The sequence below is a fragment of the Lactuca sativa genome, chromosome 3 (assembly GCF_002870075.4).
Source record: "Lactuca sativa cultivar Salinas chromosome 3, Lsat_Salinas_v11, whole genome shotgun sequence".
Lineage (NCBI taxonomy): Eukaryota > Viridiplantae > Streptophyta > Magnoliopsida > Asterales > Asteraceae > Lactuca > Lactuca sativa.
The window spans coordinates 240198835-240270923 of record NC_056625.2 but is presented as its reverse complement, the minus strand read 5'-3'; the positions used below and the strand labels follow the sequence as shown (position 1 = coordinate 240270923).

The following is a 72089-nucleotide window of genomic DNA, read 5'->3' as shown; positions in this document are numbered from 1 at the left end:
CGCACCGGGCATCGGGCTCACCCCGACATCAGGCTTACCTCGGCACATACATAACATAATCACATAATCTGCATCGGGCTTGCCCCGACATCGAATCGAATCCCAGAACAAATAACATATAACACATAAACTATCATACATCGAGCATACCCCGAAATACATAATACACAACAATATGACCTACATACATCAGGCTTACCCCGAAACACATAACATATAACATAATCACATATACTGTCACACCCCCAAACCAAGGATGGCAGAAACATCCCCGGGTGGAGGACTTCATGTGTAGTATCATAACAAGTATAATAGTGCTCAAAGTACAAACAACCAAAATAAATATAATTGAAAAAGTTACATCATAGTATAGGTTTACATGTTTCTAAATCAATTACATTATGTTGACAAAGTACAATGTTTGACGCCTTAGCTTTCCATCCTCAAAAGCCGTTGTTACCTGTTTTACGGATTCACTGAGAATACAAGTAGTTTTAAAAAAATGTCAACAATTAAGTTGGAGAGTTCATAAGATTTTAGAATGAACGTTGAAATCCTTTCTTGTATAAGTAGTGTTTGTTCCAGAAAATCCCATATTTTCTCTCAAAAATGTATTTTAGTCTAAAATGTCGAGACTAATAGTATGTTAATATTTTTCCATTTATAATATGAATCATGCAAATTTAAATAGGCATAAACTTGTTAGTTTAAATGGAAATCCCATAAATCTTATGTTTGTTAATACCCCATGTGAGTTATTGTCACACCCCAAAACCAAGAAACGGCAGAAACGTTCAAGGGTAGAGGACGTCATGTGAAGTATCATAACAGTGTAAAGTAGTAAACAAGCAACAACATCATCCATTGCATTAAAAGTAAAGTTTTAATACATGTGTGTTCTTTCATTGTAATAAGACACCAAAATATGTAATCAAAATAAAAGACGAGTCTTGTTTGTGCTCTGTCTTCTCAAAACCTGGTCATCGTACCTGTCTACTGGTGACCAGAGAATACAAGTTATTTTGAAAGAGTAGATCAGCATAAAGTTGGTGAATTCATAAGTATTTAAGTGTCATTACTCTGTTTTGGAAAGTAGTCTTCTACCAAGACCCGAATGTTTTGAAAGTAACAAAGATGGGTTTTCCCTTTTATGACTACTATTAACAATATATAGTCTACCTCATCGTTTATGTGAATGTATTACAAAATAAAGGTAACAGGGAAAATATAGCCATATAAGTATTATCCTTTTGTATTAGGATAAACACGACATCGCGACCGCCAAAAAGTATTAACCTTGAACGTCCGTAGATGTTCATTATCATATGTAGCTAACAACAGGGTGTAGGAATGGTTAGTCCCATAAAGGTACCCCTAATATAAGTATTAACCGTAGGCATCCGTAGATGTTCATTACCTCTGTTGCTAACAGGTGGGTGCCGGAATGGTTAGTCCCGTATGATATCCTTTTGTACTAGGATAGACAGAACTAAACTACACGTATGATATGTAATAGTATCTAATCATATAGTATCTAGGTACAAGTATCCATGTAAGTGTATCTCTTCATATAGCATTTAGTATAAACTCATGAATGAACTGACTGTGGTGTAATTCCTTGTAATAGGAATACTATTTTGTATCCCCTAACTATCCCTATAATAGTTTACTGGAAGGTAAATGATGTCCAAGAAGGTTTATACACCCTTGCTACACAAGAGTGTGGGAACTGAATGAAGGATGAAAGCTATCATATCAATACATATATATAAGAACATAAGTGTATAGATATAGTTTTGATCAAGAAGACGAAAATGGTTTTGTAAGACATTTAAGAGTTTTGAACAATAAATAACAATGACTTGATGTAATTTTAATAAACATTTCAAAAGTAATACATTTGATAACAAAGTATTTTTAAGATAGAAACCATTTCATGCATCACATTTTGAAGCATGTGAAATCAGTTGGATGAAAACACAGTTATGAATCACATATGATTGATTCTATAGCATGTTGTTTTCTACTTGTATCCCCCCCCCCATTAAAGCATTTAAAATCATTTAAAACATTGATTAAGGGGTGTGAACTCACCTGTAGATGGTGGTTTGGATGAACTGAACGGTGTAGGATTGCTAAGTGTCAAGTGAAGACTTGTACACACTCAAAGATCCTAGTTAACATATAATCACACATATATGTATCCAATTAGTCTTTAAACAACTAATTGACAATGTTAAGACATCCTAGAACATGCTAAACACCTTATATAAGTGTTATAAGTCTTAAGGATTGCATCTAAGTTGTTGTAGGACATAGATATTGGGTTTAGGGTTCCAAAGAACCCCGTTCTTGAGTTTACTCCCCAAGGACCATAACACAATGAGTTTATGGTCGTAAGACCTTGAGTTTACGGTCGTAATCTCCTAAGCTTTTGATCATTTGATGTTTTGAAGCCTTACATGTCCCTTAGAAGTATTTCTACTTGATGGTTTAGTCCTTGGAAGAGATTAGGGCACCCTTTACCTCCTTTGAGAAGTTCACGGCCCTAAGACCAATTCCCTTAGGGTTTGCGGCCGTAATCTCTCATGGACATGGTATTTTTGTGCTTTCAAGTCCTACACACATTAAGGTACGATTCTAGGCTAGTTTCACAAGGAAAGGAAGGGACTAGGGCACACTTTTGGCCCTTAAAGAAGGGTTTACGGTCCAAGGTGTTCTTGGGCCGTAAACTCTTTGATATTGTTGTTTTCTTGTGATTTCTTGGTGTTTAGACATATAACAAGCCCTATTATACTCTTAGATAGAAGCACTCACAATTCGGGACGAAAGGCCGAAGATCCTTGAGAGAGAATCGGGTTTTTCTCTAGTTGGAAATAGAACAAATGAATAAATATGGCTAAGGACCATATAGATACCCCTTGGGGTTTAGGACCGCAAACTCCATGTTTGGGTCGTAAATTTCCAATTTCTTGTAGTATGAAATGTTATTGTTGCACAATAAACCCTAGAGCATCCCCTCTCTTAGCATCTCCTAAAGTGTTAATCATAAAATACTCAAACCTATCCCAAATAGTCTGAAAATTAACAGTAACTGTTCTGACTTCTATTGACTTGATATGTTGTACAGAATGGAAATTTCAGGTTGTCACATCATCCCCCCGTTAGAAGGAATTTCATCCCGAAATTAGAATTTAAGCAAATAAGTAGTTACAAATAACTAAGCAAAAAGATGAGGATATTTCAGTTTCATCTGATCCTCTCGTTCCCAAGTGTATTCAGGTCCTCGCTTGGCGTTCCAGCGAACCTTCACTATCGGGATACGGCTCTGCTTTGTTTGCTTGACCTCTCGGTCCATGATCTCTACTGGTTCTTCCATAAAGTTGAGACTCTCGTTGATCTCGATCTCGTCAAGTGGGATAACAAGAGTCTCGTCGGATAGACACTTTTTCAAGTTTGAGACATGGAAGGTAGAATGTACGTTACTAAGTTCGCGCGGTAGATTGAGTTTGTAAGCTACGGGGCCGATTCGGGAAAGAATCTCGAAAGGCCCTATGTATCTTGGATTGAGCTTCCCACGCTTTCCGAAGCATATCAAGCCCTTCCAGGGTGAGACCTTCAGTAGAACTCGATCGCCCACCTGGAATTCTAATGGTTTCCTACGCTTGTCAGCGTAGCTTTTCTGTCGGTCTCTAGAGGCTTTAAATCGTTCACGAATTTGAACGATTTTCTCTGTCGTTTCCCGAATGATCTCCGGACCCATGAGAGTGCTTTCGGGAACTCGTCCCTTAGCTAACTGGGTATCACCCACCTCAGCCCAGCACAGAGGGGATCTGCACTTTCGGCCATAAAGGGCTTCGAAAGGAGCTGCCTTTATGCTCGTGTGATAACTGTTGTTGTAGGAAAATTCGACAAGGGGTAAATGAGTATCCCAAACTTTCCCAAAGTCAATCACACAGGCTCGCAACATATCTTCTAAGGTTTGGATTGTTCTCTCACTTTGTCTGTCGGTCTGTGGATGGTAGGCTGTACTCATGTCCAGCCTAGTTCCTAGGGAACTTTGTAGCGAGTGCGAGAACCTTGAAGTGAATCTACTATCTCTATTTGAGATAATGGATATGGGAACACCGTGCAGCCGTACAATCTCCTTTATGTAGGTTCGCGTAAGTTTCTCCATTTTGTCAGTTTCTTTGATGGGTAGGAAATGTGCAGACTTTGTCAATTTGTCGACGATGACCCATATGGTATCAAGTCCACCCGTTGTCTTGGGCAACTTGGTTATGAAGTCCATAGTGATCCGCTCCCACTTCCATTCTGGTGGTTGCTGTAGAAGACCGGAGGGTTTCTGGTATTCGACCTTTACCTTCGCGCAAGTAAGGCATTTACTTACGAAGGTAGCAATATTTGCTTTCATGTTAGGCCACCAGTATAACTTTTTAAGATCCAGATACATCTTATCTGAACCTGGGTGGACAGAATAACGAGTGTTGTGTGCCTCGGTCATGACCAGGTCTCTGATGCCACCGTGTTTTGGTGTCCAGATCCGATCCATGAGGTATAAGGCTCCGCCACCCTTGACTTCCAAGTTCTTATCCATCCCTCTCAGGGATTCACCTGCCACATTTTCAGGTTTCAAAGCGTCGAGCTGAGCCTCCTTAATTTGCGTGGACAAGTGTGAATGGATAGTTAGAGTCAAAGATTTGACTCTACGACCAGAGTGTTCCTTCCGACTTAGGGTGTCAGCTACTACGTTGGCTTTACCCTGATGATAACGAATTTCGCATCACTGAGTAGCTCGACCCACCGTCGTTGTCTCATGTTGAGCTCCTTCTGGTCGAAAATGTGTTGTAGACTTTTGTGGTCTGTAAAGATCGTTCTTTTTGTACCATACATGTAGTGTCTCCAGATCTTCAGAGCAAACACAACTGCTCCTAGTTCAAGATCGTGGGTGGTGTAGTTAACCTCATGTATCTTCAGCTGTCTCGAGGCATAGGCGATGACTTTACCTCGCTGCATCAGAACACATCCGAGTCCTTGATTTGATGCATCACAATAGACAATGAAGTCTTCTATCCCTTCAGGGAGGGATAGTATTGGTGCGGTGCACAAGTCTCGCTTGAGCATTTGGAATGCTCTCTCCTGTCTCTCTTCCCAGTCAAAGGCCACGCCTTTCTGGGTCAGTGTTGTAAGAGGTTTCGCTATGAGGGAGAAGTTCTGAATGAACCTGCGATAGTAGCCAGCGAGACCTAGAAATTGAAGAATTTATGTAGGTGTCTTTGGTGCTGACCAGTTCTCAATGGCCTTGATTTTGGAAGGGTCCACGTGTATTCCCTCTTTGCTAACAACGTGGCCCAAGAATTCGACTCGTCGGATCCAAAATTCGCACTTAGAGAACTTCGCATAGAGCTTCTCCGATCGTAATGTTTCCAATACTCTGCGGAGATGTTGACTATGTTCCTCCTTACTTCGAGAGTAAATGAGTATGTCATCAATGAAGACGATGACGAACTGATCCAAGTAAGGACGACACACCCTATTCATCAGATCCATGAATACTGCGGGCACGTTAGTTAATCCGAATGGCATTACTACAAACTTGTAGTATCCATAACGAGTTCGGAAGGTTGTCTTGGGAACATCCTCCTCTAACACTCGTAGTTGGTGATATCCAGATCGTAGATTTGTCTTCGAGAAGTAGTTGGCTCCTTGAAGTTGATCAAATAAATCGTCAATGCGGGGCAAGGGATAACGATTTTTAATGGTAAGCTTGTTGATTTCCCTGTAGTCGATGCACATGCGAAACGATCCATCTTTCTTCTTGACGAACAAGACCGGTGCTCCCCATGGTGAGAAGCTTGGCCTAATGAATCCCTTCTTGAGAAGTTTGTTAAGTTGACTGGAAAGTTCCTACATCTCTGCCGATGCCAGACGATAAGGAGACCTTGCTACGGAAGTAGCCCCTAACACTAAGTCGATTCTGAACTCGACTTGGCGTTGTGGTGGTAATCGTGGGAGTTCCTCTGGAAAGATGTCAGGAAATTCGCGCACCTCTGGGATGTTCTGAATGTCCTTTACTTCTTGACTCGTATCGATGACGTGTGCGAGGAATGCATGATATTCCTTTCGTAAGCATTTATGAGCTTGGATGCTCGAGATGATGCGATGGCTCGTACTCGCTTTGTCACCGTAGATAATTAAGGTTTCGTTGTTAGGAAGGTTAAGACGAACTGCTTTCTCAAAGCACATGATGTCGGCGTGAAGAAGACTCAACCAATCCATGCCGATGATAACGTTGAAACATTTAATTGGGACCGGCATGAGGTCTATCTTGAAAGTATGGCCATCTAAAGTTAGAGTACAACCTACGTATATGCAGTTAGTACTTTCCATTTTCCCGTTTGCCATCTCTACAATGAATGATTTATCTAAGGCACGAGGTTTTTGTTTAAGTAGGTGTGCAAATTTATGGTTTACAAAACTCTTCTCCACTCCACTGTCGAAAAGTATGCAAGCATATGAGTTATCGAGGAGAAACGTACCAGTAACTATCGTAGGATCAGCTACTGCTTCCTCGTGTCCCATGGCCATAACTCTTCCTACTCCGCCAGCCATCCCCGCCTTAGGGCAGTTCCTCTTGTAGTGGCCTACCTCGCCACAACCGTAGCAAGCTTGGCCCACACCGGCGTTAGGAACTTGGGTGGTCGGCGCTGCTGGAGTCTTGCAGAAACGGGCAGTATGCCCCTTCCTGTCGCAGTTAGAGCACTACATTTCTTTGCAAGGTCCATGGTGATGGAAGTTGCATTTGTTGCACCTAGGAAGATTACCGACATATGCTTTTGTTGGTAATAGGTTTGCAGGGACAACAGGGGTTACCGTGGCAGCATTGATCGCCACAAGTTGTTGTCTATTTGAGGATTCTTGCGAAGCTCCTCTTTTTCTCTTGTTCCACCCCTTCTTCTTGTTGTCGACGTTGTTTCCCTTTTGTGGCTGGGGTGTAGGGATTTTTGGGTTCTGGTGTTTCACGTGATCTATGAGAGATTGTGCCAGCTCCTTGGCACTATCAAAAGTAATAGGCTTGGATGCTAACACACTTGACTGGATCTGGGGCGACAGTCCCTAGATATATCTCTCTATTTTCTTGCTCTCGAGAGCAACCATATCAGGGCATAAGATTGCCAGATCATAGAACCTATTCGTATAGGTTGATATGTCGGAACCAACCATTTCCAGACCCTAGAGTTCATGTTCGAGTTTTTGTATTTCCCCTCGAGGACAGTACTCTCTCATCAGCATGGCTTTCAAGTTTTCCCAGCTGATAGAATTTGCCACCACTATAGTCAGAGACTTAACATGGCCATTCCACCAAGTTAGTGCTCTGTCAGAAAAGGTACAAGTAGCGGGTAGGCGCAGATTTCAATCCATTGCCTTAAAACCATAACCCCACCAGTTCCATTGAAGTTCCGGGGTTTAGCATTCGTAAAATCCTTGTAGGTGCATTCTCGGGGATGCCCATGGCTCTCGCCATGGTTGGAAGGATGTGCACCTGTTCCCTATCCACTAGGGGCAGGAGTATTGACAGCGGATACAACAGCTGCTACGGCTGCTGTGAAAGCTGCCTGGAACATAGTGGCGTCGAAAGGAGGAGGTGGTTGAGGAGGTTGAGGTGGTGGAGGAGGTGGTGGTATCGGTGTTTCGTTACTAGGGTTACGCCTTGGATTTCTGCATGGCAGTATCTTTTAACTATACGATTAAAAGATGAAAACATGGATAAGAATAAATGAATAATGAGAGTGACTCATGGACTAACTCTCCATAGTCCAACAACACAATGAATAGTATGATTGAATGAAGATGATAACATTTGGATAATAACTTCCATATGATTAGATATCTGTCAATAATACTGGAATTACAGATGTAATAAGTTTGGGAAAAATGGCCTAGAAGTAGGCCTTACATCAACCAAGATGAGAAAATTTTGACAGAACTATGACTAGATCAAGACCTAACGGGTCTAAGATTTACAAGGATAGGAAATTAAACCAAAGTTTTTACATAAACTAGGTTATATCCAAAAGAGAAGTCGATGAGATTCTATCGGCGATGAGAACTACTAGCATGAGTTCTTGATCCCGACAGTAGGCGTTCTACGTCCCTTATACGCCTGTCAGCTCTCACTTGTTGAGCTCGAAGTTCCCTAACTTTAGCTTGGGTTTCATCAAGTTCTCTCTGTAGAGCTGCATTGTGGACCAGAGTCCTTTCCTGAACAGACTCTAGTTGGCCAATGCGGACAATGTTAACGCAAGAGTTGGCGTCAATCTCCAAGACTCGATTGATAGTTGATTGACCCAATATCGTGTTCCGAGAAATCCTACGAACCATGATGGGTAGGACCCTGTTAGCAGAACCTCCCTCAGTGAGGTTGTAGAAGCTTCTGTCTCCGTTGTAGGGGATAGGTTGACCCTGTTCCTGGCTCCATGTATTCAAGTTTGTGGCCCACAGGGGTGTGGGTCCTTGAAATGCGGGACGGGGGTTCAGGATTGGGTTTTGAGCAGCTGGAGGTAGGTTGTTGACTTCAGGATCCGAGTCAGAACTATCAAAGAAGCCTTCGGCATGGTGATCATCCAAAGGGATTTGGTGATCATCTTCCAGTTCTTCCTCTAGCCATCCAACATTTCCTTAGTTTGGGAAGTGCGGGTCGCCGTGGTGAAATCCAGCCATGATATCTACGTGAGAAGATGGATATAAGAAATAACTAAATAGACGAACTAACTAAGATAATTATAAGATGATCTTTATCAGTTGCTTCAATACTTATTTAGTGCATACCAGTTATATGTAGTTAGGATAGGATAGACCTTCGAATAAGTGACCCTAATCTTAACCCCCAACCCAACGAGGACAGCACATAAGGCAAAGATTTCACAGATTCTAAGTCTATGACATCCTAGTACATATAACTTTAGTGTATCCACTAAACAACTATTGGCATATTAATAAAAATCTATTTAGTTCTCAAATAAGTAATTACAGTAAGACCAAATACCCCTATGGTATTTCTTTGTAGTTGTGTTGGTAAGTTTTTAGACTTGTTGCCACATCACAACCATTCTTGGGCATATGCTAATCACTCCTTGGACCAGAATAGTTGATCAGGCTATGCCACTCCCAAGACTGACCATATATCCCAAGGCTCACTTGTGCTATTCAACAATCGTAATACTTTTCTTCTTGTCGTTGTGACACCGATTTTAGTATGAATGCAGGCACGTATACTTACTTAAATATTTTATTATTTAAAAGTATAAACTCTTAGTCAGAGTGTTTTAATCCCAATGTATTTATAGTTAGTATATCTTTTATGGGTTGATATACTATATTCACTATAAACAATGCTCTGATACCAATTTGTCACACCCCAAAACCAAGAAACGGCGGAAACGTTCACGGGTGGAGGACGTCATGTGAAGTATCATAACAGTGTAAAGTAGTAAACAAGAAACAACATCATCCATTGCATTAAAAGTAAAGTTTTAATACATGTGTGTTCTTTCATTTTAATAAGACACCAAAATATGTAATCAAAATAAAAGATGAGTCTTGTCTGTGCTCCGTCTTCTCAAAACCTGGTCATCGTACCTGTCTACTGGTGACCTGAGAATACAAGTTATTTTGAAAGAGTAGATCAGCATAAAGCTAGTGAATTCATAAGTATTTAAGTGTCATTACTCTGTTTTGGAAAGCTGTTATGAATGCCATGTAAATCTTTGAATGAACATCTGATATAAGTATGGAAACCCTAAAAAATCCCATATTTCCTACTAGTATAAAAGTAGTCTTCTACCAAGACCCGAATGTTTTGAAAGTAACAAAGATGGGTTTTCCCTTTTATGACTACTATTAACAATATATAGTCTACCTCATCGTTTATGTGAATGTATTACAAAATAAAGGTAACAGGGAAAATATAGCCATATAAGTATTATCCTTTTGTATTAGGATAAACACGACATCGCGACCGCCAAAAAGTATTAACCTTGAACGTCCGTAGATGTTCATTATCATATGTAGCTAACAACAGGGTGTAGGAATGGTTAGTCCCGTAAAGGTACCCCTAATATAAGTATTAACCGTAGGCATCCGTAGATGTTCATTACCTCTGTTGCTAACAGGTGGGTGCCGGAATGGTTAGTCCCGTATGATATCCTTTTGTACTAGGATAGACAGAACTAAACTACACGTATGATATGTAATAGTATCTAATCATATAGTATCTAGGTACAAGTATCCATGTAAGTGTATCTCTTCATATAGCATTTAGTATAAACTCATGAATGAACTGACTTTGGTGTAATTCCTTGTAATAGGAATACTATTTTGTATCCCCTAACTATCCCTATAATAGTTTACTGGAAGGTAAATGATGTCCAAGAAGGTTTATACACCCTTGCTACACAAGAGTGTGGGAACTGAATGAAGGATGAAAGCTATCATATCAATACATATATATAAGAACATAAGTGTATAGATATAGTTTTGATCAAGAAGACGAAAATGGTTTTGTAAGACATTTAAGAGTTTTGAACAATAAATAACAATGACTTGATGTAATTTTAATAAACATTTCAAAAGTAATACATTTGATAACAAAGTATTTTTAAGATAGAAACCATTTCATGCATCACATTTGAAGCATGTGAAATCAGTTGGATGAAAACACAGTTATGAATCACATATGATTGATTCTATAGCATGTTGTTTTCTACTTGTATTCCCCCCCCCCCCCCCATTAAAGCATTTAAAATCATTTAAAACATTGATTAAGGGGTATGAACTCACCTGTAGGTGGTGGTTTGGATGAACTGAATGATGTAGGATTTCTAAGTGTCAAGTGAAGACTTGTACACACTCAAAGATCCTAGTTAACATATAATCACACATATATGTATCCAATTAGTCTTTAAACAACTAATTGACAATGTTAAGACATCCTAGAACATGCTAAACACCTTATATAAGTGTTATAAGTCTTAAGGATTGCATCTAAGTTGTTGTAGGATATAGATATTGGGTTTAGGGTTCCAAAGAACCCCTTTCTTGAGTTTACTCCCCAAGGACCATAACACAATGAGTTTATGGTCGTAAAACCTTGAGTTTACGGCCGTAATCTCCTAAGATTTTGATCATTTGATGTTTTGAAGCCTTACATGTCCCTTAGAAGTATTTCTACTTGATGGTTTAGTCCTTGGAAGAGATTAGGGCACCCTTTACCTCCTTTGAGGAGTTCACGGCCCTAAGACCAATTCCCTTAGGGTTTGCGGCCGTAATCTCTCATGGACATGGTATTTTTGTGCTTTCAAGTCCTACACACATTAAGGTACGATTCTAGGCTAGTTTCACAAGGAAAGGAAGGGACTAGGGCACACTTTTGGCCCTTAAAGAAGGGTTTACGGTCCAAGGTGTTCTTGGGCCGTAAACTCTTTGATATTGTTGTTTTCTTGTGATTTCTTGGTGTTTAGACATATAACAAGCCCTATTATACTCTTAGATAGAAGCACTCACTATTTGGGATGAAAGGCCGAAGATCCTTGAGAGAGAATCAGGTTTTTCTCTAGTTGGAAATGGAACAAATGAATAAATATGGCTAAGGACCATATGTATATACCCCTTGGGGTTTAGGACCGCAAACTCCATGTTTGGGTCGTAAATTTCCAATTTCTTGTAGTATGAAATGTTATTGTTGCACAATAAACCCTAGAGCATCCCCTCTCCTGGCATCTCCTAAAGTGTTAATCATAAAATACTCAAACTTATCCCAAATAGTCTGAAAATTAACAGTAACTGTTCTGACTTCATTGATATGTTGTACAGAATGGAAATTTCAGGTTTTCGCAGTTATTATAACCATGCTATGACTTAGTTGGCCTTATATACGACGTTCTTTAGTCGTCGGAATGTCAATGACATTTGTCACGCCAGTCCTTCCGGTCTAGCTGTTGCATGCAGCTAAGGTGTGGGTTTGTCAAACCCAATATAGTTCGATACACAACTATCACGTTCTCCCTACGAGGGATTCTGGTTATAATTAAAGGACATTTGTTGCGCTACTTGGAAGTAGCGTGAAGTGAATGTCTCACAAATTTATTCATTAACAGATTTACGTAATGTGATAGTGAAAACCCCTTTTGTAGAAATGTATTCTTTTGTATTGTATACGTAACATAAACTATACCTATTATAGTTTATCCAAACGTTGGTAGTGTGTAGTATTCACTTTCTATGTTTTCCATGCTTAAAAATGCATTGATTGTAATGATAAAGAATTCTTACAATTTAGTGAGCATTTTTCTGTAACCCAAATGTATCCAAACAGAAAACTCATGCAAAATATGAAGGCATCAAGGTTTTACACTTTGCTCAACAAGTTACAAAGTGTTAATGAAGTTGTAATATGTGAACTTGTTTTTACCATTTCTGCATTGATTTAGGAAAATCATAGAAAATTCATAGGAAATCGAAAACTAGATCCGTAAACTCAAAGAATTTAGAAAATGTGTCTAGTTTGCTCACTAATTTTATTATGATTTTTAGAAGTCCTTAACTGGTGTGAAAATGTTCATATTCACATACTAGTCCAAATTCGTAGCTACAGTGATATGCAGTTTTGTAAAAATCACCATAAATTGTAGAAAAATTGTATGGACATGTGCAAGTAGTCATTTTAAATTTATAAACCTGAATTACTTTCACCTAATACAGTTTTGAAAACTAAAATGTTTAAGATGTTCAAAACAGATCGTGAATGAACATTAAGTTTTCTGTTGAAAGCTGTTGTTTGAGTTTAGTTATGTCGTTGGTGATTTAACTTGTATTCTCCCCCTAAAACTTGAAGAAAACAGGAAAATGTGGGGGTATGAACTCACCTTGAGTGATTTCAGTGGATGGATGTTGAAGAACGGAAGTGTTCAACTCAAGAACACTTAGAAGTTTGCTTGAAGATTCGAAGTTCTAACACAAATATGATGAAGTTTGTGTAAGAAATTTATGAATGGAGTAGAGAGAGGTGGAATAATCATATGAAGAATGATTTTACTTACCAAAAGTAGATGAAGAACTTGAAAATCAGCCTTGGAATCTCGAAATTTAGATCTTTAGTGGAGAATGAATGAAGTGGGAAGAGAGATGAGGATTTCCAGCTTTTGTTCAAGAGTATGACTGGAATAATGGTGGAAAAAAGGACAATGATTGAGCAGGTATGGGGGAATAGTTGTTGGGTATGGCCTTGGAGTAAGTGTGGGAGGTTGCTTGTGTTCTTGTACAAAGGATAAGTCAACACTCCACCCACATAACTTATCCAATATATTTTATTCATAAGAAAAGATTCCCATAAAAATGTGTTTTAATTATGGAAATATGGGGTCTTATGTGTTAAAATATAAGTTTGGGTGAAAATCCCGTGTTAAAATCACGAAAAACGGGCTTAAAATGCGAAAATGGTCAAAAACCAGGAAAAACAGGCGAAAATCCAAAGTCTGGGCCGGAGGTTCAGTCCCTGGGCTTAGAACCGAAAGAAGGTGGGAGCCAAGAGGACGGTTCGGTCGTTGGAGAGGAACCGAGAGAGAGGTTCGGTTGGTGTATTGGAACTGAGAGGAGAGCTCGGTCTGAGCAGTCTCGCAGCGGCTTGAGAAGGAGCGAAGGGGAAGGTGGGTGGGGGGGTGGGGGGGGGGAAGGCGGAGGTGAGGCTCGGTTCTGGCTTATGCGAGTTTCGGCTCTAGCAAGGCTCGGTTCTTGACAGGCTCGGTTCCAAGGGTGTTTGGCTCCTCAGGGGGTTTCGGCTCCTTAGGGGGCTTCGGCTCCTTAGGGGGTTTCGGCTCCTTTGGGGGCTTTGACTCCTTAGGGTCTCTCCTCTTAGGGAGGTTCGGTCCTAAGAGGGTTTGGCTCTAAGAGGTTGTGTTTCGCGTTAACTCTCCGTTTTGCTTAGTTTTTGGCTAAGATAAAGGTCGAGATGACTCAGATGACTATAAAAAGTTGAGAGAGATTTTGAGAGAGATATGGGAGAGATTTCACATACATGGAGAGATTTGGGAGAGATTTCACATACATGGAGAGATTTGGGAGAGATTTCACATACATAGAGATATTTAGGAGAGATTTCACATACATGGAGAGATTTGGGAGAGATTTCACATACATGGAGAGATTTGGGAGAGATTTCACATACATAGAGAGATTTGGGAGAGATTTCACACACTTAGAGAGATTTAGGAGAGGTTGAGAGAGACTTTGTTTGTGACCTTTTTGGGTGTTTAGCTTTGCAATGCAAGGTTCGTACACCCCGTTAAGCTTCGTTATGATAGATGCCCCCGAATGGTATAGAATAATGTTTTATCGAGTAGTTTCATCACTTACCCCTATTAGGGTTTAGAATTTCTAAACGAATAAACTTTCCAAGTGATGACTTCTTATCTAAATAGTGATTTATACAATAGTAACATAGTGTAAGCCCTAATATACAAGGGTTAGATGAGTTGACCGGTTGACTTTGGCTGGCTTTGACTTGATCGGGAATCGACGATTGTCACATATACTGTATCAGGCTTGCCCGACATCGGACCGGAGTCCGAAACATATAACACATAAACATGCATGAATCACAAAGACATCAAGCATACATAACTACTTCTCAGGACCGTCACGGCATTGGACCGAAGTCCGAAAACATATAAACTACATCGGGCCAGCCCCGGTATCGGGCTTACCCTGGCATACTCTACTATTTAAATGGGTTGGTCTTGGTGCCTTAGACTCGTTCCTGCTGGAGGAAACTCACCTCGTGTGACTTACTGCTGCAACTTTCGGTAAGAAATCTCTGTCTGCTGCTCCGGCGACTCTCCGACTATAATTTCCATAAAGACACTTAGTCACAAACTGGTAACTGGTCTTAGGGTAAAATGACTATTTTACCCCTGGACAAAGTCAATATCCTGGTAAAGTTAACTTCTAGTTGACTCGACTCGCCGAGTTGGCCCGCTAACTCGCCGACTCCCTATTCCTTCATATGTCCCCCAACCTGAATCAACCCATCGAGTTTAGCAAGAACTCGACAAGTTCTCCTTTAATCATATCATCGGGATAATCTTCAACTCACTTGTCAAGTTCCTCCTTGAAGTCGTCGAGTTTATCTTCGCCATATGAACGTGTCTAGTCCGTGACTTGCCGAGTTGTATGAACAACTCGTCGAGTCCATCTTCATTGGTTGGGATATGGCCTTGGACTCATCGAGTCCCAAGAACGATTCGTCGAGTCGACTATTGTATAAGTCCATAACTCAATTTCTGATGTACAAATCTTATCCAAAAGATAGGATCTGGGCTCCTTAGGTCGATATAAAACGTAAAGTCATGAACTTTACGTACATGTAGGGGAATTTTATGCTCAAAGGACCAAAAATGGGGTTTATTTCATACATGGGGTTCTCATGGCCATAAAGATGACACCTTTATGCCATGAGGACCCTCCAAGGTTCCAGATCTAAAGATATATTAACTTGGGACGTCCTAGTCCCAAGGATAAAGCTTCTTGGATCAAAATGATGAATTTCACGAAATTAATGATAATCTTTCTGTTGCACGTTCAGAAAATGAAGATTTATACGAAGATGCACATTTGGATTTTGATCCAGCATATCCGCCACTCGAAAAATGGACAAAGGATCATCCGAAAGAACAAGTTATTAGGAATCCACAAGATGGAGTTTTAACAGGAGCTCAGCTTCGTGCAAAGAATGAGGTACTGAATAATCATCAAGAATATTGTATGTTCAATGTTTCATTTCGAAAATCGAACCAAAGACAGTTAAGGATGCAATGGAACACTCTGATTGGGTTGTTGCAATGCAATCTGAATTGGCTGAGTTTGAACTAAACAAGGTTTGGAGATTAATTCCTAAACTTGAAAATATTTCGATTGTCGGGTTAAAATGGATTTTCAAAAATAAAACCAATAAAGATGGAAACATTATTCGAAACAAAGCTAGGTTTGTTGTAAAAGGTTACTCACAAGAAGAAGAAATAGACTATGAAGAAACTTTCACCCCTGTCGCAAGACTCGAGGCTGTTCGTATATTTATGGCTTATGCAACTCACAAAGATTTAGATGTCTATCAAATGGATGTGAAGTGTGCATTTTTGAATGGAGAACTCGAAGAAACTGTGTATGTGGAACAACCCCCAGGTTTTATTAACAAAGATCATCCTGATTATTGTTATATATTAGATAAGGCAGTATATGGGCTAAAACAAGCACCAAGAGCCGGGTATGCAACTCTTACCTCTTTCTTAAAACAATCGAAATTTAAACAAGGATCAGTTGACCCCACATTATTTCGAAAGAAAGTTGGGAATCATCTTATGCTTGTTCAATTTATGTCGATGATATTAGTTTTGGCTCTACTAACCCTGCTTTGTCTAATGAATTCGAAAATCCGATGAAAAGCAAATTGATGAGTATGATGTGAAAAATTAATAATTTTCTTGGTCTAAATATTCATCAAAGTAGAGAAGGAATTTTTATCAATCAAGAAAAATATACGGAGAATCTGCTTGAAAAGTTTGGATTGACAAATAGCACAAAATTACGAGTACCAATGGCAACTGGAATAAGGCTTACACCTTCGTTAGATAAACCTGTTGTTGACTTAACTCTTTACAGAAGCATGATAGGTTCATTACTTTATCTCACAGCAAGTAGACTTGATATCATGTTTTCAGTTTGTAATTGTGCTAGGTACTAATCAAATCAATGAGAACCACATCTCACTGTAGTCAAGAATATTTTTCGTTATCTCAAAGGCTCGATTTCGTTAGGATTGTGGTATCCTTCGAAAACAGGTTTCTTTATTCAAGCTTTCTCAGATGCTGATTTGAGAGGTTGCAATCTTGATCGAAAAAGTACAAGTGGAGGATGTCAATTACTTGACGGGAAAGCTGACAATCGAAGAAGCAAACATGTGTTTCAATTTTGATTGGTGAAGCAGAACATGTTGCTGTTGCAGCTTGCACATCACAAATAATTTGGATTCAAAGTCAATTGCGTGATTATGCAATAAATATGAAGAAAATTTCGTTATATTGTGATTCTCAAAGTGCAATTCGTATTTGTCATAATCCTATGCAACATTCGAAGACCAAGCATATTGCTCTTCGTTACCATTTCATAAAATATCATGTAGAGAATGGTAATATTGAAGTGCATTTTGTGAAAACTAGTGATCAATTGGCTAATATTTTCACAAAACCATTAGATGAAAAATCATTTGTGAGAATTTTAGAAGGACTTGGAATGGTTGAAAGGGAGCTTGTTTCGAAAGAATAGCAAAAATTGAACAGTTGTCAAAGTCAAAGGTTACTGTTCATCGTCAACGCTTCGACATGCTTCGTTTTCGTAAATAGGAAATGAAAATTTTGTATGTCTGGTATCTTCTAAAAGTTTTCGTTAATTTGTCTTTCTTTTCGAAAAACACAAAAACAACAAATAGATTTTCATTTGTTTTGTCATTTCTTTTCGAAAAACACAAAAACAACAAAAAGATTTTTCATTTGTTTTGTCATTTCTTTTCAAAAAACACAAAAACAACAAAAAGATTTTTCATTTGTTTTGTCATTTCTTTTCGAAAAATACAAATACAACAAAAAGATTTTTATTTGTTTTATCTTTTATTTTCGAAAAATCAAATATCACAAAAATATTTTGTTTGGTTTTGTTCTGTTTTAGTGTTTCATTTCAGATATCAAAGATGAATCTTACTGGTCAATGCTTGCAGTTCTAGGGTCATGTAAATATTTTGAAACCTATGTACTAGTTAAGGTGTCCCTAGAAGCATGCTGTTGCATGTCGACCAAAGCCTTTATTCACTCTATGTGTGTTTAACGAAAGCCTTAATGAAATATTTCATATGAAAATTTCTTCCCAAGTCAGAGCTACTTGACTCTTCTCACATGAGTTAAGAGTTTACTGTTTTGTCCGAAATAACAGAGGTACAAGTTGTTTCTTAAACCAATCTTTTTCATCCAAAAGTTCTTACATGATCACACACGAAGACATATGTCCAAGAGGTCTTTGATTAAACCAGCTGAAGACTTAGACATATCAAACCTCTGTGTTTATGATCTGACATCATGAGGCCGTGACAAAAGTGAAACCCGAAATCTTAACTTTGTAAGGAATTGACAGGGAACTTTGTTCCAGAATTTAACAAAACATTTGTTTCGATACCTACATTCAAAACTCCAAATGATATTTATTTCTTATGAGTGGTCTTTATCAAACTATCGAAATCCACGATGTTTGTTACCCAACAAGATCCATCCCAACTTCTTTTCATGAATATGATTTCCGTGTGAGTTTCATTTGATTTCTATGTCACTTTCAAATCAATTGACAACATATTTGTCACTGATTACACTGATCAAACAAGTGATTTCTGGTACAATTACCCACCTTATGTTTTGGATGATATGTAACGAAATCGTGTACATCACCCACAAAGCCTTGGAAAAGAAGCCCTTCGAAATTTTCCGTTAAGTTTTCGATTGTAATTCACGGGAAAACACACAAGCAGTTGATTATCTCTCTTGATAATTAACAAAGTAACATTTGCCTGGGGTTTAACTGCTTTCGTGTCAAAATGTTTTTGACATCACAAATCCAAAAAAATTATTTGATTCTTATCTTTTTCTTTGGCACACTGTACTCACGAAATCCTTGAGGTTCTGAGTAATACCAACTCAGGCTTATGATTTCGAAAGTCTGGCACATGACTTCGCTTTAAATCTGAAAAGTGAAAGAGCCTTACCTCCATCCGAAGGTTGGTGATGATTAAAATTCTATTGGGAGAAATAAACAGGCTATTTGATGTGACATCTTGCATTCTGTGACAACCCAAAATTCCTATCATGTACAACCATTCAATTTAGTCAAAGTCAGACTTGTTTCTGCTAACTTTAGCATTGTTTAGAGTCTGTTTGAGCATTCTAAGCCTAGTACCCACCATAAGGAATGATAAGAAGTATATTCTAGAGTTCAATACACTGCATAAAGCCAGAAAACTCCAAGGATTGGAGTTTACGGCCGTAAACTAGCGCTGTTTAGAGTATGTTTGAGCATTCTAAGCCTACTACCCACCATAAGGAATGATAAGAAGTATATTCTAGAGTTCAGTACACTGCATAAAGCCGGAAAACTCCAAGGATTGGAGTTTACGGTCATAAACTAGAGTTTACGGCCGTAAACTCAAGGCTGGCCATAAACTCTTGGTTGGCCGAGAACTCCCCCTATATATATGATACTTAGCCATTTTTTCAACACTTTTACCATTTCCAAGCCTAGAAAATCGGGTTTTACTCTCAACTATCATCAAGAATCTTCACTTTTCTTCCAAAAATGTAAGTGTTTTACCCCCTTGTCTAGTTGATACATCTCTTATCTAGCATTACCCTTGGATTCAATCCACTAACTTCATCTTTTGGGGTTAGATCTTCAAGAACACATTTGTGTTTTGGTCCAAAAATCACCCTTTTAAGCTCCTATATTGTAAGTATTACTTCCCCATACTCAATACCTAGTTGAATCACATGCTAAACACTTTGAAATCGTCCATTCCCAAGAACAAGAGGTGTTTACAGCCAAGAGCATCTCCCTTGGCCGTAAACCCTAGTTTGAGGTGCATATGTGCCTTAAACTATTCCTAAGGCTTGGACTTGAGGCTAGAACCCTTCCTTGTTGTTTGTCAGACCTTAAAACACCCCTATTGACACTTTTCACCATGATTTTATGGCCGAAAACACCTTTGGACGTGAACTCCAAGTGTGGCCGTAAACTCACCTTATACACAATCCTTTATGATTTTTACCTTTCCATTCAAGTGTACCCTAGTCCCTAAGGTGTTTCCCTTATCTGATTAGTTGTATAAACACTAATTTTATTCATATATGTGTCATTATATGCTGAATAGGATCCGTGTGTGCTCAAGTCTTCACCTTACACTTAGCATCCTGTACCACTCTTTCATCCGAACCACTCACTACAGGTGAGTTCATACCCCTTAATCTACCTTTTAAATGATTTTGAATGCTTTTATGGGGGGGGGGGTGGGGGGAATACAGGTTGAAACATTGTAGTTATTACATCAATCACATGTGATTAATAACTAGAACGAACAGATATATATCTTATATTTTCAAACTGTGTTATCAAACGTCTATTTCAAAACATCTTTATCAAATTCTTTTCATGCTAAAACTATTTATTCAAACTCCTTTTAAACTTATAAATATTGTCAAAATCATATCTATATAGGTATAGTTATATAAGTAAGGTTGAAAGGACTTAGGACTGATAACTCGCTTCATTTCTTGTTCCTTGTTTGGTTGTGGACATAGAGTATTCAGTTGTTTGTCTGAGTGTCGTTTGAACATTTGTTATATATTACGTGTATGTATATGGATATAAAAACTTTTATTTCAATTCAATACACACCTAGCCATTCAAACAACATTACTAGTAAACTATAATAGGTATAGTTTAAGAGATTACTACTCACTATTTCTAGTACAATGAAACATACAAGAGTCAGTCAATTTATGAGTCAATACAAACTTACTATTATGAGAAATAGAAAGAACATACTGTGATGAGAAACTAAGAGAACATACACTATACTATACAAGACAACATACTATACACTAGTACAGAGAGAACATTCAATACATTATAACATACTATACAAACACTAGAAAATGATAACAAAGATGTGAAATACTACTTCATGATACAAGAATACATGGTTGTATCACATTGTAACCAGAGTCTCCTGGAGGGAGAGCGAACATCATGTGTATAGATCTATACGGGACAGACACTTCCACGCCCCGACTGCTAGCTACAGTCCAAATCGGTAAGACCAAGGGGTGACAAAATGTCATCTCACTATTTTATGACGTCAGAAGGTCGTCAGGTATTCAGTCGTCAATCAGCATGGTTACAAACTAATTCACATCTAAACTTTAATTAACCAAATAGAAATTAAAGGCAATAAGACTCACCAAGGAGTATGGTACATTTATTACGACCTGGAGTCTTCATTTTTATCATTCCATAGTCAGTAGTGTCACCGCTGAGATAGAACATTCTATTTTCCTAATAGACGATAGCAATAAATGGGAGAAAACATACTTTTACACAGTAACGAAGTACTACCCTATTTTCCCTACTATTACAAGTACATATGCAAACATCACTGATAGAACAAAGTTCTTTTAGGATCGTATGATTCTAAGCAGGATATTACATAAGAACGTAATAAAGAACACAAGAATAGCATTGAATATGTCGTATGATTAAAGTGACAACACCTCAGAAGAGCTCGATAAAGAACTTCAATCTGTAGAGGTGTTTTAGGGTTACAAGAATCTACGTAATTAATCACCTTTGTTAATATACGCATACATGCATGCATATATATACTATAACCCTAATAGCTAATCTAGATAACAACGAAACTAATCTAGATAGACACGGATGGACAGGCCCAATCCGGATACAAAAATATAGAAGGCCTAAGACGCAACACAACTGGACTCAACAATGTCCCCCTTTGCGTCTTTGGAGCCAAAAACTCATTCCTTTTTAACAGCAGAAGGCTTCTTCACAGTCTTGAACACCTTCAGTATAACTGCTATCATATGATGACGAAAAGTAATATACCAACGAAGCATGTCAGTAAAGTTCTTCTTATCAGCCGCTGAGTTCTGCTTGCATCGGTGTATGATATTGATGATGTGCTCCAAACAGTCCATTGAAAACAGATGCTTATCAGCCAGAGCAAACAGAAACCTGAGTCCTTCTCCTTTCGTGAACATAACAGTTAGATTTGCTGAATCTATCTGTCCCAACTTCATCATGTTTACATCACCCTGTTTAGGCGTCGGCTTCACAGTCGACTTCTTATTCATCACCTTTGCTATTTCCTGGTCCATAGTTGCTAACTCATGGATATAGGAAGCCAACATTCTCTTAAGATGATCTAAAATCGGCTCATACTCCCTAGGATCAGAGAGCAGAATGTTGTATAGGAGAATCCAGTCATGAAGATTGAGATTAGGAAGATCTGCTAGAGAGATTACAGACACCGTGTTTGCTGAACCACGAGTGATTTTGAAATTGACATTTATGAATCTCCCAGCAGGTGAAGGTTTCAGTACCTTAACTTTTACAATCTTCTGAGCACTCCAAGTTAAGTACTGCGGTTGACCATACTTCAAGTAAAAATCAATCAATTCTCTGTCAACCTTTGGATGTGGATGTGGAAACTCGACAGTCGGCTCAAAGCAGTGAAACATAAACGCTTTTCTGGTAATAGGCATATCGAACTGCGAGTCTTTAGAGTTATCACAATCAAACGAAGCAACTGGTTCCAACCAATAAACAGAAGGAAATTCAATAGCTTGATTGATAAGTGTGTCTCTTTTCCACTCAGGAAACAAAGCCTTCTTGCATTGCAAGACATCCTCTTCTTCCTTGGTTTTCTTTTCCTGTTCCTCTGCTTCATTAACCACTTTCATTGTTTCATCAAGCTCTCTGTTTCTTTTCTTTCGTACAAGAGCATCGGCTATAGTTTCTTCAACATCACTCTCACTTTCATCATTGATACCTTTCTGCTTTGATTGAGAACCAGAACCCGAAGCTAAATTAACCTTCGGTTCTGTTATGGCTTTCGGTTCTTCATCTTCTGTCTTCACAACAGGTTTTCGTCAAGCACTACTCTCTCCCCCTTGTTTTGGAGGTACAACCCCCTCCGAAACACCTTTCATTAAATTAAAATTGCAATGGCAGGAAGGAGTTTGGATTGAAGATGATTCCGAATAGTCAGAGTTAAGATTGGATCATGCGCTTCAAGCAGAGTAGTCAGCATGTCCTTCACATCTCTTGCACAACTTTTATAAACAGCCCTTTGAACTTTCAACAAAGAAATTTCTCTCTCTACCTGGGCCAGCTGCACCTGCTGAACATCAATGGTGGCTTGCTTTTTAGCCAAATCCTCCTTCAAGGCACCCTCTGTTGCCAGATTAGCACCCAGAGCATTAAAACGAGAATCCACTGAGTGTAAGAAAGAAGTGGTTTCTGTTTTAAGGTCAGATCAGACAACCTCATACTTAGTAGTTTCATTGTGAAGAGAGTTAGAAAAGGAGTCCACGGAGGATTGATAGTGAGCTGCATGAGTGTCAGCATGAGACTTTAATGACTCAAGAAAAATCTGAGTTGTATGAACAATCTCAGAAACTTCTTTGGTGGCCTGCTTACAGGTGGAAGTAGACTCATTAACTACCTTCGTAGAATTGTCAATTGCTTGAGTATACTGCTCAATGGCTGTCTCCAAAAATGCTTTAAGAACAACACCACCATAGGCTTTGCTTTCGGCAAGCAAACGATCCAACTTCTCATGAATGCCTTGTATTTGTTTACTTGAAACAGGAGCATCATTCTCATCATTGGATTGAAGTCGATAAGGACTATAGTAGATTGAGTCAAATTCCTCGTCGTCTCCCCCAAGAGTAGCACCAGAATCAGTGGATTGGTTTGGTGAAGGAAGTTTGGTGTTATTGGAGTTGTGGTCGCAGTAGTAGCCCCTGTATCAGATACATTGACTTCTACGGTTGATTTGGGAACGGTAGTGGTTGTGGATTCGGTTATAAGAGGAGAGGATAGGGATACAGTAGAAATAGGAACAGAAGTAATTGGTGGTGAGGTTGGCAAAGTTGTTGCTGGAGTGGTAAGAGGTGTAGTAACAATGGGAACAGAAAGTGGAACAATCTTTTTCGGTGATTGGGTTGGAGTTGGAACTCTATTGTGTTTTGGAGATTCTGGTGGAGCAGGAGATCGTGGAGGAGTAGGCTCTCGGGGTGAGACATGACGAACCTCTTCTTCCTCACTTTGCTCATCTGCATTATTTGTGCTCGGAGGAGTGTTCCCTTTAGTTCTGCGAGCCATCTTCTTTATCTTCTTCGGTTTTGGTTGAGAAGTATCTTCTTCACCTGACTTGCGTTTAGAGGACTTGGACTTACATTCCTCAGGATCCTCTTTCTTTGAAACCCTCTTTCCTCTGTTGGTAGGTTTTTCTAGTGCATCCAAAGTTGCTTGCTGCTCTGGAGACAGAACTCTCAGTCCGATAGGAGGAAGTTTCTTATAGTCAGCCAAGACATTGTTCTGTTCTGCAACACCACGATACATGGTTTCAGGAATCATTCCATAATGAGAAAACTTGAGCGGATCAGAAAGAATAATCTTCTTCGTATGGAATGTGGCAATAGAAGCGAGTAGAGCATCCTGCATGATCGGAATCTCCAAAGAGTTAATAGCCTTTCTTGTAATTAGGGTCCAAAATCGCCCACACGAAACTTCAGAGTGCCTTGTCGAAGTATTGAGACTTTGCACCACCTGAGACTAGATTATCGAGCCATAATCAAGATTGATCCCATTGTAAAGGCCGTAAAGAATGGCGAGAAAACCCTTGCTTGTAGTATCGGAACCACCACATCGTTCAGCCAAACCCTTAATCAGTAGAGTGAGCAAGCCATTCCACTAAAATGGTAAACATGATTTCTTCACTTTGGTGATGGTAGTCAGCACATCAGTATACCCCATTTCATACATCATCGAAAATAGCTGAGATGTAGTAATGAAGTCTGGCGAGATAACAGAGGAATCGACTGCAAGATTTAAAATCGAACAAAACTTCAACTTTGAAACGAAGGCCTTCTTGTCATGAATGGTGAAGTAGATACGATCTTTGTTTTTGTTATAAGTCGCCATGGAATAAACCTGTGATAATATCGACATTGGGACTGCTTCAACCTGGGTTAGGGCTAAAACCAAGGGGGAATATTTTAAACATTCCACAACCTGCAACATATATGAATCATATAAGAACGGATTAAGTTCAATGATCATATTTTGGTTGGGTCTTATGGTAAGCAAGGATGATGATGTTGTGTGTTCATGTACTGAAGAGGAAGTCGCCATTGATGAATGAAGAAGATGATGAACACTGTTTACTCGTCGTTTGAGAGACTTGAATGTTGGTAAGTTTGAGAGAATTGAATGCTGGTAAAAGACAAATAAGATGTTCAACCCTTTATATACCATTGCCTGGAGAGAGAAAATCGTGATGATTATGATGAGATCACTAAACGTCGCCTGAAAAATCGCGATGTGACAGGGTGGTTATTCCCAAATATGTGTCAACACGCATGGCTTTAGAAACCGTTCAAATTCACGCGCCTTAATCTTATCTTCAATCGGCATTTAAACTTCCACAGTAGCCCCTCGTTTGGTTACAATTAATAACCCAAAACTCAAACCAAACAGTAACTAGAATGTTGGAAAATTAAAATTTTCGTGCATAAGAGTGACAATGATAAAGAAATAAATCAAATGTGTATGGGATGTGAGTGATGTCTTATAGTTAGACATAAAGCAGAGGATTCCGGGCAATAATCACTTCCTTCAAAGTCAAGAGAGACTTGAAGTGTTTGTGTGGTTTCCCGAAAAATATGATCAACTGTTTGTAAATAAACATTGAAAGGCTTCTTTTTGATCATAGTTTTACGGTAGCTTATCTTCAACCGAACTTCGAGTTTCAACATAAAACCGAACGTTGGAAGAAGTACCTGTGAGACCGATGTGGTCTGTAGAACAGGTAGGTGGGTTGTATTATTTTAGTGACTATAGTGAAATCAGAAATCTCAAAACAATTAAACTGGATCTCTTTGGGAAGAAATGCCTTGGTTGTAGACAATTTCATAAAAGATCACACAGAAATAAAAAGAGAGATTTCTTCAGGTAACCAGTAAGTTCTTGAATTTATAATTCACCGTCAATTCATTTTTGGTGTTGGATATTGGGTTTCACTCAGCACGTGGTAAACGTATCTAAGATCACAAACACAGATGTTGTGTAACCATAAACATCAGTGGTAAAGACCGAGAGTCTCAAGGGTTACGTTGGTGAACCGAAAGTAGATGGAGAATATAAGGAGGTGGCTAAAGAACCGAATGTACCTTCTGCTAGATAATCATGACATAGCAGAAAAACTCTTTACTCATATGAGAAGAGTAAGGTAGCTCTAGACCGAGAATATAAATTAGCCTGTTTTGGAAGAAACGATTGGTGTTTATCGAATCATTAAGGCTCGCTCAAGATCGTAAAGGCTTAAGACAACATGCAGCAGCATGCTTCTAGGGACCCTTAACTAGTTCGTTGTGAAATTGAATCTTACCTCCTTTAGATCCACAGTCGATCATATGGGTATTTATGTCACCTATGAGAAGTAAAGAGACTCACCAAACAAACCAAACAGACAATCATACTAGTCAAAAAAAAAAAAATAAGAAAAATAAAATATTTTTGGAATTTTTGATATTTTCTGAAAAAGAATAAAAACAGAAGGATAAAATATTTTTGGAACTTTTGATATTTTCTGAAAAAGAATAAAAACAGAAAGATAAATTATTTAAGTTCAAATCAAAAGAGAGATATGTACAGAATATACAACCGAAACCTTATTTTAAATAAGTGAAGCGAAATGGACCGAGAGTTTGGTACATTTCAGTTCCAGAAAATTACGGAGCCAAGATAGACCGAGCGATCTGTCCATTTCGGTTCCCTAAAAGTCTAGAGCCGACATAGACCGAGCGGTCTGTCCATTTCAGTTGTCTTATTTTAATGAGAATTTTAAGGATTCGGTACCGACTCTCCTTCCATCATGCCTAAGCCATGTAAGATTTTGTTAAAGGTTGCTTCTGGTAAGGCTTTAGTGAAGATGTCAGCCAATTGATCAGCAGATCGTACAAAGTGTACTTCCACATTCCCGTCTTCTACATGATCCTTAATGAAATCATACCGAAGTGCAATACGCTTGGTTTTTGAGTGTTGCACTGGATTATGACAAATCCTAATTGCACTTTCAGAATCGCAGTAGAGAGGAGTTTTCTTCATACTTAGCCCATAATCTTTTAGTTGACTTTGAATCCACACCACTTGGGACGTGCACGATGCTGCAGTAATATATTCAGCTTCAGCTGTTGATAACGAAACACAGGTCTGTTTCTTGGACTGCCAACTAACAAGTTTCCCATCAAGAAATTGGCATCCACCTATAGTACTTTTTCTGTCCAGTCCACATCCTCCTAGATCAACATCAGAGAAGGCTTGAATGAAGAATCCAGATCTTGAAGGATACCAGAGACCGAGAGATGAAGTTTTCTTCAGATATCGAAAAATTTTCTTCACGGCAAGCATGTGAGGTTCTCTTGGATTGGCTTGAAACCTGGCACAGTAACAAACAACAAACATAATATCTGGTATACTAGCTGTTAGATACATAAGTGACCCGATCATTTGACGATAAAGTGTTATATCTACAACAGATTTCTCCAAAGATGGGGTTAGCTTAGTGCCAAATGCCATAGGAACCTTCACTTTTGACTCACCCTTCATTCCAAATTTTGTCAATAAGTTCTTGGTGTATGCTTCCTGGTTTATAAAGATACCTTCTGGTCCCTGTCTTATATTCAAACCAAGGAAAAATTTAATTGGACCCATTGTGCTCATTTCAAATTTAGTCTCCATCAACTTCCTGAATTCAGTTGTTAAGCTAGGATTCGTGGAGCCGAAGATGATATCATCAACATAAATCTGAACAATCATTAAATGTTCGCCTTCCTTCTTACGAAAGAAGGTTGGGTCAACCGAACCTTGTTTAAATTTTGACAGTTTCAAGAAGCGAGTTAGCGTTTCATACCAGGCTCTCGGTGCTTGTTTTAGCCCATAGACAGCTTTATCTAGCACATAGCAGTGATCTGGGTATTTTTCATTCACAAAACCAGGCGGTTGCTCAACATAAACGGTTTCTTCTAATTCTCCATTTAAGAAAGCACATTTGACATCCATTTGGAAAACTTCGAAGTTCTTGTGAGTAGCATATGCAAGAAAGATTCTGACAGATTCTAACCTTGCCATTGGAGCAAAGGTTTCTTCATAATCTATCCCTTCTTCTTGACAATATCCTTTGACAACCAACCGAGCCTTGATACAAATGACATTTCCTTCGTTGTCCAGCTTATTTCTAAACACCCATTTCAGCCCGACAACAGAAGCATCTTTCGGTGTAGGAATCAACCTCCAAAATCTGTTGCGTTCAAACTCATGGAGCTCATCCTGCATTGCTTGAACCCATTCTGAATGATCAAGTGCAACATTTACAATTTTCAGCTCAATTTTGGAAATAAACGAATTGAACATACAAAATTCCACTTTAGAGAATACTGCATTTTGTTTCGCCTTCAGTTGAGATCGAGTAAGAACACTTTCTGAGGTTTCACCAATAATCTGCTCTTTGGGATGGTCTTTTGTCCATTTTACTAATGGAGGATAGCTTGGATCATATTCTGGATTCAATTCAGCTTTTACTTCCATGTCAACATTTGACATATCAACCTCACCTTCGTCAGTAGAACTATCAATTTCTTTCTCCTTCTCCCCCTCGACTGGCGAAGTGAAATCTCTGTTGGTAACAGAGTCTGCATTTCTGGTGGAAGTAGGTTTCTCCCCCTCGAGTTGACTGTCACTTTGCTGTTTTGGATCAGTGTTTGCCCTTTCAGTCGAACCTGTAGAGGTAGTATTTGAAATTAGATTCTCCCCCTCACCAGAAGCTCCACTTGTCTGTGAGGTTGTAGAGCTCTCCCCATGGAACGTTGAATCGTTGTCTGGAGAGTCTGTTGATGTGTCAGAACTCGGTGGTTCGCTTTCTATCTCTTTAGTAGCGTCGTCTATGATCTTCTGGAGATTATCGAGTTTGTTATCTGATGTCGTTGCTTCTGAGTGAATTGCTTTTTCAGGTTCATCGAATAGCCGAATGTATTCCTCAAACAAGTTGGATATAGGAACTGAGACCTGTCCAGATTCTGGGAATATGTCTCCTAAGTCACTTTCGGTCCTTTGAACCTTCTGCATATAATTGTCATCGAAGGTGACATAATAAGTCTCTTCAATCGTTTTGGAACGTGTATTCAACACCCTGTATGCTTTTGATGACAGAGAGTAACCCAGAAATATGCCCTCATCGGCTTTAACATCGAACTTATTTCGGTTCTCTTTAGAATTAAAAATAAAGCACCTTGAACCGAAGATATGGAAAAATTTGACATTCGGCTTCCCATTGTTGATGATCTCATTAGGAGTTATTGAGAATCTCTTGTTGAGCAAGGACCGATTCTGAGTATAGCACGCAGCGGCAATTGCATCAGCCCAGAAGTATAAAGGAAGGGAGGCGAAACTTAACATGGTTCTGGCTACTTCACATAACGAGCGGTTTCGTCTTTCAACAATCCCATTCTGCTGTGGTGTGTAAGGGGATGATAAATTATGAGTTATCCCCTTGTCAGCCAAAAAGTCCTCAAAATCCTTGTTCTTGAATTCCAGACCATTGTCACTTCTGATGTTTCTGACTGTTTTCTTTAGTTGTACTTCTATTTGCTTGATGAAAGCCTTCAGCTTTGGAGTAGCATGTGATTTATGCTTAAGAAAGAAAACCCAAGTGAAGCGAGAAAAATCATCTACAATAACAAGAATGTACTTACTTCTATCGATACTCTCTATAGCAGAAGGTCCACATAAATCAATGTGCAACAGTTCAAGCGCTTCCACTATCTTAGTATTGATGCGTGTAGGGTGGCTTTTTCTGCTCTGTTTACCCATCTCACATGCTGCACATAAATGCTCCTTTTCGAATTTGAGAAGTGGAAGGCCTCGAACGTGATCACCAATTACTAATTTGTTAATGTCTTTGAAATTTAGGTGTGATAGACGTCAATGCCATAACCAGCTTTCATCGGTGTTTGCCTTTGACAGCAGAAAGATAGCTGGCGTCCCTCGAATTGGGTTAAGATTCAGAGGGTACATCTCTCCCTTTCGTGTAGATTTCAGCAGTACCTTCTTGGATTGTTTTTCCACTATCTCAGACCATTCATCATCGAATGATACCTTCAAACCAGTACCTACAACTAATTGTTACACGCTGATGAGATTGTGTTGCAATCCTTCTACATAAGCCACCTTTCTGATCAAGAAGTCTCCATTAGTTATCATGCCATATCCTTTAATTGTTCTATAGGAATTGTTTCCAAACTTCACAGACCCACCATCTTTCAGGGACCGAAACTCTCTTAGCTCCTCCTTTCTTCCTGTCATGTGACACGAGCAGCCACTGTCTATATACCATTCATCGTCAAACTGCTCGTCACTGATCACCTGCAAATTCAAGCAGATTTAGGAACCCAAAGTTTCTTGGGTCCTGGTGAGCTTTTCACAGAGAAAGGAATAACTGCTGAAACATTAACCAAAAAGGTTCGTTTAATGAGAGTGGTTTGATCTTTTCTTTTAATGGTATACACCTTGATTTTTGTTTTATCTTCTTTAAAATTTAGTGTATCAATTGGGGTTGTTTTTGATAGTTTAGGATTTTTCATTTGATTCCTAGGTTTAGTAGAGGATTTCTTATTTTCCTTCTTAGAATCTGAAACCAGCTTTCCATTCCCTTTGATGTTCTTTAAAGAATTTGTTTCAGATTGGGATTTAGGGGATCCATTACTAGGATTGGGACCGAATCTGGATTGTGAGCCGAATCTAGATTGAGGACCGAATCTAGGTTGTGAGCTGAATCTAGGTTGAGGACCGAGACATAACTTTCGGTTCTAGGATTTGGAATAGCAGGAATTTGGACTTAAATTTTCCTTCAACTTTTCCTTTCCCTTGTCCATGGATCCTTTCCTGAAAGGCTCATAGTTGTGATTTTGAGAATTCCAATGCTTTTTCCTTTCATTCAGATTCGAGGCATATCTTTGACTTCTCAAGCGTTTCTGTTCAGCTAGTTCCTTCTGAGATTTGTGAATGTTGAAGCTGGACTTTGGTTTCTCCTTCTGAGTTGCAGTTGTGTTTCCTTTCTTTTTAGATTCTGTACTCTTCTTAGTTTGAGCTTTCGGTTCTTCCGTTTTGATTGGAACATCAGGTTCAACTACTGGTTCCTCAGGAACATCTTTGGTTCCACTTGTGCTTGGAATATCGAAACTGGAGGGTTTATTGATGGGCTCTGGTATGTATCTACCTTTGACTCTCCATGTGGTTTTATCAGATAGTCCCTCAGTTTCATCTGCATTGTCAATAGGAGCAGACCAGAAATAGTCTTCACATCCATCAGCGTATCTTCGTCAACTAAGATTCTTAATTCTGCCGTTTGCCTTTGTGTGACCCCTATCACAGCATAAACCTAATTTGGCACAGTCTGACGGCCTTTTCCTTGAGTTTTGGTTTCTGTTCTTTTGACAGTCGGGCAAACTCAACAGAGTTTTCTGATATAAGGGGTTTTTCATTCTCGGTTTCATGGTTCATAAACTTCGAGCAATCAACTTCATCTTCTACGAAGATTTCACTCATCTCGCTTTCCGCATCAAATTCAGACGAATTATCTAAGTTTATTTTATTATCTTGAACAATTTTGGCATTTTATAGATCAAATGTTTGTATAGTTTCAGTTTTAATCTTTTGCCTATCATTTTCATCTAAGATCTTTTTCAACATACTCTTATGTTCTTTAGAATCAATGAAGGTTTCTATCTTATCCAAACCTAGCCTATACGAACTTGATGTCTCTTCAGAGGACACCTCTGATTCACATTCTGCTATAACTTCATCTTCCTTAAATTCGAGAAAGGGCAAAATCATTTTATGAATTTTCTTGCCAATTTCACAGTTTAAATGTAATTGAGCAATGTTAGTATAAAGACGTTTCACAATTAAACAGAAAACATTTCTTTGTTTTAATAACTTGAAATTGTCTCTTTGCAAATAAATACATTCATCCCTAGTTGTAACTAACTCTGCTTCCTTCTGCTCAATCCACATTCTTCTTTCATCACTTTTTGAAGACACCTTGCCGAGTTGGTCAATTAGGTTAGAATTTGCTAAGCGGGTTTGCATGAGGCCAGTACTTAGGTTAGAATATTTAAAATTTAATTCATTTAATTCTTCTTGATATTCAGTTTTTGAGATTTTAAGAGACTCAAGAATTGAATGTACCTTCTTGATCAAACGATCGCAGTCGTTGATCTTCTCACTCACCGGCTTGGCTGCAAAGCACTTGTTATCTGTCAGGTTCGGTTCCGCATCTGCATTTTCGGTTGATGGACCAGCAGTGACGATAAAGCATTTTCCACCTGAACCTTCATTCTTTGCCACATATGCCTTTCCATGAGTGGGCCTTCTTACCTCCTCATCTTCCGAGTCGGTTGACCAGACTTCTACGCCTCCAAACTCATCTTCCCTTGCATTCTCCTGTACTATTAAGCCATTCATCGAGCTGTTGGATGCCTTTTTCTTCTTTACTTCTTCTAATTTTCGCATATAATAAGCCTCGTCATCTTCACCCTCTCTTTTCTCAGCCATCTTTCTCAACATGCAATCTTTGGCAAAATGGTTCTTGCCGTGACAATAGTTGCAGTCGTATCCAGAGTCTCCTGCAAGCTTGCTCTCCTTTTTATCTTCATCCTTTTGAGATGAGACTTTCGGTTCATCCTTCATCTTTTCAGAACTATAACTTCCCTGCCAGTTTCGGTTCTTGCTGACTGGAAATTTTCTCCTTGCAAATTTCTTTGGATTTATGGCCATCAAGGCATACTCCTCACTTGTAAGGTCGCATTCTGACATGTCTGTCTCTTCTTCTTCTTATGCAGTGCTTTTTCCTTTTGAAACAAGAGCCAACGATCCCACACCAGAGATCACTTTTGCTTCCTTGGTAACAACGCTTTCACGAGACTTTAATATTCCTACTAGTTTCGCCAGCGAGTACGATTTGAACTGTTCATGTGCCTTCACAGTGGAAACCACAACCATCCATTCTAGTCTTAGTCCATTCATGAACGTTACTTTCTGCTTGATCAGTTTTCTTTCTATCCCATGCTTGATCATCTTACTGAGGAGATGATTGAAACGATCAAAGGTCTGTACAAGCTTCTCTTCAAGTTTCTGTTTGAAAACTCCAAATTCTGACAGCAACAGAGTTTGAATGGAGTGTTCTAGGTCTTCATCAGTTGAGTAAAGTTCCTTCAACCTATCCCAGTACTCTTTCGCAGTTGTGCATGAACCTACTAGCCGAAAGGTATCAGATTGCAAAGCGAATCTTATCATTCGCATGGCTTTAACATTACACAAGAGTTTGTCTTTCTCATCCTGGGGCATCTTCTCAACATCCATCACCAGCTTGTTGTAATCCTTTTGCGTCTTAACAGTCGTGTTAGTTCCCGAATGTACAAACGGTCCACGAGTGATAACTTCCCAGATGAGATAGCCATTGTCTTCAGATCCAACCACGTAATCTTCAAAGTGATGAGCCCATACTTCGTAGTCTTGAGTATAGAGTATGGGTACTCTGGTTGTTGATCCGATGCTATTTGAGATGTTTATGGGGTTTGTATGCGAATCATCGTGAGACATGGTGAGCTGCTAGAATCAAACCTATAAACTTGAGTTTAGAGTTTTATCAAAAAAACAGAGTTGTTGTCGATATGAAGATGACGGCTCTATTTATACGATAAAAGCGGAAACCCTAAAGTATTATGAATACAGAAGTAATGTGTATTGATCACACAATCTCCTGCTCTGATACCAATTGATAGAACAAAGTTCTTTTAGGATCGTATGATTCTAAGCAGGATATTAAATAAGAACGTAATAAAGAACACAAGAATAGCACTGAATATGTCGTATGATTAAAGTGACAACACCTCAGAAAAGCTCGATAAAGAACTTCAATTTGTAGAGGTGTTTTAGGGTTACAAGAATCTACGTAATTAATCACCGTTGTTAATATACGCATACATGCATGCATATATATACTATAACCCTAATAGCTAATCTAGATAACAACGAAACTAATCTAGATAGACACGGATGGACAGGCCCAATCCGAATACAAAAATATAGAAGGCCTAAGACGCAACACAACTAGACTCAACAATCACTTTTTTTATACAAAAACAAACATGAAAAACAGTCGGGCCTCGGGTAAAAGGCTACTTTATTTATAAGCAGGAAATATGGGATTTTCTGGGAAAACTTTACAAACTTTTCAAGGTGTTAATACCAACATTTCGAGGTTTTTAACTACTAAATGACACTAAATACTTATGAACTCACCAACATTTTATGCTGATACTCTCTTTCAAAATAACTTATATTCTCAGGGAACCAGTAAGACAGGTACACCCATGAAACTTTTGAAGGATGGAGTGGATTCAAGACTCGTCATTATTTTTTTGATTATACATTTTTGGTGTCATTTAAACCTTACAAAAGAACACACATGCATTTAACTATTATATTAATGAAATGGATGTTGTTGCTTGTTTTTACTATTATGATTTGTTATGATACTGTACACGATGTCCTCCACCCCCGAATGTTTCCGCCAATTCGGTTTGGGGTGTGACACATTCCTTCCGGTTTCCAAGGAGAAGTGACAGTTACTTTTTCACGCATGGCTACTTTATTGGCGTATGGTGCGAGTTTCAAGGTTCCACGTTGGATTTCATTAAATGCATATCCCGCTTCAAATTCAAACTTCAGGGTTACATATAAAAGGGGATTCGAGGGTTATTTATTAGTTTACGCTTTCAAAAGAAATATTCCCAAATTCTCTTGCAAAATCAATTTGTTCTTCAGAAGCTTTCAAAACCCTAATCATGGCTACTCATGTTGATGTTGATGCACCATCCCAAACCACAGAAGACATTACTTCTTAACCGATCATGAAGATCCAAGGAACCAACTATCAAGTCGAAGAAGACGTATCATTCTATCCTGATGATTTGAAGATGTTGGTGGTTGCTCTCAAAAGTTGTGTTCTTTCAACAGCCATGTTTAACTCTTTTGCAGTTCCTGTATCTCGGCTTTCACTAGCAGGATCCACTGCAACATATAGCAAAGCCCTAGATGTCATTACATTTAATCTGGTGAGTGACAAGAAGGTTCGTTTGACGAAGAAATTGTTCTGTCAGATTATAGAAATTCCTAACTCACCACCATTTACTGCTCTTTCTTTTGCCCAAATTAATCATATGTTTAATGAGATGGGTCATCAACCCCCACTCACCAAGATAAGTAATTTTAAGAAGTCTGGTCTTCCGAATATCTGGAATTTTCTATTTGGAATCTTCTTACGCTGCTTGACTGGTCACAGTGTTGGTCTTGATAAAGGAAGGATGGAAGTGTATACCATGGTTGCAGGTATGTACTAGTATGGACTACTCTACATAGCTGTGGAAGGAATTTCAGAAGAGTGTAGAAAACACGAATGTTGTGCAAGGTATTTCGTGTGCAAGGTATTGGAGTCTTATTCTTCGATATTTCTATGATAAAGAAGGGATTCAAGTGTTTGCTGATGAGGAAACTGCAGAATTCATGAAATATCACTTTCCTAAGGAGGTTTCTGATGATGCTGAGATATTTACACACATTGCAAGAATTCTTGATGCAATGTTAAATCATATTGATCCAACAAATTATGTGTTAGTGGAATATATGAATAATGTTGATCCTAGCATTGAAACTGGGAAGTTATTGACCAAATAAGTCGCAGGTCCTTCAAAGAAATCCAGACAATCAAAGAAGAATGTCACAATTAATCCTGAGCAAACAGTTCAAGAACCGAAGAACACAAAGTCTCCTAAGAAACCGGTGAAGCCAGATGACCAAGTTTCGAATGTTTTGGTCAAGCCAGTTGTACATGTTGATGAACCAACTTTAGTCACTATTCTATCAAATTCTGGTGTTTTTCGAAGACTTAAGAAGAAGTATAGTGGTTCGCAAAGATCTCCAACTTCAAGTGTGGTTCGAAAACCTCCCATTACTCATCAGGGAGTTCTTATACATGAAGTTCCAGCTCCTGTTTCTCCTTCATCTAAGAAAAGAAGAGCTGAAGACATGGCCAAAACGATTTCTAAGAAGAAGAAGAAGACTAAGAAAAGACAGTTTGTTAGACCGGCGACATCTTCTGAAGAAGAAGAAGTACCTGAAACTCCCAAAGCCAATCTGATCATCGAAACTTCATATCCTGAGAAGACTACAATCATACCACCCTCAGATTCATCTGCCAAGTCATTTCATGAGGAGGTACAAACTTCAGACATCACTACACACGTATCTGATACGGATGTAAATGTCAACATGGGTAAAGTAGATTTTCATCAAGAAGCACCAAAATCTTCCCAAGGTACTCTTGTTGTTCTTCCTATCGAAATCGTCACTAGTGCTTTTGTTTCTTTACCTCCATATATCATACCTACTACTTCATCCACTGAGTCACCTACTTTTGAAAACATTATCAATCAACCTTTCTCCACTATTTTCTCATCCCAATCAACTGATCCACCAAAAACCATGGAAGAATATGAGAATGAAGAAGGAGGTTTTGGAGGAACTTTCGAAGCCTTACAATTTGATGAGGAAGAAGAAAACTTTCCTGACCATATGCTCATGTCAATGAAGCAGTTTAAAATTCTGAATAAAAATATGAATTCTATTATTCAGTCTCAAGCAGATATGGGGGAAGTAGTTATGTTTCCAGTTTGGAACTTGATGGTTTGATGAAAGCATTTGAAGCTCGAATGGTTAGTAAAGTGTCGGGCATGCTTAAAGACACAAAGTCAAGAATTTTAGAGAAGGTGGATCATTCTGATCAAACAACTGAGTTAAGAGTGAACTCTCTCAATTCGAAGTTTGTGGGGGCAATAAAGAAATTGACACATGTTCAAAAAGAAAGACATATGTTATTTGTTCTTGATGTGAAAAAGGTTAGAGAAGATGTAAATTTTAAGCTTCAAGAGCTTCATGACGATATGGTAAAATAGGTTGCTAGTGTTCAAAAAGACTATGCAGCTCTACATACGAAGTTGAATATTATTTGTGATGCTGTCACAAAGTATGTCAAGTTGTACGAAAGTTTGAGTCCTTAAATTACTCAACTTTCTACAAGTGATAGTCAAAAGTTTGTAGAGGTTCTTTCATTATTAAAGGAATTAAAAGACTCTGTGGTCATGCCTGCTTCATCTTCAATTATTACCCCGAAGTTCCTATCTCATAAATTTTATCAGTTTGAAGCTGTTCTACATAAGCAATTGGCTCACTTATCCAAGATATCAAATCTTATACCAACGGATGCCCCACCTGTTCGCACAGGGGTGCAAGGGGGAGAGAGGAAGGTTGGTGATGCAAAGGCTAGTGGTGAAGCTTCGCATGAAGATGTTAAGGTTGTTGGCAAAATTTTTCCTTTGAAACATCCATCAACAAAGCTGATCATTTCTTCTGCTGGGTAGTTACTTCAACTGTTGTGACTTCGATGCCAATTACAAAGCCAATTTCAAAAGGGATTGTAATTGGTTCATCTACTGGCCAGAGTGGTGCTTCGAAAACAAAGGATGTGGTTGATACTTCAGCAATAAAAGACAAAAGGAAATCAATTTCAGTGAAAAAATCAAAAGAAGAAAAGAAAGCTGAAGCTAAAGCAGAAATTGAGAAGCTAAGAATAATTCAAAGTATAATGAGCCAACGTGCAAGTGATCCTCCAGGAATGGATAAAGGAGATCCAGACAAACGTTATAATTATGAGACCATTGAAGCAAAAGTGGCTTATAATCACATGTATGCTTTCGAAAAGAAGCCTAAACAAAGCTATGTGGTTACAAACACAAATTCAAGCCAACTTGACTTTCCAGTAAACGAGATGATGTTCATAATGCCTCAATTTAAGATTGTTGAGAAGTTCAAGAATGAAGAGGAGTACACTTATATGAAAATTCGATTTCTTGCTGTTCTTGGGAAAGCTCCAGAAGAGGTTTGGTCTTTGGTGAAGATAAAGAAGGTAATAAGCATAAAGAAGGATATGTTATTCGAGAACATGGTGCAGAATCTTCGATTCCATGTGACAAGGGCAAATGGTCAAGCTTGTGATTTTACTGTGGCTGACTTTCCATTGATGAACTTGTATGGTTTTATACAAGTTGCGTTGCTCTTAAAAGATAAAAATGCTTCATATCTTCGAGAAACTGATCCTGAAGTTTTTCGACTTAGAGTTGCTCACATCAAGATACTTTTGGAAAATTACTATGAATGTTTGGCTCTTACTGATGTGGAGTTAGAAATTGCGAAGGGATTAGAAGTGAAAGCTCCCATTAAACCGACAAAGTCTCAATCATAATTGAAGAAGTATGCAGATGGGGAAATATGCTTAAATCCATTTGGAATGGTCTTCGCTGGAAAAGATAAAAGTGGGAAAGCCAAAAGATTTTTGTTCCAAGCTTGCGAAGTTGAAAGGTACACAATGTCCGAGTATACGAACTTTATTGTTCGTATGAAGAACTGCAAGAAGAATAATGAAGGGGACAAGAAGGAGCTAAAGAAGATTATTTCTTGGTACACTGAAATTCGAAGGGTGATGATGTTTGTTATACAAATTCTCATAAACTGAGAGAATTCGAATTTATTACAAAGGGGGAGATTGTAAGGGTCGAAGTTGTATTGTAATGAGTCGAAGTCTGTTTGATGTACCCTTCGTATAATTTGTAATGTATTTACTAAGGTGTCTTTTGTACTAAGCTTAATGTCTATGCCTTAAAAAAAATTTGTATGCTTTCACGTCTCCTATAAATAGGGACATTACTTAGAGTTAGATAAGAGTCCTTACAAAACTTGTCTATTTTACTCTCTGTAAAACTGTTGAAAGTATAATTGAGCTGAAACAAGATTATATTTACTCTTCGTGTTCATTTCATATTGATATTACTCTGATTTGATTCTTTTAACTCGATTATCACTTCATCAAAATCAACTCGTCGAGTTCCCCTGTGGACTCGTCGAGTTCCTTCAACAGAATCGGGACCTTCTCGCTTCAACTCGCCAAGTTCCTTTGTGAACTCGTCGAGTTCTTCGGTCTGTTAACCATGCTTAATGCATTAAGCTATTTATTTCGAATCCGATAGCTCCAAATCTCAGGTCCTTTCCCTTATGATGTCTAGAAGGGTAAAGTTTCCAACTTTACCCTCAAGAGCCATCTACTAAGCTAAAAACTAAAACCCTAGTTTCTTTAAAGGTGGTCTTGATCCATTGAGCCCCTAAACTCCTAATACAACCCACCAACATACATATCTGATGTCCCAAGGTGAGCAAACCACATAAAGTTTCCAACTTTATGTTCATGCATGCTAGAAACATCCTCAAATGTCGATTTTTTGCTTCACAATGGACATATTGCATGAATAGGACATGGAGGCCATTAAAGTTTGCAACTTTAAGCCTCTATAAGCCATATATGGGTTAGATCTATCCCATTCACCCCTGGAAACCCCTTCTCTTCAGACCTTTTTGATCAAAGCCCCAAAACTCAAGCTAAAACTTCAAGAAAGAGATCTAGTAAGCTATAGGTCAAGGTGACAACTTTATACCTAAAAGATACAGCTCTTGATGAAGGGTTTCTGGATCTAGAGTCACTCCTCCAAGCTAGGTTCTTCCCTCTTCAAGTCTCCTTCAAGAATCACCAACAAATGCTCCTTATGAACTCACGACACTAAAAAAATGGCCTTAGGGTTTTGAGGTTAAGGTTTTGGATGATGGAGGCTGGAAATGAGGCCAAACCCTAGAGCTTAAGTTGTTTAAATAGGGTGCAAAACCCTGAATTTAGGGTTTCTCAAACAGCGACCAACTGGTCGAGTTGGTCCTTCCAACTCTTCGAGTTGATCTTTGAAAATTTGTGTGACTTAAAATTCCTACTCGTCGAGTTTATACCTTAAACTCGACGACTCGACCTTTCAAAAAGAGGTTTTCTTTTCCATAATTAGCCTTCTAGATTTCGGGTGTTACAACCGATGTTTGAACTTGTTGAACCGAAAATATGTCACCATATTAGTTCAACTAAAAAACTGATTTTTAAAACATTTTATCTATATGATTCTTCGTTCAATGTAAATAAATGCATCCCAAAAGTACAATTTGTATTTTTTCAAGTCATCTCTTCCTCTATGTTGTTTTCCAAACTCTAGCAACCTCATCTACCTATGTCAACTATATATATGCTATCTTAAATTATTAACCAATTAAGTGTCATATATAATAATTAAGTGTGTGAAGTTATAAAACTTTTGAATTATAGTAGTTAATTATTGAAAAGTGAATAGTTGCAGACGTTTAAAATGAATATGGTGAAAAAAAATGATCTATATTATAATATACATATAGATATATAGATATATAGATTTTCGAAAGTAGATAAGATGACCATTTTTTATTTAATGATAACTTGGGATTCTATAAAACTTTTTCTCATCAACTAAATAAAAGCCCAAAACTAAAACTTATTAATTACTGATTAACAAAGCCTTTAATTAAGTAATAAACCTTTTATTTAATTAATTACAACTAACCGGTTATCACTTGATGAATAAATAACAAATAAACTCTTTTATTTTTATTTATTTAAGTTGATAACTAATAAAATACATATTCTATAAATATTTATTATTCATATGTTCCCTTTTATGTTATTAAGTGTGTGACCTCATAGATACACATAATAACAACACACCATTATTTCTTTGTTCATTCCACATTAGTTCCAACAATCCTCATGTTCATATATATTGTTGTTTGGGTCATTATGATCTTATTAAGGGTGATTTCTTCTTCTTTAGCAATGGTCACATTGGATTTATTCAAACATAAACCTTTAGCATTTGTAACATCGGGTATCCTAGTGTCACCATTACTGAGGCCCATGGTGGGGTTGGCCTTGGTTATGGATGGTGGAACGATTTTTGTGTTAGTAGCTCGATCCCTAATACCTTTGCCTTGGTCTTTGTTTCTTCTTTACTTTTAAGGTCAATCGATACACATTGTTATGCATCCAATAAGTTAGCAAACTAACCACATGGGAGAAGACCCGAAAATCTCACGATCACTTGTTCTCCTTTAGTTGCATCTCATCTCATGATCTCATATTTGTTGATAAACTCTTTTACATACAAAATTTTTCGGAACAAGTAATGATGCTCGAAAAACTTATAAAAGGTATTAAGGTAAAAACTTACTTTAGGGAACCTTTTGCATTTTCTTGTAAGTTCTAGACTTAGATCTTCCTTCCACGCGATGTTGTTTCTTCAAGATTTCCCACCAATTTAAGGCATAGCCTTGGAGTTAGGTTACCATAATTTTAACTTTGAGGTGATCATCAACATCACATTAATCGAAATCACGCTCAACAATACTAAGAAGAATCTATGTTTTATGGAGAAATATTAATCTCTAATTTTTATAAATTGTTTAAACCCAACATGAATTTGAAAAAGCGCAACTCAAATATTCGGCCCAAATTAACTTATATATCTATTTCTGTATGAATGAACTTGATAAAAAAAAAATGCCAATATGGAAACAAATTTCATTTCCACCTTATATAAATATCAAAATTTACATATTATCAAACAAATAACTAAACCCATGTTCCTTTTTCACCCCATGCACCTTCATAACTTCTCTTAACCTCTCAGCTTTTTCCCATTCTCCTTCACCAGCATAAACATTACACAAACCAACAAACCCTCCTGGCCTCTTCACCACCTCCTCACTCATCTTTTTAGCCAAATCTCCCCTATCATACACCACACACCCATTCAACAAAGCCCCAACCATGGAATCAGTGATTCCGACACCCAATTCCTGCATCAAATCATACGCCATTTCCATCTTCCCTGACCTACAAAGCATATCCACAACACAACCGTAATGTTCATCCCTAATCTTGACCTTTTGACTTTCTTTGACCCGCATAAAGATCGCCAAACCTTTGTCCACATATCCACCATGGCTACACGAAGCAAGAACACAAGTCAATGTGATTTGATTCGGGTCAACTCCTTCTTCTTCCATTTTGTGGAATAGTTCAATAGCTGAATCGATAATCCCGTGTTTCCCATAGCATCCAATCATTGCATTCCATGAAGCAATGTTCTTGGAGCTTGTGGTGTCAAACACTTTTCTTGCTAATTTGACACACCCACATTTGGAATACATGTCAATTAGGGCACTTGAAATGAAAGGATTTGTATGCATATTTGTTTTAAAGATTTGGCTATGGATTTCTCTCCCGGAATTCACCGAGCCCATGGATGTGATTGCAGGGAGGATTCCGGTGATGGTTATAGGATTGGGTTTGACTTTGGCTACCAACATTTGGTTGAATAATTCCATGGCTTTGATGGTTTGTTGACTTTGAACAAAGCCAGAAATCATGGTGTTCCATGTAACCACATCAGGAATCAAACCGGTTTTGGTCATTTTAGAGAATGAGGTGAATGCTCCATCACAGTCTCCGATTCTAGCATATCCGGTTATCAATGCATTCCATGTGAATTCGTTAGGTTCTAATCCTGTTAATATCATCTTGTTGAATAGTGATTGTGATTCTTGGAGTTGCCCGGAATTGGAATAGGCAGAAATCATGTTCGTCCAAGAAATGATGTCTGGTTGAGGCATTTTATCGAACAGTTGGCGGGCGTAAAGTAGGGAGTCACATTTGCAGTACATTTCGATCAAGGAGTTGACGACAGATGAATTGGCGTGATGCCCGAATTTGTATGTCACACAATGAACCTCTTTACCCTTGTTTGGATCACTCAAACCGACGCAACATTTCAATAGGAACTGAAAAGTGTAGCTATTAGGAACAAGATTTTTTGATTGTTGAAGTAAAGAGAAGTAGTTTATAGCTTCTTTGAAAAACCCATTGAATGTCAAAGCCGAAATCATCCAATTGTAAGCAAAAACATTAAGGTTTTCAGTGATTTGAAACATGGAATGAGCGGAAGTGAAACAACCACAGTTTGCATAAACACCTACCAACTTTGAATGTAGAGAAAGAGAATTCATGTCAACGCCTGAAGTTAAGATGAGGGCATGGATTTGCTTGCATGGTGTTAAAGATTTTGATTTCAAACATTTTTGTAATAAGGTGGCGAAATGATGTGGAGAAAAGGGGTTTTGATTTACAAGGAACGGGTATTTCATTCTATGAAACAATAGCTGGGAAGTTGAGGATTGCAAAAAGAGATATACTGAATTATATTTGGGTCGTGCTATAATAAGGCAGAACGGAGTGGGGGCTCGCTACCGGGTCCTTACGCTCGCTAACATGAAGAGAACACCACCCCTGGCGCTCGCTAGGGGACTCGTCACCGGAGACCTAAGCTATCAGTTGCGCGCTATAGCGGCGCTATAGCGTTTTGCGGAGGTCAGGAACCGCTATTTTCAACTTAGCATTTTCATTTCGCGATACCACTATTAGCGGCGCTATTCACCGCTATTTCAATAACCGCTATAGCGTTTCCATTTTCGTTCACATTTTGGGTCATTTGGTTACTTTGTCAATGAAAAACTAGTTTTAATGATCTCACTACACTTTCATTTTAAAATGCCCAAACAACTAACATAACTAAAAGCATTCAAAGCAACTACGTCTACCGACAACTCTCTTTCTCATCTCTTTCTGTACTCACGACAACTTGAACTGCTATGGTCGGACTCCATTAATGCTTTTTGTAAATCAAACCACACCTATGAGGCTACGACTTGGGACTTAACTCTTTATATCAACCATGACCTACTAATACGATATTGAACACGAACAATACAATTAAGCTCTATTTGACACTTTGACACTACCTAGTTTCCATATTACCATAATAGAATATTATGTTATGTTTTTATATGATTTTTTAGGTTTATGATATTAATTCTATATAGACTTATAGTATTAATACTCAAATATATATATATATATATATATATATATATATATATATATATATATATATATAACTTTTATATAAATATAATATAAAATTATAAATTATACGTAATATTAAAAAACCGTTATATCACCGCTATACCACCGCAATAACCGCGATCTCAAATAGCGGCATGTGACCGCTATTGAAATTTTGACCGCGATAACTGCATAGCCGGAGACTCGTCACTATGCTGGCGAGAAGATAGAGAAGGTGAGAAACCAAGGTGATTGGTCCGTCAAATTTGTTCATCAATTCAAGCTACACAAATAATACTCCCGAGCTGTCGGCATTAACCAGGTTTTGCACTTTGATAAATGATAATCCTTGTTTTCTTTGTATTATAGAAAACACATCAAATTTTTGTTATTTTTCTGAAAGTATATATATATATATATATATATATATATATATATATATATATATATATATATATATATATATATATATATATATATATATATATATATATATATATATATATATATATATGTGCCAGAATGCACAGATCTGGACCATCGGATGGAATATAATCAAATGTCATGATTTGAGGGTCTATGGTAGTAGAATATGATAGCATGCACCATATAATCACACAAATTTCAGCATAAGGGCATTTTAGTCAATTAACCTATATTAAAAAAGGAAATTTTCGGATTTTTAGGGATGATTAATTCATTTATTTTTTAAAAATCTGAATATTTTAAATTAATTCAAATTTAAAAATCCGAGTTTATTCTGTCAGAATGATAAAATGTCAACCATAAACTAGTAAATGTATTTTTTGATTTTATTCTGTCAGAATGGTAGAATGCCAAACATAAACTAGTAAATACATTCTGAAAGAATACACAAAATCGATTCTTGAACTAATAATATATCAAAAAATTACATTGTATGATTGTGATTCATTGAATAATAACAAACATTCTGAAAGAATAACAAGTATAATTCTTAAAAAATAACAACATTCTTAAAAAATGAGTGTGATCATTCTTTAATTCATTCTTCAACCCTTTCCCATCAGGTCTTCAAGCCATTCTTGAAGCCATTTCTACCAGAAATTCATTGCCAAGTAATTTGTAGTGATACACTTGTAAAACCTGCACATTAAACATACAAATAATTAACTACAATTCTATCAGAATACAACAAGTAATATTCTTACAAAATAAACTATTCTGCAAGAATATTCTTTAAGAATTTGTATTATCAAGAATATACCCAACAAACAAAATAAGGAACTAGCATCAACCTATTCTGACAGAATAAGGAACTAACATTCTTCGGGTTCCCTGTGTTTCTTCTCGATATGCTCAATGTATTTAACTGCAAATTCTGACAGAATAAGGAACTAGCATCAACCTATTGTTATGAAAATGGCATCCAACCCAATCTAAATTAAGTTATATAGTTCTGAAAAGAATAAGGAACAAATTGAAGTAAAAACATTAAAGATTTTTAACTATTTTTTCATTGAGGCATTTTATCGAACACATGGAGGCCATGGCAGAATTGTTTCAAGAAATTACCTGTGATCAGATTAAGCATATCATGCAGGCTAGCACCAAGTTCCTTTGGCATGGCTTCTAACAAGGGTATCAATGGACGAAACTGTGACCCATTGAAACATGTAGCTGCAAAGGAGACAGACACTGTTAACCGCATATGTTAATGGTGGAAAAAAGAAAATTTTGATCAGTTGAAACACACACACACACACCTGAGTTGGCCAAAACTAAGAGAATATCAACTATGCATTTTATCAAACACGTGGTGTGCTTCTTCAGTTTCTTCAAAAAAAAATTAGTGATAGTCTTACCAATTCAGTTTCTTGAATTCAAGAAACAACCCCAAACAACCATGAGTTATATCTCATCCATTATCATAAATTTTTTCAGGAAAACCCAAACATCCAAATTTACATGGATTCAAATCAAAATAATATGAAGAAGAAGATCACCTGTTGGCCATGGATGCAACACCGCCACCTCTTTTCCGAACAATCTATCCTCCAACCTTTCTTTTCCTTCCGTCGATCCTTGCTGCCAAATCGCTCCTACCTGATGTCGCTGAAGTCCTGATTTGATTGAATCGATTCATCAAAAATGGAAGCTAGCAAGTAAAGATTGTGGAGGGGGAGGAGCTATTTCGATTGGAGAAAGGATGCAAAGAGGAACACAAGCCCTAGGTGGAAACAGATTGGCCGTTCGATGCAGACGATCATCGTTGGAGGAGGCATATGTGATATGTTGTATAAGGGTATTAGGTCAAATATATTTACTTTATTTCCATAATTGTAGGATTTCAATTAAATGATTTCCTTAATTAAAAGTACAAAAGGTCCAAAATACCCTTTATTGATTTATTTAATTATTTATTATTTCTTGAATTCTCATTGGTGCATTTAGGCACACAATATTTGTTGAAAACATTTGAACCTAACTCTCTCTCTCTCTCTCTCTCTCTCTCTATATATATATATATATATATATATATATATATATATATATATATATATATATATATAGGGTTAGGTTAGGATTAAATATGAATTACAATTATTGTGTGATAGATTTGGACCATTTGATTATAATTCTTAATGGCTAAGATTGTGATGGTCTACCATAGTTACTATGTCATACATCACATATTAATAATGCTTTTATTAGGAAAATTTTGCATATAAGGGCATTATAGACATTTTTATTCATCACCAAGAAAAGAAGATGCTATTATTTAGGGAGTTACGATTCTATTTTTTTTTCAAAACCATATGTGTTAAAAAATTAGAACAGTGTTTCAGATGATATTACATGGATATGATTTAAAAGAAAATTTAAATAAAAATTCAAAATATTTGAGAAGTTTGAATTTATAAGAAAGGTAAGAAAAATATTGAATTATAAAAATTGAAGTGTTTTTTTTCTCTTTTCAATTTAAATAAATAATTTAGATAAATAACTAAAGAAAATTAATGAAACTTTAATTTAATAATTTTGAAATTAGAAGGAAAATTCATTAATGAAATTGATATGAATTTATTATTAGATTTAAATAATATTGGTAATTAATAAAATAGAAAAAAACCATAAAATGTCATGTGGAATAAAAATTAATTTAAAATAACCATAAAATTACATGTGACAAATTGAATAAGAATATGACATATGGCAAACAGATATTTTTTATTTATTAGGATATATATATATATATATATATATATATATATATATATATATATATATATATATATATATATATATATATATATATATATATATATATATATATATATATATATATATATATATATATATATATATATATATAGGGGAAGGTACATGCAAAAATGCAAACAATATGTGAAAATACAGGAACGAATCAGATAATGCCACATCACTATTCATGTTTTTTTCATTTGTTTACTTAAAATTATTAATAAAGGGTAAGAAACTAATTAACATAAAAACGTGATTGAATAAGTTGTTCATATTAATAACCGCAAACAAAAACTGACATATTAATTTCAAATTAACTTCTTCAGTCTGATTATGATCGACGAAATCATCTGCATTAAATCATTGATTGATTTCATTACGATATCAAATTGAAGAGATGTCTACTAAAGAATATCAACAGATTTGTTCTACTTATTTAATTGATAAAGCAATTGAATCTTCCAATGATTTAACTATCGGAACTTCAATATCAACATTAAACGATGGTGCTAAAGGCAAGTTTTCAGTCATTATAATTACTATATTTGTGATTTTAATATTTAGAATTTAGATTTCACTAACATTACTACACTATATTAAAAATTCAATAAATTTCTTTTAACAATGTTACTGAAACCTGCATTCAACCTTCAAAAGGAAGTTCAGGATCCACAAAAAAAAACATAATCGCATGTTTACATATACATATACATACTTATTTCAATATTAATCTTTCTGAATATTGGACAGGAAATCATGAATCGGAAGACTCATACAATGTTTTAACTACTGGACCTTCAAAATTAACATGCAACGATGGTGATAAAGGCAAGTTTTAATAAATTATAAGAAGTATATTTCTGATGTTATTATTCATTATTTAAATTTGACTTACATTACTAAACTATATTCAACATTACTAATAATTCTTTAAATGAAGAAACTGAATCTTACATTCAACCTTCTAAAGGACCTACAAGTTCGACAGCAAAGGAAAAGGATAAAGGCATGTTTACATACTTTATATTAAATAAATAATTATAAACATATTTACTATAATTCAATATTAAGCTTTTTGAATATTGGACAGGAACATCTTATATAAATCAAGATGATCTGTACATTCCACATGTTGCTACAGATTTGATTCCTAAAAAAAGACAAATTGTGTCAAGTGTAAATGAAGGAATTGAAATGTATAGAAATTATGCAAAAGCAGTTGGTTTTGGAATTAGATTAGGAACAACAACCTCATATGGTGACCACAGTCTAAGGAAAAAACAAGTAAGATGCAACAGATATGGAAATCCAAAAAAAAAAAAACCATTGATACTCTTACATCCAAAAGACTGAAAAAACAGGAAAGGAAATCAAATTCTAAAGTCACAGGATGTATGGCTATGATTGGTTTTGATAGAAATGCTGCAACAATTACAATCACTGTATATGCATTTAAAGAAGCACATAACCATCAACTTACAGAATTTAATGAAGAAAGCATCTGCTCTCCGCATCATCGTCTTAGTATTTTTGATCAGGAACTAATTGTTAAAGCTTCAACTATCAACATTGGTGCCACAAAAGCACACAAGATAAGAGCGTCATTAAAGGGAGGATATGATAATTTTCCAGCAATAAAGAATGATTTCAAAATTTTTTTGGAGAGATTATACCAATATTGTTGGACCAAATGATGCTCAATATGTTGTAGACCAGTTGATAATTCGCATAGATAATTATCAAAATTTCCATTTTGAATATAAGTTGGATGATGATGTGCTAAATGCTATGTTTTGGGTTGATGAAACAGGAAAAGAAAACTACTCCAAGTTTTCTGATGTTATATCAATGGATGCAACTTATAGAACAAACAGGTAAAATTTATATTTATTACATTACATTATACAATAAGGGATACATTTTACAAATATTTTCAGGTACAATATGATATTTGTTCCTTTCACTGCTATAAACAACCATGAAAAGACAATCAATGTTGGAGCATGACTAATATCAGATGAAACAATTGAATCATACACTTGGTTATTAGAAGCTTTTTTGTCATCACATAAGAAGAAACCAACAATGATTATGTCAGATATGGATGCAGCATTATCTTCTTCCATAGCAAAGGTGTTTTAATGATGTACTCATAGATTATGTATGTGGCACATAATGTCAAAAATGCCATCAAAGGTAACAAATAGATTAATTTATTGAATTAAAAATAGCTTATGAAAATATACTAATAAAAACAAATTTTACATGACAGATTGAACCTGATGTAGTTTCAAATTCAGATTTCAAGAAACGCATAAATCAACTAGTTTGGAATATGAATATTGAACCATCAGAATTTGAGAACAAATGGGATTTGATGTTGCATGAATTTCATTTGAAGGATAATAAATGGTTAGCTGATATGTTTAACAAGAGAGACAAATGGATTCCCTCCTATTTCAGAGATATACAAATGTGTGGACTTATGAAGACTACATCTCGATTTGAAAGTTCAAATTCATTTTTCAATGTTTTCTCAAGTCCAACCAACTTACTTGTGGATTTTATGTTCAATTTTGACACTGCACTTTTAAAGCAACGTCATGAGCAAAAAAGATTAGATATTGCATCAAGAGATACTTCTCCACAACTGTTATTTCCACATGAAAATTTGAAAATTGAAAAGCATGCTGTGACAACCCAAAGTTTATTCCGTTATATTACCCCGTTACCGTTAACGGAATATTCCATTTTATAAAAGTTCCGTTAATTTGAGGTCGTAAAATAAATAAATGTTTTATTTATTTATATTCTATGTGGTTATTCATCGTAATAAAATAAAGTAAAATCACTTAAGTTACATTTCCATATTAATTTGGAAAAAGTTAATTTTATTACGACCACTAAATCGGGCGCGACCAAAAGCCCCGTTTAACGGCAGTATCGGGTAGAATCTCACTGAGCTCCAACACCAACCCATATATAAGGGGGAATGGACTTCATTCCACCCCTTTTACACACTCTCTCTATACCCTCTCTCATAAAGCCCGATTTCGTCTCAAAACCGCGAGTTTCCGCCTCCAAATCGTAAGTTCTTGTACCCTAGCTTGTTTTACGACCCATTGCATGCCATTATAGCTCAAAAATCATCCAAGAAGGCAAGGAGTAAGGAGTTTATGGCCCAAGAACACTCTAGGGCCGTAAACCCCTAAAATGATGCCAAACTTGCCTTTAAACTCATCCTTGAGGTTGGAAACTAATTAGGGATTTAGCCTAGGAGTGTTTGCACCATAAAACAACAAATTTTAAGGCATAAAAGAGGTTTTACGGCCCAAGCACATGCTTAGGCCGTAAACACCCTCTAAACTTGTTAAAACAAGTTCCAAACACTCCCAAACCACCCTTAGGCTTAAGACATAAATTAGGGACTTGCTATTTCGGGTTTGGAGCAATTAAGCACAATGAAATGAGGGGTAAAAAGGAGTTTACGGCCCAAGCACATGCTTAGGCCGTAAACACCTCCAAACCATGTCAAATGGTAGTTTTAATCCCCCCAAATGGCCTTATACTTGATTATAAATCACTAGGATTAAAACAAGGGCCTTAAACTTCCATAAAATCAAGGGGTAGGAGTTCGCGGCTGTGAACTCCCATAGGGGTGGTTCATGGGCCGTAAACTCCCATTTGGTCCCTTTAAATGACTTAAACCCATTCATACATTTTAGATTTGGAACCAGCAAAATTCCACGATCAATATAAGGCCTTTAAACATCCTAGAACCCCTCACCATGAGTTTACGGCTGTAAACTCATGGGGAGTTGTCCCAGGGCCGTAAACACTATATGGAGAGTTTACTCTTGGAGAGTAAACTCCATTCCTAAGCCATTCACACCCTTAGATGTTACCCGGGACACCCCAAACACTTAACCAAAGTGTTTTCCGCTCCCTAGAGTGCGTATACTTGTTAAATTAGTATTAAATGTACTAATTGTATGTGAACATATGTTATCATATGTTAAATAGGTCACTAAGTGTGTCCAAGTCTTTACTTGACACCGGGCACCCAACCGGCACCTTCGTCGGATCCACTTACATCAGGTGAGTTCATACCCCTGAATGAACCTTTTAAATGTGTTTACATGTTTTATAGGGGGAATACAAGTTAAACATGCCGGTTATCATATCAATCACATGTGATTGATAACCCGCATGCACAAGGATTTACCACACTATAAACTGTTTTACCAAGTAGGATACTATAAATAGATTTCCAAAAGGTTTTCATTTGTTCAAAACTCTTACTTATGCTGTTTTATCAAATTTCATTTTAAACTGGTTTATTAAAAGTTTCCAAAGAATTTCTAAAGGTTTTCAAACTTATTTTACCAAAGAACACCAAGTTGTGATTTTCTCAATTATAAAGGTTTTCTTCCATGTTTTGATACTCCCTCTTAGTTTGAACTCCTACTTGATAACGCTTTCACTTCGTGATGCGTTTATACTTGTTATTTCCTCCATTTCGCTTATACTTGTAGTCGCTTATGCCTATTAGACGCTCTTACTTCACTTGTTGTCGCTTCTACTTCGTGATACACTTATATTTGGTAACACTTATACTTCACGATTCGGTTATTCCATATTGTATGTTTATACATCACGATTCGGCTATTCCACACTGTACGTTTATACATCACGATTCGGTTATTCCATACTATACGTTTATACATCACGATTCGGTTATACTTCACGATACGTTTCGCTTGCTACACACTCAGACGTAGTTAGATGTATGCATGTGCTTGTATAGGTGCATATAAATAATGATTGAAGGACTTAGGAAGGCTTGTCCGCCCTATTTCCTTTTCTTCGTTGAGATGTGGTCTGGTGGGATCGGGTGTCCGTCCGAAGGTCGTTTGATTCATTAGTTATATATTATGTATACAAGCATAGACATATAAGTTTGCATTAGTCAGTTCAGTTATGAGTCTCTACCTCTAGTTCAACACTTATATTGGAAACCCACTACCCACTATTTGGGATGCATCTTCGGGACACGGCATTCTCCGTCGTCTAGTTGGTAACCAGAGTCTCCTGTAGGGAGAGCGGACATTGTGTGTATAGATCTATACGGGATTGACACCCCGCACCCTGACTGCTAGCTACAGTTCACGGCCTACCAAGCCAAGGGGTGACAAATGTCACATTTTATAGACGCTTGCAGGGCGTCAGGTACTCTAGTGTCGGTTAGTATGGTTACGAGTATCCCAAGTTACCTTATAATTCATGGCCTTAAGGTAATGGTATTTCACACTGTATTTTACACTGTACTTTACACTGTATGCTGAAAAACCACTCTCAGAGTCACACTGTTTTTAGACCTTGCTAGCTGTATCTTTTATTAGATACTGTCTGGGGTCTGTTTTCCTTGTTTTATACCTTACTAGTTGTGTCTTTCAGTTGATATTGTCTGGGGTCTGTAGTCTCTGTTTTTAGACCTTGTTAGCCGTACCTTTCATTTGGTACCGTCTGGGGTCTGTGTCTCCCTGTGTTAGACTGAGCCAGGCGTGTCGTTTGTTCGATACTCTCCTGGACTCTATGAGTCCTTTTGCCTTAGTCAGCAGTCTTCACTGCTGAGGCATATGTTATTTTCCCTGATTTCTCTTGCTTTCTTTAATAATCAAATTTTGTATTTTGATAATGATAGCGATTAAGGGAAAACTACTTTTTACCACATGACTCCGTCCAGTCTTGGTAGAAGACTGCATTTATTAAAGAAAATATAGGATTTTCTGGAAAAGACTCTAATTTATTGGATACTCTAAAAGTACCACTTTTATTAAAGTTATTTGAATAAAATGACACTAAACACTTATGAACTCACTAGCATTTGTAAAAATGCTGATACTCGCTTTTCAAATAACTTGTATTCTCAGGTCAGCATTAGACAGGTACATCCCCGGAGCTTCTGACGAATACAGTTTAGTACCAAGTTGCACCTATATTATTTACTTGTATTACTTTGATATATTTTAATGTAAACCATGTAAAACTATTAATATTAATGCAATGTTTTGTTGTACTTTGATTACTATAATGCATGTGTTGTGATACTTGACATGACGTCATCCACCCTAGAACGTTTCCGCCGTTCCGGTTTTGGGGTGTGACAGATTGGTATCAGAGCATTGTTTATAGTTTGCTAAGTATATCAATTCATAAAAGATATACAGCCTATAAATACAAAATGGATTAAACACTCTGACCAAGAATTATACTTTAAAATATAACCATATTTTACCAAAGAGTTAGAACATCTAGAATCTAAACACTCGAACACAAGTATCACAAGAAGAACGATAATAAAAGTCTTCGGATGTTGAGCATTGCCGTCAAACCTGGGCACTTATGTAATCGTAAGCTGGAATAAATGTAACCTGATCAACTACATTTATTCGAGATGCGATGAACATGTGCTTGGGAGTGATAGTGGTGTGCAACAGGTCTGAAACTTACCAACTAGGAATGCTAGAGCCAAACATAAAGTTAAAATACTATAGGAGTATTTTGGAACACTAAAAGACTCACACTAATCCCAGAATCATGTTCAGAAGATAAGAAAGCAAACAAGAAATTAAAATACCATAGGGGTATTTTAGAATCCATAACCAACCTTGTGTGAGAACTAAAAAGATCCTTATTGATATACCTACAACTACAGAGGGTATACTTCCGAGGTTATATATAATAAGGATCCCATAGGCTAAGAATGTGTGGTTTCGGTCTACTTCCTTTTCCTTGTTAGGATGTGGATATAGAGTAGTATCATATATTCGAAGGCCTATCGGATCTAATCTATATATGATTTGTATACCCTGTGTAATTGTAGCATGACTCGATATGGATCACCTAGTGAAATGTTAATAATCTCTTAGGATTCTTTAGACATTTCCATTCTCGCACGAACCCTGTAGACAACCCTATCCACTTCAGTGCTTGACAGAAGAGATGATGCAGACCCAGAAGAGGTTCATTGAGAAGATTTCCTGTTCGGAAATAAATGAACTGGGTTGAGACTATTGAATTCACCAAGTACTTATATCTTTTTAGGGACATCGGTGAGAAATTCGCCTAAACTTCCGAAATTTCCAGTCATCCATCATGAAGTGATGACACCCGGAGTCGGATTCGGGAGTAAGGTGGAGTAGAAATTCAATGTGTCTTCATGAGAAAAGAACCCTAGGTAACTACCCGAAGGAAACCCACACCGATTTCAGTCAAAGATACGAGGCAGACAGAGGGAGCCAGTACATGGAACCCGAGAATTGTCTTCTCCTCGTGTTTGTCACGCTAATACACCCATAAAATAATACAATTTAGTGAGTTAGTGGTTACACTACTCACGCTATGTGTTAGGTAAATCGTCGTTTCCCGTTGCCAGTTACACGATTAGAGCGGATCCCCGCACCTCTATTGAGAATATTTAGCCATAATCCTTCATAAGCCTCTCTTTCCGCAGTTTTATTCCGAACTGTTCTCAAATCTTTACAGGCTGGAGAGTGAAACGTTTCCCAGTATAAAGGTAACGTAGTAGGAACGACTCGCATCTTATGGCCTTTTCCGATACTCACACTCCTACTTTGATTACCAGGACTACATCATAGGGATGTAGGTCGACACTCAGACAACCAACATCCGAGGTACGGGAAAATTTATGCCTAATACAGTCTGGATAGATATGTCCAGGGTTAGCCGTCGTCTCTCATTATCATGTATTCCTTCCGTGTAAGCAAACCATGCCTCCGAAGAAGCGTAACCAGTCCACAAGCAAGAAACCTCCTCTCTTATTCGATGAAGCTACGTTCCAAGCTGAAGTCTCGGCAGCCGTAACAGCTGTCATGGCTCACCTGAATGCTAACAACGCCAATGTTAGCAAGGGCCCTGTTGGGAATTCCGATCCTAGCAATGGACATCAACAACCAACACCTGCATACCCAGCCACCCAAGAACCTCAACCGAATCCACTAAAGAGAAAACTCAAGATCGAGGAGGGAGGTACCTCGGCTCAAGGACCTTCCGAAAGGCAACGAGCTGAGGCAGTCAATACCCCTGTCAATCCTTCCCTCCTGACTTCAAGAAGACCATACCTAGGAAACCTTCCCCACTGCAGCAAGTGCAGTTACCACCATCATGGTGGCTGTCGGGAACTCTATTGTGCTAGGTGCCACATGAAGGGGCATACTGCTCGCGTATGCAGAACCCCGGTGGATCGTATTGCATCAATCACCAATGTGACGATCGACCCAGTTTGTCGTCTATGTGGTGAGATTGGACACTTCAAAAGGGATTGCCCAACTGAAGGAAACAACAAAGACACAGGAGGAGCCTAACTCTACTGCTTAAGGAGAAGCATCAAGGAACCCGGTAGATTTTTGGTACGTCTCTCAATCTCAGATAACTAACACAAAATATTAAAAGGCTAATTCAAATGTAAATACTTCCCCATTAAGGTGAAAGTCGCAGCACTGTTATAAAATTTAAAATTCATTAGGTAAAACTATAATGGATAAACGTATGCGTTACGGCCATGTATAGTTAAGATGGATAGACCTAGAGTGAGTGAATGTCGCCTCATTTCCTGTTCCTCGTTTGGTTGTGGATTTAGAGCGGAGTCGCTCAGTAAACAGTCCTCCCTACCTTAATTATACATGACTAGTATATGTTAGGCGATTATAGAAATGCCTCGTGAGAATCCATTCATGAAAAGATACTCTACTCAGAAACACTTTATAGTTCCACGTCGACTCTATCGGTCCAAGTATCCGCGGCAGTGATACACAGGACGAAACCCTAGACGCCTAGAACTTGTGTGCCTGATCGGCGCATGACTCTATCGATCTTCATTTTATATCCTGTCGAGGTATGCCAACTTCGACGACTCTATCGATCATGGTTTGACCTAGTGCAACCATGTGTACATCCCTAGTGTTGTGTAAAAAGAACTTTCTCCGTAGCCATGTCGGCAAATAAAGGTTCCTCCGAACCTAAACATAATACAAATAAACAAACCTAATGCGATCCGTCAGTCGTCCCTCTTACCTCAAACTTTCCGAAGTACCCGGAGAAGGGTACCGCGCGCTGTTGACCGACCTCTCTTAGTCATATGGAATCTGAAGCGAAAGACTCTGCAAGATACTCCAGAAGACAATAACCATCCGAATCACACTTCGTAGATCCCCCAGAAAGACCCTTCGCACCTCGCACACTAGGTTCGTGAACCCAGAGAATAGAACTCATAGGAATGACCACTATAACCAGGTATAGGCGTAAAGGTGGTATATAATTGAGATAAAAAAGATTTAAGATGTGTGTTTCCTCCCTACTCCCTATTCCTCGTTGGGTTGTGGGTCTGGGGTGGAGTCGCACAATGGAACATCCTGCCGACCTCAATTATATACGGTTTGCATACACCAAGTATTGGTGGTTAAGCCAAGTATGAGCTCTACCACGAACCTCATAGTAAGACCCTCATCTTATTCCCTAAAATAAGAGCTAGAGTCATACCGGTTAAGCCCACATAGTAACTAACACCCACAGTTAGTAAAGAGATTAAAGTTCCGAGTAATGGAACCCTATACTCACTAGATTTGACCTAGACCAAGAAAACTTAGAACCTTCGGAAGAGTAGTTGCAGTAGATGCTCGCACTACTCAGGCACTTCGTCCACCTGTTACCGACGAGTAGTGCCTAGGATCTCCACCCTCTCGCATGGAGGAAATCGTCGTCGCCCTGTGGACAATAGACTTCATTCTCCGAAGTAAACACTAGAATACCGAGAACCACAGGATAACCTCCGCAGCCAAGAATATTTGATCAAAGTGCGAAAGTAGTTGCGTTAAGCCTCATGACCCAGATCCCGAAGAGATTATAGACTTAACACCAGCCTTGGTGTTAGTCGAGGGGTTATGCAGGAGCATGCGCTTTCCACACTGGAATAAACCGGAGTCTTAGAGATTCATTGGACTATTAGGTGTTCCACGAATACTACCTCACGCAGAAATAGTAGAACCACCTCCGGAGATAGTCCAACACTCGTCTAGTGAAACCCTATTTCCTCGACCCTGAGGGTTTCCGTTGGGAATATCTCAAGATTCATTCGTGCAAGTTCATTTTGCACAGGATTGAGATAGCCACTCTACCACAAAAAGATACCGTAGACACACAACCCATCCGATGATCTAGAAAGCCTCTAAAATCCAATTGACAGGAAACACGAAACCAAAGACAACCCAAGCTTCCTAAGAACCAACCTGAAGGACTACACTACCAGTATGAGAGAGAACGTTAGGAACTTCGGAATGGCGATCACGCCAGTGGTGATCTTGCCATAGAAGTACACTATGTTCTAATTACTGAAAAGCTCTACCCTTCCGAGAGCTTAGGACCATTTGAGAATCCTCACGGAGATTTGGTCCAACCCTCTTCAGACCACTACTACTTTCGGATATTCCACAAAGTTTCACACCAGATCGATCCACTTCTTAGACTTGATATGTGTTTACCCGACGTCACTCTTCGTATCCCACTCATCTTGATAGAAACCATTGAGAACCCTAACCTCGTAGATACACCAGTCGGAACTCGCTAACTACACGAGACGGAATCCGCATCCCGTAGGTGAAGGTTTGTTGGAATGACAAACACAGACCAAAGTTCACTTGGGAATGCGAGGACAAACAGAATAGGAAGTACCCTCCTGCCTCTACTCGGTCATTCATACCTACTACCTTGCCTAGACCTGAATTTCGAGATGAAATTCCCTCTAACGGGGGGATGATGTGACAACCCAAAGTTTATTCCGTTACATTACCCCATTACCGTTAACGGAATATTCCATTTTATAAAAGTTCCGTTAATTTGAGGTCGTAAAATAAATAAACGTTTTATTTATTTATATTCTATGTTGTTATTCGTCGTAATAAAATAAAGTAAAATCACTTAAGTTACATTTCCATATTAATTTGGAAAAAGTTAATTTTACTACGACCACTAAATCGGGCGCGACCAAAAGCCCCGTTTAACGGCAGTATCGGGTAGAATCCCATTGAGCTCCAACACCAACCCATATATAAGGGGGAATGGACTTCATTCCACCCCTTTTACACTCTCTCTCTATACTCTCTCTCATAAAGCCCGATTTCGTCTCAAAACCGCAAGTTTCCGCCTCCAAATCGTAAGTTCTTGTACCCTAGCTTGTTTTACAACCCATTGCATGTCAATATAGCTCAAAAATTGTCCAAGAAGGCAAGGAAAAAGGAGTTTACGGCCCAAGAACACTCTAGGGCCGTAAACCCCTAAAATGATGTCAAACTTGCCTTTAAACTCATCCTTGAGGTTGGAAACTAATTAGGGATTTAGCCTAGGAGTGCTTGCACCATAAAACAACAAATTTTAAGGCATAAAAGAGGTTTTACGGCCCAAGCACATGCTTAGTCCGTAAACACCATCTAAACTTGTTAAAACAAGTTCCAAACACTCCCAAACCACCCTTAGGCTTCAGACATAAATTAGGGACTTGCTATTTCGGGTTTGGAGCAATTAAGCACAATGAAATGAGGGGTAAAAAGGAGTTTATGGCTCAAGCACATGCTTAGGCCGTAAACACCTCCAAACCATGTCAAATGGTAGTTTTAATCCCCCCAAATGGCCTTATACTTGATTATAAATCACTAGGATTAAAATAAGGGCCTTAAACTTCCATAAAATCAAGGGGTAGGAGTTCACGGCCGTGAACTCCCATAGGGGTGGTTCATGGGCCGTAAACTCCCATTTGGTCCCTTTAAATGACTTAAAACCATTCATACATTTTAGATTTGAACCTAGCAAAATTCCACGATCAATATAAGGCCTTTAAACATCCTAGAACCCCTCACCATGAGTTTACGGTCGTAAACTCATGGGGAGTTGTCCCGGGGCCGTAAACACTATATGGAGAGTTTACTCTTGGAGAGTAAACTCCATTCCTAAGCCATTCACACCCTTAGATGTTACCCGGGACACCCCAAACACTTAACCAAAGTGTTTTCCGCTCCTTAGAGTGCGTATACTTGTTCAATTAGTATTAAATGTACTAATTGTATGTGAACATATGTTATCATATGTTAAATAGGTCACTAAGTGTGTCCAAGTCTTTACTTGACACCGGGCACCCAACCGGCACCTTCGTCGGATCCACTTACATCAGGTGAGTTCATACCCCTGAATGAACCTTTTAAATGTGTTTACATGTTTTATAGGGGGGAATACAAGTTAAACATGCCGGTTATCATATCAATCACATGTGATTGATAACCCGCACGCACAAGGATTTACCACACTGTAAACTGTTTTACCAAGTAGGATACTATAAATAGATTTCCAAAAGGTTTTCATTTGTTCAAAACTCTTACGTATGTTGTTTTATCAAATTTCATTTTAAACTGGTTTATTAAAAGTTTCCAAAGAATTTCTAAAGGTTTTCAAACTTATTTTACCAAAGAACACCAAGTTGTGATTTTCTCAATTATAAAGGTTTTCTTCCATGTTTTGATACTCCCTCTTAGTTTGAACTCCTACTTGATAACGCTTTCACTTCGTGATGCGTTTATACTTGTTATTGCCTCCATTTCGCTTATACTTGTAGTCGCTTATGCCTATTAGACGCTCTTACTTCACTTGTTGTCGCTTCTACTTCGTGATACACTTATATTTGGTAACACTTATACTTCACGATTCGGTTATTCCATATTGTATGTTTATACATCACGATTCGGCTATTCCACACTGTACGTTTATACATCACGATTCGGTTATTCCATACTATACGTTTATACATCACGATTCGGTTATACTTCACGATACGTTTCCGCTTGTTACACACTCAGACGTAGTTAGATGTATGCTTGTGCTTGTATAGGTGCATATAAATAATGATTGAAGGACTTAGGAAGGCTTGTCCGCCCTATTTCCTTTTCTTCGTTGAGATGTGGTCTGGTGGGATCGGGTGTCCGTCCGAAGGTCGTTTGATTCATTAGTTATATATTATGTATACAAGCATAGACATATAGGTTTGCATTAGTCAATTCAGTTATGAGTCTCTACGTCTAGTTCAACACTTATATTGGAAACCCACTACCCACTATTTGGGATGCATCTTCGGGACACGGCATTCTCCGTCGTCTAGTTGGTAACCAGAGTCTCCTGTAGGGAGAGCGGACATTGTGTGTATAGATCTATACGGGATTGACACCCCCGCACCCTGACTGCTAGCTACAGTCCACGACCTACCAAGCCAAGGGGTGACAAATGTCACATTTTATAGACGCTTGCAGGGCGTCAGGTACTCTAGTGTCGGTTAGTATGGTTACGAGTATCCCAAGTTACCTTATAATTCAGGGCCTTAAGGTAATGGTATTTCACACTGTATTTTACACTGTACTTTACACTGTATGCTGAAAACCCACTCTCAGAGTCACACTGTTTTTAGACCTTGCTAGCTGTATCTTTTATTTGATACTGTCTGGGGTCTGTTTTCCTTGTTTTATACCTTACTAGTTGTGTCTTTCATTTGATATTGTCTGGGGTCTGTAGTCTCTGTTTTTAAACCTTGTTAGCCGTACCTTTCATTTGGTACCATCTGGGGTCTGTGTCTCCCTGTGTTAGACTGAGCCAGGCGTGTCGTTTGTTCGATACTCTCCTGGAGTCTATGAGTCCTTTTGCCTTAGTCAGCAGTCTTCACTACTGAGGCATATGTTATTTTCCCTGATTTCTCTTGCTTTCTTTAATAATCAAATTTTGTATTTTGATAATGATAGCGATTAAGGGAAAACTACTTTTTACCACATAACTGTGTCCAGTCTTGGTAGAAGACTGCATTTATTAAAGAAAATATAGGATTTTCTGGAAAAGACTCTAATATATTAGATACTCTAAAACTACCACTTTTATTAAAGTTATTTGAATAAAATGACACTAAATACTTATGAACTCACCAACATTTGTAAAAATGTTGATACTCGCTTTTCAAATAACTTGTATTCTCAAGTCAGCATTAGACTGGTACATCCCCGGAGCTTCTGACGAAGACAGTTTAGTACCAAGCTGCACCTATATTATTTACTTGTATTACTTTGATATATTGTAATGTAAACTATGTAAAACTATTACTATTAATGCAATGTTTTGTTGTACTTTTATTACTATAATGCATGTGTTGTGATACTTGACATGACGTCATCCACCCCAGAACGTTTCCGCCGTTCCGATTTTGGGGTGTGACACATGCATCATTGGTATACACACGAGAAGCATTCCTTAAAGTGCAGAAACAAATAAAAAAGGCATTCTATCAGTGATTTCAAAAAAATTATGTTTTGATTAATGGCCATCAACAATGCATAATTGTCTACAATCAAGTCAGGCAAATGACCAGAATTTAAGGTATGGAAATATGCTACTTAATGATTATTTTAATTAAACAATAGTTTGACTTTATAATAATATTACTGTAATTACATTTTATTATTATCTTTTCAGGTTTCTTTTGATGCAAAAGATGAAACAATTGAATGTGAATGTTTGCATTTCACATTTTTTGGAATCCTTTGTAGTCATGCTTTTAGAGTTTTTATAGATTATGACATTAGCATGATACCTGAAAAATACATCCTGGATAGATGGAGAAAGAACATATTTGATATTGGTTTTCAAAAGATAAACCGAAAATGGAGAGTGTGCAGTACAAAAATTTCAAATCTCTTGCAGGATGCTACTTCTTTTTATGAGAAATGCATTGAATCGGTTATTCATGACAAAGAAAAATTACAAGAATTGGTGAACTCTCTTCAACAATTAAGTGAAACTTGTGGAAAGGATGTTGCTTCTAGATCAAGTTCAATTCCAATAAAAGATGTTGTTGAAAATATCATTGGAGTTCCAATTTCAACTGATGTGAAAATCAAAATACCAAGTGGGATAAAAACAAAACGAAGTGGAAAGAGGAATCGAATCAAAAGTGCAGCAGAAAAAGCAATAGCTAAATCACTTAAACCAAAACGCACATGCAAAGGATGCAAGCAATTAGTCAACCATGATCTAAGAAATTCCCCAATAAATCCTTCAAATGTTCTTAAGCCTTTCAAAAAACAACAGTAACTTATATTATAATTTTAGTTTTGTATGTGCTTAGTTTTTCTATATTAAAACTCTTAGTATTAAAAGCTTGAACCGATTCTGAAGTTTATTTTAATATTAATTATGAATAATGTAATATTTTACAGTTTCACTTTCATATATAAAACCATATATGAATTTATTATAAGAAAAAATAATACAAAGCACAAATAAAAAGTGCTTCAAACGACATTACAATTTTAGATATAATCGAAATATATGTTAAGACTATTTCAAAAAATTTTACACATATATATGCCGCAAATCTTCCGGAATATATGTTAAAGACTATTTCAAATCATAAACTAAACATTCACTATCATTTTACTTAAAAAGATTAAATCTAATGCGAATGAAATAATGCAATATATATTTAATTTTTTGGAAATCGGCAAATATATTAATAAAGAAACCACATCAAGCTAATGTGGGAAAAAAAGTACAAGACAATCGAAAACAAAAATTACAGACAAAGAAAAGGGCATAAATTCCAAACTCTCCAATCCACCATTTTGCATGGAGTTCTATGTTTACACCAAGTAAACGTCATAGCTTTTATCCTTTCTATTATGATCGTCGGTGATGTGTGAATCTGTTCATACACCCGTTTAAAACTACAAACATTCCGTTCTTCCTTAATATTGCATAATTACTTTTTGAAAAAAATAACAATATATTAAAAAAAATTGAATTCTTTAATAATCCATAATTCTTTAATATTACATAAATCTTTAATAATGAAAAATTACTATTCCAATAAAATTAATATTTATGAAAAAAAAAAAAAAAAAAAAAAACTTTACACATATATATGCGGCATATCACCTAGGAAATATGTTAACAATAGCTCAATTAATCAACAACTCTTTCACAAATTAATCTCCTTTAATTAAATATATACATTAAACAATATAATATATGATACTTTATTACCTCATAAAATCTTTCTATTATTACTTAAATCTATATAGAATTAATAATTAAAAAAAAATATAAACACTTATAATTACAGAAGTCAAATCGACTTAATTTCAATAAATACAAACAATCCTTTCATATAAAAACCTATTCAACTAATATTAAATATACATTTTATATTTAAAAAAATGAAAAAACAAATAAAAATTAAAATTTACTTAAAATATAATGTAAAAATGGTAAATAATAACAAGACTATGATCTAATCATTGTATAAAAAAAAAAAAAAAAAAAAAAAAAAAAAAAATCAACTTCAAAATAAAAAGAAACATATACCGATTCGTTTTTCAAAACCAAAAAAAAAAATTCAAATTATAACAAGATAAGCATTATCATCTTGCATGTATAGATAACATTATTACTTAAACCTACGACCGCTGAATTAGGCTACAATAGTTCTTGAAGCAAATGATGATAGAAAATTAATTACCTCCACTACTAATCGTTATATATTCCTCCTCAACATCATAATAAACTTAAACAAAACTACAATTTCCAGTGATGGCTTCAGAATCGTCGATTTAGGAAGTTCGCAACTCCTCAGCTTATCTTGATCTTTACGACCTATATGGTATGTTCCTTATTGTTAAAATCTTATAATATTAAAACTTATATACTCTTATTTTCAACCTTCATTCAGGATGGGAAAACAAAAAGTACTTCTCAATCATGCTAAACCATGGAGGTAGTTTCCTCTACTACCCAAATCGAGATTACTTTGGAGGAATCATTGACTATATAGACTTCATCGACGTTGAAACTTTCTCTACAGAGGTATTTCATACCATCTTAAGTTCGTTTGGTTATGATGTTGACAGAACATTTGCATACTCTTTAGTCTCATTTGCTCCATTAGACGTTGGTCTAAACAAGCTTGAAAGTTGGAATGATTTCTTGAACTTTGTCAAAAAAGTTAAAACGGATGGTTTTTTTTGTGTTCAACAAATTTATCTGGAGCATAATCAAACCATTGAAGAAAGTCTTAATATCACTTCTGCTCCAAATCAACTTTTCCTCTTTTACACAATTTAATACATATGTACACCAATCAAACTCATTTAACTTATATCATTTAACTTATATGACTGAGACAAGTACGGTAGAAGCTTCAAATTGCAGGCACCTTGTTTGTTACATGATCCAAAACATGTACAAACAAGAATAATAAAATTAGCAACAAACACCATATCTGTTTCACAACGTTCTATTATCTTGTACACAATATCATTTGGAGTAATTAAAGACAACGGCTTCTTGAATTGATCTTTCCATATCTCATACCATTCCTCATTACCTCTTACATCAACACTATTTAACTGATCAACCCCCATAGCAAACCTAACACCCTATTAACATCTTCCCTTGTAACCAAAATATTAGAAACCTCAGTTGTAATAACCATCTCTAAAGGATCAAAAGAATCAACAACAAAATAACATAATTTTGCTAAAATACTTTGAGTCTTCATGTCTAGCAATGATCAAAACCCCAAACTCCTCACACAATGTTTTTGATTATGATTCATTGAATTCACAACACCATATATAGAATGAAGAGAAACACAAGAATACAATGATTTTATTTTAGCACAATTCAACTCCATTTTTTTTAACTTTCTTATCAGCTATCTTATCCACCCTCTTCACACTATTACTGGTACCATCCTCAAAATCAGAATCACTAGAAAAGTCTACAACAAAATAATCAATATATAAACCTTTTAAAATAATATAAAAAAATTAATATAACAAAATCAATAAATACACAACAAAATAAATAAATAACATTATAGTTAAGTTTACCATGTTCATAGACAATTCTTTTACTAAATTTTTTATCACTTATGTTAACCAACTTCCTGTTCCTTGTAATGCTCTGAACCTCAAAATCAGAATCACTTAAATAATCTAAATTATGTATAACAAAAAAATATTAAAATCTAAATTAATAATTAATTTAAAGAATAACAAAATTAGGATAACTAACCATCTGTATCAGATGATTTTGAGTTTAATCGAACCACGTTTTCTCTTTTTCATTGAACTATACACATACTGATAAACATTATTCCTTGGCTTTTTCTTCTTCCAAGAATTACTAGATGAAATGTCAAATGTCTTCTTCATAGAATTACTGGAATTAATCTCAATTGGACTCTCATTATCTAAACATACAAGCAGAACAAAATCAAACCGAAAAAAAATCCTAAAAATGTCATTTTGAAAAACATTAACAACAAAACAAAATAACTTACTCTCCTTCTTAACTTCACCAGATCGAAATTCTTTTTCTTCTGATACTTCATCATCATCTATTTCGATAGGATGATCACGAGAATTAACCATAAAATCAACTTTATCCACATTCTCATCTAAATAATCCTTCTTCCTGGTAACCATTTTCTGTGATGCAATTGGAAATTTCTTCATGACTTTTGAATGCGAACTTAGCCTATTCCTGTTAACTTTCGCATCTAACAAAGCTTTAAACGTAAACATTATGTTGAATAATGTTTGAATACATAATCTATTAGTAGAGAAAACTCAAAAGAAAAACTCAGAATAAATTTTGAAATAACAAAAACGAAGATCTTCGATCAATTAAGAATAAACGGTTACATCAAATTGAAAACCCACTAATCAACCTTAACCGATGGTTAAATTCTTAAAAGATAACTACATGGATACATTACATTTATAACCTTTTAAATAAAAAAATTATAAAAAACAACAAATTACGTGTGAAATAAAAAAATAACTACTATTATACACATGCTTATTTGCTATTGGTTCTTATCATTTTCACTTCTTAATCTCATTTGTACACGAACCCACTTCTATATATATATATATATATATATATATATATATATATATATATATATATATATATATATATATATATATATATATATATATATATATATATATATATATATATATAGGGTTATGATTAAATATGAATTACAATTATTGTGTGACTGTATGACTAGATTTGGACCATTGGATTATAATTCTTAATGGCTAAGATTGTGATGGTCTACCATAGTTACTATGTCATACATCACATATTAATAATGTTTTTATTAGGAAAATTTTGCATATAAGGGCATTATAGACATTTTTATTCATCACCAAGAAAGGAAGATGCTATTATTTAGGGAGTTACGATTCTATTTTTTTTTCAAAACCATTGTGTTAAAAAAAATTAGAACGATGTTTCAGATGATATAGTCATGAACACGTATAGGTCTTTCATTCTTAAAGAGTCTAACTGCAATCTTGTGATTGATTGAGAATTGACATTCTTAAATAATACATTTGTATAAATATTACAATAATAACAAGTTGCATCAAAATAACAATAATTTTAATTGCAAATTTTACAAATTTATTTGAGAATAATGTAAAAAGTAATTAAAAAAAAATCAGAATTTCACAAAGGAAAGAGTATTCTGTAAGAATAGGTGCATTCTTTGTATTCTTTATATCAGATTTTACAAAAATGGGAAAGAATTAGAAAGAATGGTTAAGAAAGAGAATAAATAACATAAAAAAGAAAAATATACAACATTTTAAAGAATATACACAACCTTTTATACTACATTTGTCAAGAATCTATCATCATTTTTGAAGAATTTACAAAAAGTTATGATATTTAGTACATTCTTTAATAATTTGTCTTCATTATTGAAGAATTTCGTCATCATTCTTGAAAAATTTGTCGTCATTTTTAAAGAATATCCTTTTTTCTTTTTGATGGTTTTCCCATTCCTCTATCTTTACATCTCCATGTTTAAACCTAAACACACAAAAATACATAAGATATCATATGATGAAAAATAGCTCAAGAACATTTGAGAGAATGAAAAATATAAAAAAAAAAAAAAAAAATCTTCCACTACAAACAAACACATTCAAATTACCTTGTAAACAGGAAAAAACCTGAAAACCCTCTTATTTCTCAATTCTATAGTTTTAGAGTTTTGCTTAATTTGAAATGGAAGGATTTATTAAGAAGGATGTTGTTACTTTTGAAATATATGTGAATTATAGGAGGGCTGACATGTTCATGAAGGTACTCCAAACCTTTTTATGCTTAAATACCTATTTTCAATCATACTTCCCACTCTAAACTTGAAGGAAGTGCATTGAATCTAGTGTTTTTATGAGGTTTATAAATCGATTTAGATTATTCTTTATAAAATCAAAGAAAGTGAATTCCTTTTATGGGCATACATACCTCTGATTGGATATAAATGTTCTAAGCAACCACCGTTATTGTAACACCCGTAGATTAGGGCTATTTAATTTAAGGACAATAAGCGTCAAAAATGACTTTTTGATGGAAGATTATTTTGAAGGAATTAACTAAGTTGTAGTATATGTTACAAGGTAAAAAGTCCGATAGTCTGAGGTTGGTTAGGGGAGGAGGAGCGGTGGCGGCGCCTGCGCCTGCCATGATGAGGATTACAGATGATTGCCTAATCAAGGCGAAGGCTCCTACGGTGAAGAGCCATGCATTTCATCTGACTACTGAGGAGGCCTGAGCAGTGCCATACATTGTTACTGGTATGTGATCTATTTATGTCTTATTTATTCTTTTTGTCATGCTTATGCTATTATGATCTTGCATAGGGACCTTCTTAGTCAATGACTTACCCGATCATGTTCTTTTTTTATTTGGTGGCTATCTAATCATTTGTATCTCTTGTGCCCATCAAGAAGTTTCGGGATGATCCAGGGACCTTGGATTCCCCACTTGAGGTGGAGATTGCGGATGACAACACCGTGAGTGTTGCGAGGGTATATTGGAGGAGCATTCTAAATGTGTTCGGGGAGAGGTTTTCTATCGATTTGCTTTCAATTCCTTTGTAGGGATTGAAGGTGATCATCGGGATGAATTGGTTGGGGCCATGATAGACTGCGAGAAACAGTTGGTGAGAGTTCGAACCCCAAGTGGGGGAGAACTGGATATTCATGGAGATAGAGCCTCACGTGGGCCAGCTCTATGTTTGGCTGCGAGGGCTAGGAGACTTCTTAGCAGGGTTGTCATGGGTTCTTGGCTTATGTTTTAGACACGAGGGTTGAGGCCACACCAGAGTTGAGCAGTGTTCTGATTGAGCGAGATTTTCCTGATGTATGTCCTGAAGAGTTGCCAGGGGTGCCTTCGTTGAGGCAAGTAGAGTTTTCTATTGATTTAGTGCTTGGTGCAGCTCCGATAGCCAAGGAACCATATCTTCTAGCTCTGCCTGAGATACAGGAGTTGTCTACGCAGCTTCAGGAGCTGCTAGACCAAGGATTTATTCATCCGAGCATTTCCCCGTGGAGAGCACCGATCTTGTTCGTTAAAAAGAAGAATGGGTCACACAGGATGTGTATTGATTATCGTGAGCTGAACAAGCTAATGGTGAAGAACCGTTATCCACTTCTGAGGATCGATGATTTGTTCGACTAGCTTCAGGGTGCATCTTGGTTTTCCTTGAGGCAGAAATTATGTGAGGCCCCGGTTCTAGCACTACCCGAGGGATTGGAGGACATTGTAGTGTATTGTGACGCTTCTATATTGGGATTAGGAGTGGTTCTGATGCAGAGGGGGCACGTGATTGCTTATGCTTCAAGACAGTTGAAGCCCCACAAGGCAAATTACCCTACTCATGACTTGGAATTGGGGGCGGTGGTGTTTGCCCTCAAGATTTGGAGACATTATTTGTATGGGGTCTAATGCACTGTTTTCACTTATCACAAGAGTTTGAAGTATTTGATGGATCAAAAGAATCTGAATATGCGACAGAAGAGATGGTTCGATGTAGTAAATGATTATGACTATGAGATATTGTACCATCCTGGGAAGGCCAATGTGGTGGTCGATGCTTTGAGCCGTAGACGGCAAGTGCTCCGATTCGAGATATTTCCTTGAGGATGACAGTGATTTCACCTTTATTGGATATGATTAACAGGGCACATATGGAGGGTTTAAAAAGAGAGAACTGGAAGATCGAGCAGATTTAGGGGCAGATCCCACTGTTTATTCGAGATGGTCGAGGGTTATTGACTCAGTGTGGCAGAGTTTGGGTTCTGACGTCCGGGGGTGTGAGGCAAAGAATCTTGGAGGAGGCACACAAGTCCAAATTTTCTATCCATCCGGGGGCTACAAAGATGTATCGAGACTTGATATTGAGTTATTGGTGGACCTGCATGAAGCGGGAGGTTGTGTGGTTTGTCGAGCAGTATTTGACCTACAAGAAGGTCAAGACTGAGCATCAGAGGCCTCACAGCAAGATGCAGCCGCTACATATTCCCATGTGCAAATGGGAAGAGATTTCTATGGATTTTATCACGAGGCTACCTAGGACGGCTCGAGGTGTGGATTCCATTTGGGTTATTTTGGACAGGTTTACCAAGAGTGCTCATTTTATTCTGATCTACGAGAGTATCTCCATCAAGAAATTAGCAGATATTGATGTGCGAGAAGTAATGGTTAGGCACGGGGTGCCAGTATCTATGGTCTTGGACCGTGATGTTTGTTTCACCTCCAAGTTTTGGAGGAAGTTCCATGAGGATTTGGGAACTCAACTGCATTTCAGCACTGCTTACCACCCCCAGACCAACGGTCAGAGTGAGCGGACGATTCAGATGCTCGAGGATATGCTTTGAGCATGTGTATTGGATTTCAGAGGGAGTCCATGGCAACTTTGTATGTATATGTATGAGCATGATATTATGTGTTTATATGATTTGTGTGATTGGGAAACTCACTAAGCTTGTCCTTACAGTTTTATTGAATGTTTCAGGTACTTCTGTTGATACGGGCAAGGGCCCAGCTTGATGACATGGCGTGCATTCTCCAGTGTTTTCACAATTAGCTTTTTTGTATTCTGAATTCAAAAATAATATGGATATGTATTGGGATTTTTGTACTTCCTATGGATGGTATTTGTGAAATTAAAAGTTTGAAAATTTTCTAAAAATTGGGTCATTACACAATTACTAGATATTATTGTTTCAAATCATTCCTCATGCAAAAATATGAATGTAGGCGAAAACCGCGCGTAAATCCGAGTCCGTATGCAAAAGTTATGAAGAAAATACTAAAATTCAAAATTTTTGGTCGAGCTGAGAAAACTGATGTCTGTGTGCGGGCCGCGTGTCGTAGTAGCCCAAACACCCCCAAAAATCCCTCTATCAAAGTGTTGTGTTCATAATTTATACAGATACGGAAATGAAAGGGTTAAGAGCTCAAGTTGCCCAAAAATACTGTTGAACCAATATGACTTATTCCCAAATCATCTAATACATCATTGGGTGTTGTTAAGTACATAAAACCACAATTTATCTCATTGCAAGTACTTCATCCAACTATGGAATCCTCAAATTCGTTCCATGTTCCCAAATTACCCTTGGGTCAAAACAATCATTAGAGCTAGAACTTCACTAGCAATCCTTCGTGTTAATTTTCCAATAACATATCTAGAGTGTTAATTCATGTTCATGAATGTCATTCACTTCTTATATGTCAATCAACATATAGTTATCTCTACATTTCCCAAAATACCCTTATACTAATTACTCCATATATTAATCTTGGAATCAAGTAACACCTTATGTTTTGATTTCAAATCATTCCAAGAGTATCCACTCCTAATTATGAACTTCCTTTACCCATCAATCTCTCAACTACAAAGGACTCAATTGGTTTCATCATATTGTCCCCAAAACCATTTCAATCCAATCTTATACATGATTCTACCATCATATATGTGTTTGAGCATTCCACTAGGATTCACTAGCTTCAAACAACATCTAGGTCATTGAATCCATTCCAATCTAACATATAAACATGAAATCCCTAATTTGAATTTCTAAGGGTGAGGGTTTTCACCTAAATCCTCAAATCCATGAATGAGATGATTGGATTGTGTAACGATCGTCTTCCGAAGTATAATTTATTTAAATACTCAAGTTTTATTTAGGGCTATAATAGAATTGTATATTGGAGTGGGCCTTTTGTTTTGGGCCGAGTCATAGCCTGCCCATAAGCCGTACGTGGGGCGTAACCCGTTGTACGCTGGGCGTAATGATTAAATGAAGCGAGCGCGCGCGCGCGCGGGGGGGGGGGGGGGGGGGGGGGGGGGGGTTGGGGAAGCGTACGCGCAGCGTACCATATGGTACGCCCAGCGTACGCGGACAGAGGAAAAACCCTAATTTTAGGGGTTTAAGGCTATATAAACCCCATTATAGCCTCCTTCCCTATTTCCCCATTAGCCTCCTTACTCTCTGTCACACCCCCAAACCAGAATGGCGGAAACGTTCGGGGGCGGATGACTTCATGTGGTAGCATAACAAATGAATACATAGTAAAGAAAGCAATACAACCATCATATATATAATTGAAAGTTTACATTGTTAAAAGGTACATGTTCAAAACCAATTACAATATGATGCCAAAATATGAATTTAAACTGACGACGCAACGTCCCTTCTTCAAAAGCTGTTTGTTACCTGTAATTACTGAATCCCTGGGACATACAAGTAGTTTTGAAAGAGTAGATCAGCATTTAAGCTGGTGAGTTTCATAAGTATTAAATGACAATGTTCATATGAAATGAAATGTTTTGTTTTTGTTTGTTTGTTCCTAGAAAATCCCGTATTTTCTACTAGCATAAATGTAGCCTTCTATCAAGACTAAT

General features: G+C 37.0%; 2 protein-coding genes across 2 annotated transcripts; one reads left to right on the top strand and one right to left on the bottom strand.

The window, feature by feature from the left end:
- Positions 1–41576: 41576 nt before the first annotated feature.
- Positions 41577–43498, bottom strand: LOC111906663 (pentatricopeptide repeat-containing protein At5g59600). Its single transcript, XM_023902430.3, has one exon. It carries the CDS (start codon positions 43213–43215, stop codon positions 41620–41622), a length of 1596 nt encoding a protein of 531 aa, XP_023758198.1. The 5' UTR covers positions 43216–43498; the 3' UTR covers positions 41577–41619.
- Positions 43499–49399: 5901 nt separating this feature from the next.
- LOC111906649 (protein FAR1-RELATED SEQUENCE 9-like) lies at positions 49400–62404 on the top strand. The gene is made up of 3 exons (XM_023902423.1): positions 49400–49411; positions 49488–49745; positions 61787–62404. The coding sequence occupies exons 1-3, from the start codon at positions 49400–49402 to the stop codon at positions 62402–62404; spliced, it is 888 nt and encodes a 295-aa protein (XP_023758191.1).
- The last annotated feature ends 9685 nt before the right edge of the window (positions 62405–72089 follow it).

What these genes read in the sequence shown, in the direction of transcription:
- LOC111906663 (XM_023902430.3), bottom strand. Translation starts at nt 43,215, where the DNA reads ATGAAATACCCGTTCCTTGTAAATCAAAACCCCTTTTCTCCACATCAT.
- LOC111906649 (XM_023902423.1), top strand. An exon ending in GTTCAAATTCATTTTTCAAT is followed by an intron (nt 49,746 to 61,786) that starts GTTTTCTCAAGT and finishes TTATCTTTTCAG; the next exon opens with GTTTCTTTTGATGCAAAAGA.